Here is a 72089-nt window from a genome sequence, read left to right as displayed (position 1 = left end):
ATATATGTATCTATATATGCTAATGGACTTTTTTAAAGATGCTGACAGATTGCATCCCAAACATGTGTGTATATATATGTGTGTGTGTGTATATATATATAAGATCAATGCAAGGAAGTATACAATAAATCAATGCTAAATAAGACGTATAAATTAGATATTCTAGGTTTGGAAGTCTCCCTTTCTGGTTAAAAGCTGCAGAAAATCATGGTAGAGATGGCATTCAATATATGCTTCAAATTATACAAGGAACTTTTATGTCCAATCTTAAAAGCAAGGTTATACAGTATAGGGGAACTAAATATATATTTTAAACAGTAATAGTCTAGAGGGGTTGGAGTTTAGGTGTATTTATAAACATGTGAGTACCAACTTCATGTGATAGTTGAGTACCAACCAATATGCCTAGAGTAAATGTTTGGACCATATTTTGATTTCATTAAATACCACAATAAACCATTTCACTTATGTCAATTCATTGAATTAGTCTGTTGGTCAGAAGAACCACTAGAAAACTCCAGGAAACTGGCCTTTAAGGTTCAAGTTATGAACTTTACTTCATCATCTGTGAATTGAGCAAGTGACTTTACCTTTCTAGGCCTGAAATTTCCCATCTTTAAAATGTGGATGTTGAATAAGATGGTCCTGAGTTTTAGGCTTCTGCAGTTCCTTGACAGACAAGCTTCCATTTTATTTTCAAAGATTTGTGGGAATCATGCTATTTTATGTTTACCTTTTAACTTTCCTGAAATATGGGCTTTTATGAGCAGATTTATTTGGTATAAAGGAGCAGTTATCAAATGGAGTCTCTTATTTGGGTGAAGAATCCATGGCTGGCATGATCTAGCGTGCCAGCTTATGCTTGTGAATTCTGTGCACTACCTCTGCAAGAAGAAGGCACAGCCAATGGGTATTATTTATAATACATAGTCTGTAACTACTCAGATTTTTTTTTTTTTTTTTTTTTGAGACAGAGTTTTTTTCTGTTGCCCAGGCTGGAGTACAGTGGTGTGATCTGGGCTTACTGCAACCTCTGCCTCCTGGGTTCAAGAGATTCTCCTGCCTCAGCCTCCCGAGTAGCTGGGATTACAGGCATGCACCACCATGCCCTGCTAATTTTTGTATTTTAGTAGAGATGTTGCTCAGGCTGGTCTCGAACTCCTGACCTCAGGTGATCCACCCACCTTGGCCTCCCAAAGTGCTGAGATTATAGGCATTAACCATTGTGGCTGGCCCAACCACTCAGAAATTTGATGACTTTTTTCCCCTTGAAATATCACCATGATTCCAACAGTGAACATTCATTACACACAGCCAGGAATATTAATCTTTGTTCTCTTCAAACACCACAAAGAGGCATCTACTTGTATTTCCTTTGTGCTCATGATAGTTCTTAAAAATACACACATCACACACAACTTTGAAAAACATTTTCAAGGTATAGGAATGTAGAAAAGAAGGTATAAAATTTTTAATTATAAAGAACTTTCTGTGTACATATGACTTCTGATATTTAAGGAGCAAGTTACAGGATGTCAAATCTGATTTCTTTTTTTTTTTTTTAGAGTTAATGAGAAAGGACAGGAATATGCCTTTAAATAGAGGAGCAAGATTCTGCAATAAGCTTTTTATAAGACATCAGCAACTTGCTAATAGATTTCTTTTCTCTTTGAAACCGTCAGGTTGAAGGCTGAGCGACCCAGTCTCATTTTCTACTGAAGGGATTGTAACATGTGGTTTCTCCACTTTGGCTTATCAGGTTTATGACCCTGTCATCTCTATTGACAGCTTTCTTTTTAAAAAAAATCATACACTTGAAACAGATATAATGCAGGTATATACATAAACAGTCAATTTCTTTGAGTGGTTCTGAAGTTAGATTTGTCTTTGGGTTGTATAAAACTTATTTTTGCATAATTTAACTTGCCAATAATTATTGAGTGATTCAAGAAACTTTTCTATTCAAAACATTTTCAAAATTACCCTTCAACTGAGGAAGAACTTGTCACAAAATACTAACAAGGCAAACATAAAATTGTACTTATGTGGTAACAAACATTGCTGAAAAGGAAGAAGAGTCTCTGAACTAGAAAGTTAGGATTTTTATTTCTATTGCTATTATTTTCACTGACTTACAACCAATCTCTGTGGCACTGTTATTTATATCTTTTTCTACTTCTCACCTCATATGATAATTTTTGAAGCAGAAACAGTTTCTCAAGTTTGGAATTAAAAAGAATTGCCGTTTGCTGAGTGCACATTGCTACCAATGTTGCTGTAAGAAATAAGTAACTTCTGAATCAAAACATAGGAATCTGTAGCAGTTGCCACAAACCAAAGAATCCTCAAAATTTAATATTTTCTTATTTTTGTTCCAACTTCTCATTCTGGGATAGAGGAATTCTGGGATATCCTATTTTCTGCCTATGATTTCTGTGGTCCTTTTTGTTTTAGTTTTGTGTTTTCTCAATAAGGAAAACGTCTGATTAAGTACTTTGTTGACTCATTCTCATTTAAAGGGTGGTGGCGGCATCTTCCCACTGCGCTCTGTTCACTAGGCAGCAGCCTCCGCCTCAGACCGGGTCAGGTAGTTAGAGCCCTGGCGGGAAAGCTAGAAGAGGGAGGGACATGATACCTGGGATTCTTTGCCCAATTTCAAAAAGAGGGTTTCTTCTCAATTATTTTATACTACAACTTTGTTATTTGCTTTATGCAGGCCAAGTTGAAAGCATCTCATGATTCTATTATTATTTTGATTTGTTTTGGCTTGAGACACATTTTGAAGCCTTTTTTTTTTTTGCTGTTGAATGGCTGAATGTTTGCATTTCAGAATTTTACTGTTAGAATTGTCATGTAGCATGAGCCAAGGTTCTTTGGTTCTACTAGATTTTGATTTCACTCATACCTATTAGAGGGAGTTCCAGCAGTCAATTTCTTGTCTTAAAAAGCAGTAAGCTGTTTGTCATGATTCTGGTCACACCAACAGCAAGGTCTTCTAAGGCAGCTCCAGAAAACTATTATAGGAAAAGGAATTTTGAAACATGATTTCTGCTGCTGGACTCAATCACTGAATATTCTAAATCAAGGTTTCCCCATTTCTGCCTCAATTTCTCCACCTGGAATACAGAAATGGGATCATATAGGGTATAATATAGAAATGATGTTTTATTGGGCCACAAATATAAGTAATTATAAGACCTTGGCAAATTCTTCAAGACCCTTTTTAGAAGATGCACATTTGAAGCTACACTTAATTAAGCAAAAATTATTTAAGAGATTTGCCCCCAAAGCACTGTTTGAATATATAAATCTATAACCATGCTTGAAAACATTATTCTTAAAAAGCCAACAGCAAACTGTGTAGAAAACATATTCAAGCATATTCAAGTATAATGCACATGAAGAATTCTCATCAGACCAGCTGAATTAAATGGCAGGTGGATATGTAACATCTTGGTATGTGGGCAGATTTAAACTCTAAGTGTTCACATTTATTTATTCTAAGAAAAGTATAAATTTCCATTGATTTAAATCAGAGTAAACACATAATATCTACATTATTCTACTTTTCCAATGTTTCTAATAAGGAGATTTTTTTTCTCTGATATGAGCAGAAGTATATCAAGTTTAGGGCCAGAAATTTGGGCCTCTACATAAAAATCTTTTCAGGAGTCATGATACTCTTTTGGCTATTTCTTTTGCATATGCTTTGGTTTCATGAGCCTTCCTGCTTCTTGATCTGACCTTTTCAGTACCACATTAAACTGTCAATTTCTAGTGCTTATTTGGATTATTTTCAGACTGAGCATATGGATTTTATAGTAAGTCGTAACACCATTTTGACTAGTAACTTTTTCTCATCATAATAGTATTCGCATTATATGGAATCATGTGTATTTTGTTGGGCTAGGATAAGATGAGGGTGTAATATAGAGAATGTGTTTTAAAGCCATTTATGTAAAAATGAGAATCTGGATGAACGCCATTGCTGTCCAGCTATTGACCTGCAGGATATATAATGTACACCACTGGCATGGAACACAATCTGAAGTGATTTAGTAGAAAGGATAAAACATCTTTACTAAGGCCCAAGGAGCAAATGAATACTTTTCATAATAGTTTCTAGAACTTAAGCAAAGAATATTAATATTTATGTACATTCTTGTGAAATACATATACCTTTGTTATATCATTTAATACAACCTCTCCAAAAGTAATGTAATAGAATACAGGAAACTGACAATGCAATTAGGATTTATCTCTCAATTTTTATTTTTGAAAACAGCTCTGGAGTACTTATCAACAGAAGAGCTGTCAGGAACAAAGTGAACACAGATTTGACTTGGTTTCAATTCATTCATGCTCCATCTGATGCTGGATTTGGGCAATGGAAGGTCTGCCTGAGTGCTGGATGATGGTCAGGAGAGGACCACACAACTGTTAGTAGAACTTAGGCAAGGGTCATCAAAGGACACCCCACAACAGCGATCCTATTCAGTAACTCTTGCACAGTGCCTTGGATTTGTAAAATGCTTTCATATCTATTTCCCCTTTTGAGCCTCACAAAAACCCTTTTGTCTAAGTAAGGTAGATAAAAATACTCCAGTTTTATAGATGGGTGAGCTCCAGTTTGGAGGGACTAAGAAACTTGCCCAAAGTTACAAAGTAGTAAGTGATAGCTGGGGTTCAATTATCGCTCTTGGGACTAAAGTCCAGTGCTCAGCCTCTACAGGCTGCAAGTAAGATGAGACAGGAAATAAATTTATACATTGTGGAAAGTGCTTCTTTGATAGTCTGTGCTTAATCACAGACTGAAATGCTCTGGGCCATCTTAATTACTGAAATATCCAGATGCCGAAAATTCTCTTTAGCGTTAATTATTGATGTAACTACTTGTGTTTTTGTCTGAGGGTTTGAAAATTCTTTCAATATTCCAGGTCATTAATAACATCAGATGTGCCAGGAAAAGCACATGGTAGCTTTAAGTTATAGAGTGCAATTCCCAGGCAAAAGTAGCCCCTGTTGTATTTACCTTTAATAAGGATTATGGTTTATTGCTTAATCAAGATAACATCTAAGGAAGAGAAAAGCAGTCAGCATAGAAAGATTTCCTTAAACACCTTCCCTCTTCCTGTCCTGACTCACCTGTCACTCCTCTCCAAATATTCTGGCATGAAACGAAACAGGCAAATGCTGTTTGTGGAATGAGAATTGCTTCCCAGATGGTTCCTTAAATCTTGATCAGTTCTGCCTCAGATTTGGAATGATTTAACCTTACGACTATAATCTCGAGTTCTTCCAATGACAGTTCCGACTTAACCACCTTCAAAGGCCATTCCACATAATCTTGGGGAATGTCTCTTGAAGCTCAACTATTCCTCAAAGAACTCTCATTGCCACCCTTCCCGGTAAATTAGCATTTTCCTCCAGTTGTTTGTCTCACAGAAGCCAGGAAATCCACAGCTTTTTGACCCAATCTGAAAGGGAAATTTCCCAGGAAGGCTTAATGAAAGAAAGTAAGCCACAAAGAGGAAGAAATAAAAAATGACTCAAAATGGCTTAGAGCAAAAGTAATCAGTTAATAATTCTGTGGTCACATAGACTTTTTGTCCCAGAAATCTAAAGACAAAGATTGTTCATTTTACATGGCTATATATTTTTATAGTAAAGATCTTTTTGCATATTTGAACTCCTGTTTTAATACTTTGGTCATCAATCAGTTTTCTAGAAGGTGAAAGTAATTGATTATTTTTCTGGAGCATCTAATTCTTATTACCTATTTATTGGTCTTCTACTAAGTGCAACCTATTGTGTATGTTGCTGGGAGGGGTGGCTTAGGTACAGTGAGGAAATGCGCTGATTCTTACCCTCAAGGAGCTACATTAAACTATTAAATAAATTTTCTAATTTTTGTGGGTACATAGTAGGTGAATATATTTATGGGGTATGTGAGACATTTTGATATAGGCAAGCAATGTGAAATAAGCACATCATGGAGAATGGGGTATCCATAACTTCAAGCATTTATCCTTTCAGTTACAAACAGTACAATTATACTTTTTAAGTTATTTTAAAATGTACTATTGAGTGATTATTGACTACAGTCACCGTATCATCCAATCAAATAGTAGGATTTATTTACTCTTTCTATTTTTTTGGTACCCATGAACCTTCCCAACCTTTCCCTGAGCCCCCCACTACCCTTCCTAGACTCTGGTAACCATCCTTCTACTCTTTATTCATGAGTTCAATTGTTTTGATTTTTAGGTCCTGCAAATGAGTGAGAACATGCAATATTTGTCTTTCTGTGCCTGGCTTGTTTCACTTAACCTAATAATCTCCAGTTCCATCCATGTTGTTGCAAATGACTGGATTTCATTCTTTTCTTATGGCTGAATAGTACTCCATTGTGCATATGTGGCACATTTTCTTTATCTGTTAATCTGGTTGATGGACACTTAGGTTGGTTCCAAATCTTAGCTATTGTAAACAGTGCTGCAACAAACATAGGGGGTGCAGATATCTCTTCAATATACTGATTTCCTATCTTTTGGGCATATACCCAACAGCGGAATTGCTGAATCATATGGTAGCTCAGTTTTTAGTTTTTTTAAGGAAACTCCAAACTGTTCTCTGTAGTGGTTGTACTAAGTTACATTCTAACCAACAGCGTACAAGTGTTGCCTTTTCACATTGTTCACTGTTGGCATATAGAAATGCTACTGATTTTTGTATTCTGATTTTGTATCTTGCAATTCTATTGAGAATGTTTATCAGTTCTAAAAGTTTTCTTGTGAAGTCTTTAGGTTTTTCCAAATATAAGATCATATCATTGGCAAACAAGGGTAATTTGACTTTTTCCTTTCCAAATTGGATGCCCTTTATATCTCTCACTTGTCTGATTGCTCTAGCTGGGACTTCCAGTACTATGTTGAATAACAGTGGTGAAAGTGTGCACCCTTGTCAAGTTCCAAATCTTAGAGGAAAGGCTTTCAGTTTTTCCCTACTCAGTATGCTACTAGCTGTGGATCTATCATATATGACATTTATTATGTTGAGATACGTTCCTTCTATCTCCAATTTTCTGAGGGTGTTTATCCTGAAGAGATGTTGAATTTTATAATGTCAAATGCTTTTTCAGCATCAACTGAAACGATCATATGGTTTTTTTATCCTTTATTTTGTCGATGTGATGTATCACAATGATGGATTTGCATATGTTGAGTCATCCTTGCAGTCCAGGGATAAATCCTACTTAGTCATGATAAATGTTCTTTCTAATGAATTGTTGAATGTGGTTTGCTAGTACTTTGTTAAGAATTTTTGCATCAATATCCAAGGAGCTACATTAAAGGAAGATAAGAACAGCACATTTAAAATAAATTTAGTTAATTTTTATACCAAGACAGTGAAAATTTTAAAGTTACAGAGAAGGGACACATGACTCTGTAAAAAGGAGAGACTCTTCTGGAACCCTAATAAAGTTTATATAAAATTGACTAGAAATAGCTATTTCACTCATTTTATTGAGTCTTGGATACCTTCTTATTTTTCTTCTACTTTTTGTTAAGAGTTATTTTCAAATAAGAGCAATTATTTGTGAGTGTCTGAATGTAAGGTAGAGAGGATTCTGCCCCTCAGCTGCTTTAGTGTCCTGAATGATTTCTGGTGGGGATTTCTGCCAGGCAGTTGATGGAGGATGCCGTTAAGTCAAGCTTGGGGAGGAGATGACTTGGAATTGATGTTTTACTGAGTTCTTGTCAGAATACATGCTGGGATTCTCAGAATCAGTGAGATGATATAAGTATAATAACTGAAGACATCTGGCCACAACATTTAGAGACCCTTAGAAAAGCAGAGACTTTCTCCATTAACCTCTTGCTTAAATTGTATGGACTAAGACCAGACATGGTGGCTCATGCCTGTAATCCCAAGACTTTGGGAGGCTGAGATGGGTGGATAACTTGAGCCCAGGAGTCCAGGAGTTTGAGATCTGCCTGTGCAACATGGCAAAATCCTATCTCTAAACAAACAAACAAACAAACAGACAAAAAAACAAAAAAAACCCCAGAAAACAAAAAGCATAGACTGTTTTCAGCAAGCAGGGGCCTCCTGCTAGTTGGGAAAACATCTGAAAGCTTTGGAGGCTCCCTGTTTCCTTCAGGTGATAGTTTGATAAGGTTATTATTATGATTTTTTTCAATAACATACCAACACACCAAAGGTGATAAATCACTTGAATCACTCAGTAAACTAACTTAGCATAACTGGATTTCATGATCTATTTCTATACTTACTATCCTATCTCCTGAGTGATTATTTGCTATACATCCCATGCTTGTTAAAAAAATCATTGTTGTTGTTTTTTTTTAAGGGCTTCATGGCTTAACAAAAGTCCATAACTGCCTTAAGTGAGAAAATGGTAGAAAATTGGAATTGTCTTTCATTTCTTCATTCTTTAACTTGTACAAGATATGTTTCAAACTTGACAACAAAAATAACTAGAATTATTTCTATGTGTCTCTGTCTTTTTATATATTTCACATATACCTCAAAATTTATTATGAAGAAAGAAAATAAAGCTGGTCAAATATCTACATAAGAAAATTTTAGGAGACCCTTCTTTTTGGGAAGTGGAATGGGGTACCATAGTAGTCTATTATATAAATTAAAAGAATGCTTTAGACCAGTGGCTTGGTTGCTAACTTCATCTGCTTCAGAGGAAAGGAAGACTTTCTGAGTGCAAACATATTTTGTGAAAAGGAGGGGGGGGGGTCTCTGTTGGAAAAAAAAAAAAGAAACAGTGGAAAGAATGGGATGCTTGGAAAAACGTATTTTAAACAGTTGGACAAAGACAGCTGGTTCATTTTTTTTTCTTCCTGCCAAGCCATTTCTACTTAGGATTAAAAAAAAAAAAAAACCACACAGTTTGATATTGAATTCAGAACCAAATTTTCAAAGAAATGCATTGCCAGGGAACATACATGGAATTCCCACTGATAATAGCATAAAATGTGAAAGGATACAGTCTGACCTCCCAGTGTGGTCTCTCCTTCTAGAACACCAGGTAACCAGCTAACAGTGTATCTTTGTACATACACAACTTGTTGCTAGATTGTAAGTGACTTGAATTTCAGTTCTTAATTGGTTTCTTTTTTTATAGCAACTTAATAAATAATAGATACTCAGTAATTGTCGATAGTACTACATTTAAGATTACAATTCAGTGAGACTGCTAGGATCTCTGTTAGTGGGGTCTGCCAAGAAGCAGACACAGGCACCAAGACAAAATTAAATTTGCAAGAATATTTTAGGGGAAATTTCTGGGGAAAATGCCTGAGAGCAAAAACAAGGAAGGAACTGGGAGAGACATCAGTTTGTAAACACAGGTCTGACAGCAAATGAAGGAGAGAAGGAAGGAGGAAAATTTAGGTGGAAACTTGTTTGACTGAAGTACAGTTCTAAGAAAAGGTTGACCTCCCCGCCGAAGAGTCCTTGGGCCAAAGTTGCCTATCAAAGGAATCTTGCATTTCCCAGGAAAAGGCCTGATTTAGTTCCCTGTTGCACTTAATCACTGGCCTGGGAGTAGCTGGTGGAAAGTGGGACCTAGGAGCAAAGGCATTGATGAGATTTGAGAATGCCACCTCTCCAGTTGTTGTCAATAACCCGCCCTGTAGAGGGAGATCCAAGAGGCATATTCTCATGGCTAACATGTAGTCTTTGGTCAAATTTTGTGCATTTCTCTAGCAACAAGGGGAGCTTTCTTTTGGAAACATCTACTCGTGGCTGTGAAGATTAACTGAGATAATGTATATAAAGGGCTTAGCACAGCAAATAGCACGCAGTGATAGTAAGAGACAAGTCTTTTCTTATTAATAGTATTACCTGCCTAGCTAGTATTTTCTGAACCTTGTTATGTACTAAGCATGATCATGGGCACTTTGTTTGCAGTGGGGCGTACTAGGAACACACTAGCTTTGATGGTAGACAGAATGGAGTTTTAAACCGGGACATGGCACTTACTAGCCATGTGATGACATTAGGCAAATTATTGGAAGTCTTTGAACCTCAGTTTCCACATCTGTAAGACAGAGAGAAAATATCCACCAGAGAGGGTGGTGGTAGCGATATCAAAGAAATAAAGTGCTAGTGACTAGTACATATGATAAATACTATACATGGTTTTTGTTATTATCGTTTCTAACTATCGTTTCTATTATCGTTGCAAGAACTCACAAAAATTATTGGTTCTGAAAGGCTTTCCTGTGTGGACTACATCAACTGGGCTCTCCATGTCCTGAGGTTTTCTTCAGGATTTGGACAATGGAAAGATCTTGCAGGAGCCTGTGGCAGGGAAAGACAGTGAGGTCAAGGATGTAGTATCCCTTGGTCCCTTCCTTGTGACACTGGCTGTGTCACTTTACCAAATGTCACGATTCTTCTCAAGATAGTGGACTCCAACCAACTCTCACTCATTCTGGATTCTGCTAATTGCTTCCTCCTCTCTCTCTTTCAACTGGTGGTTAAAACAGCTGTCACTCTTTCTAGGTTACTGAACTAGCCTTTGTGGTTCCCCCAAACTCACACATCCCTCAGAAATACACCCTTTCTCTGAATTATTGTACTTTTGGGTATGCCTTCCTTTCCTATTAGGACCTCTTTTCTTCAACTCCACACTTTGTGGCCATGAAATTAATAAGCATTAGATGTTAAAAAATAATGACCTTTTAACTAGGGAACATGAAAGACAAAAAGGGTGATAAAGTATTTGGGATCTAGCACCAAGATAATTGGTTTAATTTAAGAAAAACTCACAAGTTCTTTCAAAGAAAATGGTATTTGAAAACAACCATGCTAAGACCTAGGGAGAGAGTGTGGACAAGAAGCTCCACCTCTGACTGCTGAACCCCTGCATGATTTGGGGTGTGTCCCTTAACCTCTCTGACTCTTGAATCAGACTATTGGTGAATATGGGACTGAGATCTTTTTGACTGTAACAATACTGGCCACCAAAACATTGTTTATGGAGAGATATTTTATTTTTTGGTTCTTGGAGAGGTGCTTTGAAATTCTTGAGTAAAGGACAAATGTAACAGGGCAGATGATTTTCATCTTCTGTTTGTGTTGGATTCTGCTTGGAAGAATCTTCTGAAGTTGAGGACATTGACAGGAAAGACCACAGGGACTCCTGTTAGTGGGGGATGGACAGGCAGGGAAGATGATCCAAGGGACGGTTCTCCTGTTTTTCTGGCCAGTATGAAGTCTAACATTCCTGAAGTAAAATAGTTTGAAATCAATAGTCCCAGGTAGAAACACATTATTAAAGGAAAAAATGGAAAATCAGACACCATCAGTGTGAACATGAAAGCTCTAGCCAGCAGACAATTTCAAACAGATTTGCAAAAGATTTTTTTGAGAGCTACTCAAATGGGATTCTGTGTTTTCTTGGACCTCAGACACCAGACATGGGGCCCAGATGATACCTATAGATTTGAGACAGATGACCTGTTCTCACTCTCTGCTTTTTGGCGTTGAGAACGAGCAAGGAGGGCTTTCTCTTTGGGTGGGAGATGTTTTCTTAATGGCTACAGGAAAAGTTTTGGCTCTTGGTCTGGAAGTGGTCACACACCACCCTAATTAATTATGTTTAAAGGATACGAGCAAAGCTACATTACTGAAGATAAATTGGATTGGCTTTGCTTTCTTTTTGGGAGAGAAATGAAAGTGCTCAGTAGCTGAAACAATAGATGCCAGGAATTAGAGGAAAATAATAATAAAGCCTTTGAGAGCTCTGAATAGGGTAGGGTCTTTCTTATTTCTTCATATACCCCTAGCTGGCTGTCTTTTGCAGGTCTAAGTTAGGCACCCCTTGTGGTCTTACTTCATGCTGCCATTAACCTCTCTTTTGAAATGACTGGCAGTTCACAGAGCACACTTTCTCATCACCACAGTCCAGTCACTCTCCTTCATCTCAGGTGCCAAGAACACCCAGCACAAGGAACACGAGGCCAAGTTGAGGGTGGGGTGCGACTCCCTGGCTAATATTTAGTCGCAGAAAAAATAGAAAATAAGAATCAGATGTTCTTGTTCAATACTTACTACTTTGACTATTTTGAGCAAGTCTCTACCTCACTCAGGCTCATCTGTAAAATGGGGCTATTGTTAAAATCCAACTTGTATTATAGCTGTCTTTATATGCAGACATGCTATGTAAACTGGAATTTACTATGTAAAGGTAGTTGTAATTAACATGAAATATGTAGTAAAAACGCTATTTTTTTCAGTTTGTCTGTTTCCTTGTTGCCTTTTGATAGATAGTAAACACTTTGGGAAATTTACCTCTGTGCAATTGATCCATTTATATTTATTGAGCTTCTGCTTTGTGCAAAGCCTTATGCCATATGCTATGGAATATACAAAGGTGACTAGCATGTGGCCCTGACTCTCAGATTACACAAACTAGTCAGAAATTTGAGACTCTCAAAAATAACTACTAGTGAAGTAGACTATCATGTTTATTTTTTTTCCTGCCTTCCCCAACACAACCTTCTTTTCCACTCCATATGGCCCTAGTGGGGTTGTGACCATGGACCAGAGTTCTCAGTATCAAGAATGAGTTATCATGGTATTGGAATGAATGAGTAACAACCATTTACCCATCACTGGAACACTACTTAAATTCAAAGTCCAGGCAGCGGGGCTCTGATTAGACATCGCAAGAGAAAAGCCTTTTTTCTTTCTTTCTTTCTTTCTTTTTTTTTTTTTTGGTGGGTCACTAATCTGGAAATAAATAAAATTGGAACTAAAGAAAATTAGTCTGCCCTTGGAGAGAATAAGGCCACATAGAGGGGAGCAGAGATGAAAGATTAAAAAGAGAGTCAGAGACTGAGATCTGAAAACGTCTTCAGGCATGACTGTATTCATAGTAAAGGTGCATCACTCCTTTACTTCCCATTTACCTAATACATTCTCTTTTGACTCCCTTTTGGTGTAAACCACTTAGGGCAGTTTCATATCACTTGCAATTAAATGGGCTGTGGTAGGCAGAAATTTGGCTCCCTTGTGTTACTCCTATGAATATGTTATGTTAAATGGCACAAGGAACTTTGCAGGTATAATTGGGGTCACTTATCAACTGACCTTAAAATAGAGAGATCATCCTGGATTATCTGGGCAGGTCTAATCTAATAACATAAGCACTGAAAAGCTGAGGTATTTATTGGGCTAGTAACAGAAGGGGAAGTCAGGGAATTAAGGTACTATTGTTGGCTTGACGAAGGGGTCATGTGTGAAGGAAATGGAGGCCTTAGTTCTATAACCACAGAGAACTGAATATTACTCAGAAGCAGAATCTTCCCCAGAGCATCCAGATAATAGCCCATCGCAGCCAACATCTTGATTAATTCCTTATGATTCCCCAAGTAGAAGACCCAGTTAAGGCAGGCTGTACCTGGACTTTGGACGCACAAAACTGTGAGATAATAAGTGGGAGTTGTTTAAGTCACTAACTTCGTGTTTATTTGTTATGGCAGCAAGAGAAAACTAACGCATAAGTCAAATAAGTGGTATTTTTCCATTTAGTAAAGTTTATGGAGCCCCTGCCTCATGTCCAATGTCTAGAGCCACATGGACACAAACACTAAGTAAATACCAAAAATAATTACACAAAGTTCTCTTCAAAGGCTTTATGGCCTTTTTATAAAGAATGCTTGGAAGAAAAGAGAATGCTGGGTACAGTGGCAAGGACAATGTCTTTTTTATCTCTCTGTCTCCTGACACCTTCCTGGCACATAATAGGAGCTCAACTTCTATTTGTCCCACTAAACTGAATGGTTTTACAATACTGTTGATTCAACAGCACATGGTACTGGGGAGTCAAGAGCCAAAGACTTTGGTGTGGTTTGGAAGTTATGCTTTAGGGAATGTTTTCTGCTCTGGTCTTCAACTTATATGTGAAGAAGGAAAAACTTCTTTAAATGCTTAGGTTTACTTCTTTCTCTTTAAAATACAGATCTGCTTGGTCTTCACAATGATTCATATTTTGATTCATTACTAAGATTAATTGTGATTCTTTATGGCTTATGGTTTAAGTGCCCCAACCATCAGCATATTTAAGTCTTAATGCCTGGAGCAGATTCAGGAATCAGCAAATTCAGCAATTATACTCGCTTCTCAAAAATTTAGTGTGATTAGGCTTAGTTAGCGTTTTCTCCTTGGTGACTACCATCAGTGTCCAATCTAGTTACCAGTATTTGTCCCTTGTCATGGTTCCAGGTTGTGCAAGGTGGGCTGGCCCTCCCTTTGCATGTTGATACTCCAGGGTAAAGTTCCTCTATTCACCAGCCAGATATCTGAATTCTGTCCCTCTCACTCCTTCGATTCCTGCCAGTCCCAGTTATTAGTTCCTCTCCCAGGGCTTGTTTGAGATTTGCAAACAACTTGTCCTCTACACTTTCCACTACCTCCATACTGCCTCCTTACTGGCTTTTTTCCCCCTATTTTACTGCTTATCTCTTACTCAGGAATGGGGATGCATCTTATGTGACCCCACATTTACTTTCCTTATGATTCTGATACCTAACAGGAAATACCCACATACTCTTAAATTGTGATATCCTTCTGTAGGATGGCTAATGAATACTTTGCATTTCTGAGCTGTGAGAATTTAGAGTTCCAGTAACTTTGATCCATAGAAAATATCTGGGCTAACTAAACAAATAAATAAAATATTCTATCATGATTGACTCTGTTCTACAGATGTGCTGTTCTTGAAGTTCTTGCTGCTGTCCTCAGAATCATGTCTTCACATCTGAAAGGAGGCAACAGCATTGAGCAACAATCTGGGACTCTATTTGATATCTTCCCCTGAGAAGTGTTAAATGTTGCCATAATCTTGACAGTTCAAAAGCTAGTTATGTGGTTGATATTTTACCAATGAGATGAATGTGGTGAGTATCACTTTTCCTTTAATTAGTTCTGTGAGTACACACCTGGCAAGAGATAATAGTAAAGAGATATTGGCATTTAGGCGTGTTCATACTCACTTTTATGATTTAGGATTATGATAGCTTTCATGGTCAGTATCCTAACAGCAACCCTGTCTGGTTTATAAACTCTGAAATTACAGTGTTTCACTTCTTTCCTGTTCCTGCAGACAGAAGCAGCAACACTCATTAGACACTGCAGTTTCATCAGATTTGGCCATGTAGCCATGAAAACATTTTATTTTATATTAATCAGCTGATATTTATGATTCATGTGGAAAAATAGGTCTTTCTTTTTCTTTTTTTTCCGACAGTTTGCTGTATAATTTAATGTGTGTGTGAGTGCTTTCTTGTTTTTGTTTTTTTTTTTTTCAACTATTCACTGTGTTTTGCGTGATCAAAGTTATTGTCTTCAAAACTAAAAAAAAGGAGCTGTTTGTCTTTTCCATATTATTATTACAGAGCCTTGGAACACATGTATGACCATGCTTTTTACTTTTCTGGTTTGAATTATTAGAATTCAGAACTTATTCTTGGCATTCTACTAATAGAAAAACAAATGAACAATTATTCCCTTGTTGATTAAAAAACTTACCATTTTTTTCCATGCATGACATTTTCATGAGGGAAAGAAGATAACAGACAGAAGCTGGTTAGGCTAGGAGAATAAACAATAATAATAATAATAGCTACAGTTTATTAAAAGCCTAACCCATGCCTGATAATTTATATAAATAATATCATCTTCTATTTCTGATAATATGGTGGGACAGATACTCAAATAAACTTTCCCAGTGAAAACCATTAAAAAATGCTATCTAATAGTGCTTAAAAGGATTAATGAGCAGGCAATAAGGTAGATAACTATCTGGCTAAAATCTGGGTCGATAAAACAGAAGTCCAGACAGCTAAACTACTGCTAAATTTTACTTTATCCAGAGGACATTTACTGAACATAGTAGCCTTCAGATTCAATTTCCTCACAGAGTTATGAGACAAGAAACAGAGACCATGGGACACTGGGACAAAAACACTCTCCCTTCAACGGTGAGAGTGAACAACAGGGAGGGTGAACTATAAATTCCACATCCTCCACTAAGAGAGATAAATATTTGGAAAATATGAAAGAGCTTAAAAGTCACACAGGAGAGGGTGAGATATCTAATGTAAGTATAATTTGAGTTTCATTAAAAAATAATAAAGAGAATGGGAAAAGGTAATATCCAAAGAGATGATGGCTGAGGATTTCCCCAAATTATTGAAAGACATAAATCCTCAGATACATAAATTCCAATAAATCCAGAGCAGACATTAAAAAAGAAATCCTTACCAAAATACATGAGTAAGCTATGAAATACCAAAGACAAAGAAAATATCTTTAAAGCAATCAGAAGGAATAAACTGATCACCTACAGAGAAATGGTTGACAGCTGGTCTCTTGCAGCAACAATGAAAGCCAGAAGAAGAGAAATAGTATATTCCGTATGGTAAGAGACAATAATTGCTGATTATGAAGTTTTAACCGAGTGAAGCTATCTATAAATCAAAGGCAAAACGACAACATTTTCAGGCAAACATAAACTGAAACTCAACTGACTACCCAAAGATCATCATTAAAGTACTTTCTAAAGGATATCTTTCTTTTTATTTTTTATTTTTAAATTTACATCATGGTATTATATTTTCCCCCTGCTTTCCAACTTTATTTTAGGTTCAGTGGGTACATGTGTAGGTTTGTTACCTGGGTAAACTGCATGTTGCTGAGATTTGGTGTACAGATTATTTTGTCCCTCAGGTAATAAGCATATTACTAGGATAGTTACTTTTCCATCCTCACTCTCCATTCTCAAGTAGGCCCCAGTGTCCAACATTCCCTTCTTTGTGTCCATGTGTTCTCAGTGTTTAGCTCCCATTTATAATGATAAGATGTGGTGTTTGGTTTTCTGTTCCTGTATTAATTCACTTAGGAAAATGGCCCCCAGCTTCATCCATGCTGCTGTGAAGGACATGATCTTTTGCTTTTTTTATGGCTGCATAGTATTTCATGCTGTATATGTACCACATTTTCTTTATCAGTCAACCATTGATGAGCATCTAGGTTGATTCTATGCCTTTCCTAATTATGAATAGTGCTTCTATGAACATATGTATGCATGTGTTTTTATGGTAGAATAATTTATTTTCCTTTGGTATGTACCCAGTAATGAGGGTTGCTGAGTCAATGGTAGTTTTGTTTTATTAATAAGTTATTTGAAAAATCTCCAAACTGCTTTCCACAGAGGCTGAACGAATTTACATTTCCACAAAAAATGTATAAGCATTCCCTTTTCTCCACAACCTCACCAACATCTGTTATTTTTAGTCCTTTTAGTAATAGCTATTCAGACTGGTGTGAGATGATAGCTCATTGTGGTTTTGATTTGCATTTCTTTAATCATTAGTGATGCTGAGCATTTTTTCATATACTGGTTGACCACAGGTATGCCTTTTTTTTAAGAAGTGTCTGTTCATGTCCTTTGTCCATTTTTAGTGCAGTTGTTAATTTTTTGCTTGTTAATTTAAGTTTCTTGTATTAATAGATTCTGGATATGAGACCTATGTTGGATGCATAGTTTGCAAATATTTTCTCCCATTCTGTAGGTTGTCTGTATACTCCGTCAATAGTTTCTTTTGCTGTGCAGAAGCTCTTTAGTTTAATTAGGTCTCATTTGTCAATTTTTTTTGTTGCAATTGATTTTGGAGCTTTGTTGTAAAATCTTTGCCAAGGCTGACATCCAGAATGGCATTTCCTAGGTTTGTCTTATAGTTTTTTGTAGTTCGAGGTTTTATATTTAAGTCTTTAATGCATTTTGAGTTTGTTTTTGTATATGCTGAAAGGAAGGGGTCCAGTTTCAATCTTTTGCATCTGGCTAACCTAACCAGTTATCCCAGCACCATTTATTGAATAAGGGGTTCTTTTCCCCATTGCTTGTTTTGTTGATTTTGTCAAAGATTAGATTATTGTAGGTGGGTGCCTTTATATATGATGTATCTAACTTGTTTCATTGGTCTACATGTCTGTTTTTGTACCTTAACCATGTTGTTTTGGTTATTGTAGCCTTGTAGTATAGTTTGAAGTTGAGTAGTGTGATGCCTCCAGCTTTGTTCTTTTTGTTTAGGATGACTTTGGATATTCTGGCACTTTTTAAGTTCCATATGAATTTTACAATAGTGTTTTCTTTTTTCTACTTGTGTAAAAAATGTCATTGGTAGTTTGATAGAACAGCATTGAAATGGTCAATTGCTTTGAGCAGTAAGGCCATTTTAATGACTTTGAATTTTCCTGTCCATGAGCATGGAATGTTTTTCCATTTGTTTGTATTATCTTTGATTTCTTTCAGCAGTGTTTTGTACTTCTCATTGTAGAGATCTTTCACCTCCCTCGTTAGCTGTATTCCAAAGTATTTTGTTTTATTTTTCTGTGTGGCTATTGTGAATGGGATTGCATTCTTGATATGGCTCTCAGCTTGGATGTTGTTGTTATATAGAAATGCTATTGATTTTTGTACATTGATTTTATATCAAAGGATATATTTCTAAAGAATATATTTCAAGAAGGATTAAAATGATCCTAGATGGGAAATCTGAGATGTATTAAGAAATGCTGAGCAAAGATAATGGTAAATTTAAATAAAGATGGCACTTTGGGAGGCCAAGGCAGGTGAATCACCTGAGATCAGGAGTTCAAGACCAGCCTGGGCAACATGATGAAACCCTGTATCTACGAAAAATACAAGAATTAGCTGGGCATGGTGGTGTGCATCTGTAATCCCAGCTACTCAGGAGGCTGAGGTATGAGAATTGCTTGAACCCTGGAGGCAGAGGTTGCAGTGAGCCGAGATGACATCGTTGCACTTCAGCCTGGACAATAGAGAGAGACTCTGTCTCAAAAAAATGAAGAAAGAAAGAAAGAAAGAAGAAAGAAAGAAAGAAAGAAAGAGAGAAAGAGAGAGAAAGAAAGAAAGAAAGAAAGAGAAAGAAAGAAAGAAAGAAAAGAAAGAAAGAGAGAAAGGCAGGCACGAGGAATAGGTCAAAACTAAAATACTGAAATAAAAGGCAGAACTAAAATACTGGAAAATAACAGCACTTAAATTGGGAAGGGAATGAATAAAGTTAAAATTGTGTTGTTCAATAAAGAAATGAGATATTTTTATGGTATGCATGTTATAATTTCTAGGAAGACCATTAAATAATAAAATGGTACATGTCTTTGAACCTAGTAGAGGAAAAAAGATGATAAAAAATAACCAAGTTTATTTAAAAAGGCAAGAAATGAGAAAAAAGAAATCAGGAAAAGGCAAGATAAATAGAACCTAATACCATATCTCAAAATTAATGAAACAAAAATTGACAGAAATTAAAGATAAATAAATTCTCAATTATAAAGAAGGTCTTAAGATATCTATCAGAAGACAAGTGATGGAGCAGATAAGGAATCAGTAAGAAAAATAAAGATTTAAACAATACAATTTACCAACTATATCCTATTACACATGTTTAACATTGTACTCACACAATGCAGAATACAAATTCTGTACAAGAACACAAGGGACATTTGCAAAAACTGACCATATAGTGAGTCTCAATAATTTCCAAAGTTACCTGTCATTCTTTGAACACAATCCAGTTAAGCTAGAAATCAATAGCCAACAGATAACCAATAAAACTTCATGTATTGGGAAATTAAGAAATACATTTCTACATAAACCACAAGTCAAAGAAAATAATCATAGTAAAACCGGAAAATATTTAGAATGGAATGATGGTGAAAATACTACCATTAAAACTTATAAGATGCAGATAAAGCAGCAATTAGAATTCTAGCTTCTAATTATTATATTAAAACAGAAACAAAGATGAAAATTAATGACTGATATAGCCATCTTAAGAGGATAGGAAAAGAAAACTGAGGTAAACACAAAGAATCTGGGAGAAAGGAAATAATGAAGATATGGGCAGAAATTAATGTAATGGAAAATAAGCATAGAGTAGAAAGGATGAACAAAAACAAAAGTTGGTTGTTTGGAATGACTAATAAATTTGACAAATCTTTGATCACGAAAAAAAGAGCTATCCCAAGTAAATAATATGAGGAATATAAAAGAGAATATAACTGCCACTATTAATTAAGGAGACAATAAAATGATAGTATGAATAATTTCATGCCAGTTACTTTGAAAATTTATATGAAATGGACAAATTCCTAGTAAAATGTTACAAAAATTGATTTTAAAAAATAGGACACATGAAAGGTCATAATCATTAAAGAAATTGAACAGGTAGTTAAATATCTTCCCACAGAGGGAAACTCCAGGCCTAGATAATTTACCATGCTGTCCAATCAAACATTCAAAGAACAAATAGTTTCAACGTCATAGAAACAATTTCAAAATAGAGTAAAAGAGGGAACATTTTAGAGTGAAAGAGAACTCATTTTATTTTATTTATTTATTTTTTGTGACAGAGTCTTATTCTGTTGTCCAGGCTGGTGTGCAGTGTCACGATCACTGCTCCCTGCAGCCTCAACCTCCCGGGATCAATTGATGATCCTGCCTCTGCCTCCAGAGTAGCTGGGAATACAGGTGCATGCCACTGTGCCTGGCTAATTTTTGTATTTTTTGTAGAGATGAGTTTTTGCCATGTTGAGGCAGGTCTTGAACTCCTGGGTTCAACTGAACGTCCCACTTCAGCCTCTCAAAGTGCTGGGATTAAAGCGTCAGCCACTGTGCCTGGCCATTCATTTTATGAGGCGATTGTAACCTTGATACAAAAAACCAAATGTGGACAGTACAAGAAAGGAAAATTCCAGGCAAATCTTATTTAGGAGCATAGATAAAAGTAATCTTCAGCAAAGTATTCTCAAAGCCAACCTAGCAATATATGAAAAGAATAATGCATTATACTGAAGTTGTGTTTATTGCAGGAATGCAAAGTTTTTAAGAAACATTAGGAAAGTCAATATTATTCTCCATGTTGACAGATCAAAGCAAAAAGCAATATGTCAATAGATGCTGAAAATCATTTCATAAAACTCAAAATACATTCATGAAACAAATTCAGAACACTAGAAATAGAGGACTTGTTAACTTGAAAAAAAGCAACTAACAAAACCTTATTACAGAAATAAAACTTAATGGTGAAACTGAAAATTTCTCTTTCGATACCAGAAATAAAAGTTTGCCTATTTAATTGCATTAATTAACAAAAGAAAGGAAAAAATAATGCTAGCATAAAAAATATAAGCTATAATAAACTGGAAATAAATCTAGGAAGGGAAAAGCCTTTCTGGAGGAAATCATGTTACCTCTATCTAGCTTTTTTTTTTTTTTTTTTGAGATGGAGTGTCGTTCTGTCACCCAGGCTGGAGTGCAGTCGCACCATCTCGACTCACTGCAAGCTCCGCCTCCCGGGTTCATGTCATTCTCCTGCCTCAGTCTCTGAAGTAGCTGGAACTACAGGCGCCCGCCACCACGCCCGGCTAATTTTTTGTAGTTTTAGTGGAGACGGGGTTTGACCTTGTTAGCTAGGATGGTCTCGATCTCCTGACCTCGTGATCTGCCTGCCTCTGCCTCCCAAAGTGCTGGGATTACAGGCGTGAGCCACCACGCCCGGCATATCTCTAGCTTTTATAGCAGCTCTGAAGGGGTATTAGTATCATCCATCAAAGCAGTAAAGCAGCTTACACAGATATCACATACCTGGGAAGTACAGACGTGAGGATTTGAATGTAGGAGTGTTCATCTCCAAGATCTGTGCTTTTTCCCAAATAGTGGCCCTAATTTTGGGCCTCCCCAAATGTGCTCAGCCCTACATGACTCCTGTGACTTAGATGCTTGTCCCTTTTCCTAGCTAGAGAACAGTGACAGGTTGCATCATTTCTAAGGTATTAAGCACTAGCTATATGACTAATACCTAATCTTAGGTTGTCTCAGCCTCCCTTGAGGGCAAAATCTGGCCATTGACATTGTTTCCAAGGGCAGGTGTTTCCAAGGTGAGCCTTGGCACAAGTCTCACCTTATTGGAGGAGACTCTGCCCAGAGGTACTAGTGGTGCAATCTAGAAATAGCCGGGAGAGGAGTTGATCTGGGATGAAGTTTAACCAATGAGAGACTGCAGATGAGATGGAGCTAGTAGTCAATAGCTTGCCCTTCGTCATCCACCCTCTACAAAGGACTCTTCTAGGATGTAATGGTTCCATGTGGCCACACTGGAGATGTCCCTCCCTTGTGACTGAGCAATCAGCTGTTTATTCTTATAAAGCTGTGGCCAGCTGAATAATGCACCATCTTATATGTGATCTTCCTTTTCCCCTGACTCACTCTTCCTTTCACACTTGCTTTCCTGAGATAAAGCCCCCCAAACACTAAAACCTTACCATGGGGCCTGATTTCCAGGAAATCTGAACTTGGACATCTGTTAAGTTTCAACTTCTCCAAGGTTTAAACATTATGTCACAGTCTGTTAGTAGTTTATGCAATCATTTTCAGTGCATCACCATCAGCATTTGAAAACATAATGAAATAGAACAGAAGCAAAATATCAGGGTATATCTTATATACTGAAGATAAGCACCATTTCCTAAAACTGTTGTTTCATGTATGTGTCTATGTTTGAGGGTGTGAGTATGGGCATACTGAGTTGTGATGTTAAATGTGTATTTTGCTGTGTGCCACGGTCAGAAATGTTTGAAAGTCACTTGTCTAGGCAGCAGCTACATGAGGTGATGAGTTCATGTTATAACTATGACATCTAGTTGTGCATTCACAATGTCCTATCAGTGGAAACTTTTGGTGCCCTAATTTCTTACTTTGAAAAGTATTAAAATGTTTTTAAAGCCCTCATATGATTTTCCTAAATGGAAACAGCTTACATTTGCTTAGCCATCATCTTAAAGGAAGAATCTTTTGAAGTATTATTTCTTTCCTTGGAAGCTAGATGGCATGCCTTATTTAGAAAAAAAAAGGGGGATTATCTAGTGAATGGGATTTTATTTAATCATGTCTAAATGTGTTTATTTATTTATATGCCTTTGTGAGACTATGGTTGAATAAGCAGATACATTTTCTAGTAGCAGTCATTGATAATCCAGGCAACCAAAGTAATATGCATCTTACTTTTCCTTAATGGTGTTTACATTTTGAAAAATATGTTCACTTTTTCAAGTATGATGGCTTATTGATACTCCTTGAAACATCCTGATTTGGAGAATGCTAGGGGTTGGGAGAGGGAATACAAGTCTCAAAGCTGTGAATGCACTTGCTAACTTTAAAAACAAACATGCGGGGCAAGTTTTAGTTTATAGTGTGTGTACTGATTTAACCTGAAGATAATAACTAAGAACAGCTGCTGAGTTGCATGTGGTTAAATTTTCTGAGATAAAATACTCTGGCAAGACACTTGAACAACAAACAAGAAAGTTTGTGAAGACAGATGACAATCTTGAAAGTATGATCCAAAAATTAAATAAATGGCAAATGTTGTGTTAATCTCTCTGATTCTAAAAAATATTTTCACTATCACCAGGGAGGGTAATTTGAATGGATTAACACCGTGTTCAAAATGCAAGGACACAGTTAAGTTGCCAAAGCCTTATCGAATTCCTTTTAATGTTATAGTAATTCCTAAGTGGCAGACGGATGGACCTAGCTTTCTCACTTGATAGTCATAACACAATCCACAATTACTGCCAAGCCCACTGAGAATTTAATGCATTTGAAAATCTCTGAAGAGAAATTTTGAAGTTCATGCTATCTACACCCAGATGGTCAAATCATTAAAGCTTGGTAAAGACTATGAGAGGTTATCTCTTCACCATTAGTTATTATACAATAACTAGTGAGCACCACTCAGTGTCCAAATAATAAGGGATTTATAAATTCTTTTGAATATGCTTACTTATTCATAAGTATTAGTGATATGCTAAGTAAATTTAAAGAATAATACTTAAGGGGAAGAATGATCATTCATTTCACTTTTGTAGAGCTATTTCAGAAGGTATGTATTGACCAGAGGAGATTTGATTCAATATCCATTATTCTTATTGTGGATTCAGTAATAACAAAGGCCACATAAAGGGAGCACACTTTGCAGAAGTAGCCTTGGCCTAAGACGACAGGTCTGCTGGTCATCTTCGTATCTGTACAGAAGTCCCATTATGGTCTGCTTGTTATTTGGTCTGCTTGTTGACCGCCTCTGTGGCAGATCATAATTCCATTCTCTCCCCTGTATTCATCTTCTTTGTCATGTGACTGTTCAGTTTCCCTCATTAAAAGGCTACAGTTTATTTCCTCACCCTTGACTTTGGGGATTGGTCACAAGGCTTGTTTTGGCCAATAGGATTAGATGCAAGTCTAGGGTGCCAGTTCTGAACCTAGGCCCTAGAGACTTTGTGTGTATCGACTTGCTGTCTTGTGCTTCTGCAATCCATGAGAATAACATTCCCAGGCTAGTCTGCTAGTCTTAAGAGAAAGCTGAGAGACATATGGGGACAGGGGTAACTATTCAGCCAAGTCCAGCCTGGATTAGCTACCTCTAGTAGACCTGCACTGCATGAGCCAAATAAGTGCTTGTTGTTGTTTGCCAATAATGTTTAGTAGATTTTGTTATGCAACATTATTGTAGCGATAATTGATTGACAAGTCCTCCAAATCCACATGTGATTTTCAGGAAATTTCTTGGCCCTATCAGATTTTAGAAGTTGATCTTTGTCTTGTGGATTAAATGAGGAATTAATTCGAGCTCTCCAGAAACAGAAAATTAAAAACTGCATGTTTTCACTTATAAGTGGGAGCTAAACAATGGGTATATATGGATAAGTGGAGTGGAATAATAAACATTGGAAACACCAAATGTTGGGAGATTGGAAGAGGGGTGAGAGATAAAATGTTGCCTGTGGGGTACAATGTACACTATCAGGATGATGGGTATACTAAAAGCCAGATTTTACAACTATGTAAGATATGCATATAACACAACTGCATTTGTACTCATAAGTCCAGAAAAATAAAAAATAAATAAAATGTGGCTTTTCAGAAATATACACATTTGAGTTAAGAGATTAAAGCAATTTGCAGAACCAAAAAAAAAAGAAAAAATGGATCCCTGGCTTTATTCTTGAGCTCTAGATCCATGTACTTACTCTTTCTGGGCTCACAAAAACATCAAACAGTGGTTAAGTTTGTCAGGATATCACTTGACCTCTACACACCACGTACTAAAATCTACATATGTTCAGCTGCTCTGGCCAAGACCATCTCTGTAGTTAGTCAGGTTCAAAAATTACATCTCCACTGATTCTTTTCCTTTCTCTTCATGTGCAAGGTTATAGGAGGCTTCGTGTTGGAACCCGACTGAGTTATGAAAGCATTCAAAGACACCATTACCTCAAGTAATTTTGATATAATGAGGAGTTATAACTGGGCACACTGAAAATGTTAAAATTATTAGTATGATCCTGCAGACTAAACTTCTTTCCCTAGGTATTATTTCTGGAATCACCTAGGAGTTTATTGAGTAAAAAGTCCAGGATTACAATCACCATGCTGTACAGTTCCTACCTTATGATAAGTTAATGGCTTCTTACAGAAAGAACTCATATGTGACTATGCCATATCTTGTCCAGCTGCAGATGTAATGCTTCAGTAAATATTTCTAAAGGAGGTCCTAGCCACAGCAATTAAGCAAGAGAAGGAAATAAAAGGCATTCAAATAGGAAAAAAAAGAAGTTAAATAATCTCTCTTTACTGATGTTATAATTCTATACCTAGAAAATCCTAAAGACTCCACCAAAAGTTTCCTGGAACTAATACATGACTCAGTAAAGTCTCAGGATAGAAAAAAAAAAAAAAAAAAAAAAAATCAGTACCATTTCTACACACAAATAACATTCAATTTGAGAGCCAAATCAGGAAGGCAATTCTATTTACAATAGTCACACACGCAAAATACTTGGAATATGTCAAACCAGGGAAGTGAAAGACTTCTACAAGGAGGACTATAAAACACTGCTGAAAGAAATCATAGATGATAAAAACCAATGGAAAAGCATCTCATGCTCATGGATTGGAAGAATCAATATCATTAAAATAACCATACTGCCCAAAGCAATTTACAAACTAATAATGTCATTTTTCATATAATTAGAAATATCTAATTTAAAATTTATATAAAACCCAAACAGAGCCTAATTAGGCAAAGCAATCCTAGGCATCGCACTACCCGATTTTAAACCATACTGCAAGGCTACAGTGACCAAAACAGTATGGTACTGATATAAAAACACAAAGCAGTGTAAGAGGATAGACAAACCAGGAATAAAACCACACACCTACAGGTCTGATCTCAACAATATTGATAATAACAAGCAAAGAGGAAAGGATTTTCCTTTTAATATGTGGTACTGGGATGACTGGCTAACCATATGCAGAAGAATGAAACTGGACCACTACCTCTTATCATATACAAAAATTAACTCAAGATTCAGATATAAGACTTAAAACTATAAAAATCCTAGAAGAAAACCTAGGAAATACTCTTGTAGACATCTACCTTGGCAAAAAATTTGTGATTAAGTCTCCAAAAGCAACTGCAACAAAAACAAAAATAGACAAGTGGGACATAATTGAACTAAAGAACTTCTACACAGCAAAAGAAGCTAACAGAATAAACAGACAACCTACAGAATGGAGGAAAATATTTACAAGCTGTGCATCTAACAAAAGTCCAATGTTCATAATCAATAAGGAACTTAATTCAACAAGTAAAAAACAAAAAATTCAATTAAAAATGGGCAAAGGACTAAACAGACACTTCTCAAAATAAGACATATGTGCGGCCGACAAATACACGAAAAACTGCTTAACATCACTAATCATCAGAGAAATGAAAATCAAAACCACAATGAGATGCCATCTCACATCCGTCAGAATGGTTGTTAATAAAAAGGCAAAAAAAGAAAAAAAACAAGAAAAAAAAACCCAGATGTTGGTGAGTTTGGAGAAAAGAGAACACTTATACACTGTTGGTAGGAATGCAAGCTTGTTTTAAGTTTTTTGAGAAATCTCCAAACTGTTTTCCTCAGGGGCTGAGCAGTTTGGAGATTTCTCAAAAACTTAAAACAGAACTACATTTAGACCCAGTGATTCCGTTACTGGCTATATACCAAAAGGAAAATAAATTGTTCTACCAAAAGACACATGCACTTGTATGTTCACTGGAGCACTCTTCACAATAACAAAGACATTGAATCAACTGAGATGCCCATCGATGGTTGACTAGATAAAGAAAATATCACACGTATGTATCATGGACTACTGTATAGCCATAAAAAGAATGAAATCATGTCCTTTGCTGCAACATGGATGAAGCTGGAAGTCATTATCCTAAGTGAATTAGCACAGGATTAGCACAGGAACAGAAGCCCAAATACCACAGGTTCTCACTTATAACTGGGGGCTAAACATCGAGTACGCATGGGCATAATATGGGAACAACAGACACTGAAGACCACCTGGGGTATGGGTAGGAGGGGAGTAAGGGTTGAAAACTACTTTTCAGGTACTATGCTCACTACCTGGGTGACAGGATCATTTATTTGTACACCAAACTCAGTGACACGCAATTTACCCATATAGCAAATGTACCCCAGGAACCTAAAATAAAAGTTGAAAAAAAAATCAGGAAATTCAATTTCCATAGGAAAAAAAGTGCTTGAAAAGAGAGGTCCTTCTCGTCTACTGGGATCTCTGTAGATAAATTTCTTAGACATGTTTTGCCTCTGCTCTCGCATCAAGCAGAAGTGAGTGAGTTCAGCACTAGGGTAATGTGTGTCTTCTGGCATACACAGTCACAATGGCACCTCTTGAATACTTGTGAAACATCTATTACATTTCAGCTATTTTTGTTTGATATAATGAAGCCCAGACCAAGCTCTTATCACCAAGAGAATGTGTACATATGAAACTAGCATAATATTATTATTATGAATGCCTAGAAATTCTAGATAAATTTTCCTGTGAGATTCAGGATGGTATAAGACACTATCACTTCCACCATCAAAATGACTGCCTTAAAGATGAAATGTTTATAAAAACTCACATTTTCTACCTTTATTTGAAGCACTCCCTTCAACATAGATTCTCTAAGTATTTGATTGAGTTTGGATTCGGGCTTCTGGGTGTTCCCAGGGAACAAGGCTATTCTAGAGATGGCCCAAAGATAGCTAGCCAGTGCTCTGTATTTATTTCCTATGAAGACCAATGCAATTAGGCTCGTAGTTCCAGGACTAGGGACCAGCTCAGTCACATTTTTGGAGAGATTAGTTTAGTAGCTCTCAAACTACAACCCACTTTAAATTCACTTCATTGGAGGCTTGCTAAAAAGAAGTTCTAAAGCCCTACTCTAGGAGATCTATTGAATCAGAATCTTTGGGCAGAGGCCTGAGAATATTCAGTTTAACAAGCTCCCTGAATGATCTTAATACTCAGAAAGTATCCTCAGAAACAGGCCATACCTCGCTCTCATGAAACCTTAAGCCTACTTTGGCCATATGTGTCAAGCTTATTGGGCATTTTAATTGTGTTCTGGATTGCCTCACCAATCAGTCAACAAATATTCTTGAGCATTTTTTAGATGCCAGGTATGTTACAGGATCTAGTGATTCAATAGTAAACAACTGAGACAAAGGCCTCCCCTCAAGTAGTTGACATAGTTTCCTGCAAAATGCCTTGATCCGCTAGAAGCGTTAACTCTTTCTAAAATCACATTTATGTAGGTCAGGATAATACAGTGGCTCCTTAGAGTTCAAGAGTTTGATAAATGCATCTCCTACCTCAACTTAAAGATAGCCCACTCTTATAGCTACACTCACACCACTAGCAGCCCAGTGTCTTTGAACCTATAACTACAAACTCATTTAGCTCTCTTGAGCTGAGGGACCCAGCTTTTCATTTTCTGAATTCCTTGAAACACGCTCACTGAACTTAAGAGCAAGTGTCAAGCTGCCTACTTAGAACTTTCTGGCATAGTCACAGCTGAACATATTGAGTCTCAGAAAGCTATTTGTCATAGAAAGTTTTTTTTCTTCAACTTAGAAAGCCCACACCAACTGTTCTTGCTTATTTCTTCCTAGAAATATATACAGAGGTGCTAGACCCCCACATGAGAAATAAGAAAAGAATTCTCAAATGTTTTATTGTTCTGATAACACATGGGAAAAATATGTGCTTAGAATTCCGTTAAGATAGGTCATAAATTTCTCTGTGAGTTAGATCAGGTAGGTTGGAGAATACAGTGGCTACTCTGTGTAAATCAGTACTCTGTATTAGATCTGGAGGAACCTGCTTTCCCAAACAAGAGTACATTTTATGGCTTCCCTGAAGATACTTAACTGGCTCTATAAGCTTCTTCCAGGGCACACTGACTCCCCAAAATGTAACAGTCCTTGTCTCTGAACCACATTCCAACTCAATCTCTGTGGATGTCTATAGAGAACATATGAACCTGAGTTGGGACTCCAAGGGATTGTCTAAAATATCCCAGAGCACATGGGCTATGTCATGAAATGTGCTAAAATTACACAAGAATTGCCATTTAAAGCTTGTTAGGTCTGTCTGAACAGTGCTGACACTTGTGAGAGCTTGTGGAGGCATCAACAGAACTTGCTGAGGCCCTAGAAGCAAAGAGGTGTTTCAGAAGCCCAGCCTAGCAAGTTCAACTCAGGCCAGGAGGGACCCTGAAATACTGATGCAGAGGTTATTATTCCTCACCCACCCCCTCCATGATTCCAAATGTACCCAAGCATCCATCTGAGACGTGGCCGTTTACAAATGCCAGTAGAGTCTGATTTGTGAATGCTGACTTGACTGGACTATGATCAAATATGTTTGCTGTGAGTCTTTGCTGTCTCCATGTATCTACCACTAGACCTTGAGAGCTACGAAAATATTGCAGCAGCTACACTTAATGCTTCAGCCAGACTCTGGGATTAAAAGCTACAATGAGGGTGGGAGATTGAAGAACCTCCTAGCTACAAATGTCAGTCTTGCAATAAAAACCACAGTTGGGAACCTGACGGCGAGGCCCTAGGGAAAGGAGCTGTCCCTGGTGTTGGTGCTGATTGCTCACAGCTTGTTGGCCCTATCAGGAACAAGAAAAAGTGTGTGGGAATAGGCTGAAGGTCTTAGTGTGTCCCCTCTGGAGAGGTGTGAGGAAGGGAGAGAAGAAAACAGGAGGAGAACAGGAAAGAAGAGAGGAAAGGAGAGGAAAGGAAAACAGCATTGATATAAATACAAACTAGATAAAGATGTTCAGTTTGAAGGGCTGCTGTTTCTCTAGGCCCTTTGCAGGTAATGATGGAAGAATCTCAATACCTACTTTATGATATGAGGGAAACCAGACACAACCTAATCATAGGATTGTTTTGTCATATCTCCAGTAGTCCATTGTTGGAAATAAACTTTTGAGGGGTCAGAATTATAGTATAAGCAAGTTTAATTACAAATTTACAATATCAAGCTACTGCTCAGTTTAAGGAGAGGGCAGTTTAAGCAGAGGTTATGCAAAAGGGTGACAACCCTTAGAGTTCTAAAAAAGAAGCCCTTGACCAGCATAATCTTTTCTGTTTAATCTGGTACCGTGAGTCATGATTCTGTTAAGCAAAATCAGCAAAGTGCATCCAGACTGACCTCCTAAGTCTATAACCATCATCAAGTGTCCATCAATAGGAAAAAATGTATAAAATACCCTGCTGATTATGAGAAAGGTCTCAACAAATCCATCCTACTTTATGGGTGGTGCCCTGGAAATAGATGGCGCTTGTTCTTGCTTTGATTTTTCTTTCTTTATGGTCCGTGGTTGTCTTTCGTGCACCGTGTTATTTACCTCACCAATTAAACTTAGAGTTTAGGGCAATAAAGGGGAGACCTGACACTCTATAGCCTGTAGTTGAAGCATTAGCTGCATCTCTATACTCTGCTTTGAAGCTTCACTCTATGAACACTAGACACCAGACAGAAGCTGGTCCCCTCCTACATTCTTCAGCTTTGCTGGTTCTTGGCCTACTGTCTGATATCTATCTTTCAATGGGCATATCAGACATAAGAGCAAGTTCTGCCTGTTTGGATCCTAATGCTAGATTTTGTCTGGCATCATTGTTGCTATGTCTTCCACTTTTCCATCTAGTGACTAATTTCAATCACTGTCTTAACTCTTATTTCAACAGACCTTTCAGAGCAAAGAACTGTGAAAGGCAGTGTTGTGTAGCAAACTAACCCAAGAACAGAAAAAACTGGATATTTTGTTTATCCATTCTATCTTTCCTGGTTAGGATGACAGATTCCAAAGCCAGATTGCCCGGCTTTAGATTTCATCTCTGGCCCTGACTGACTATATCCTCGAGCAAGTTACTCAAAGTCTCTGTGTTTTGGTTTCTTTATCTATAAAACAGAGATGGTTACAATGGAGCCTACCTCATGGGACTTTTTTGAGCATTCACTGAGATCCATTTCCTCTTCTATAAACTGAACCAATGAAAGCATAACTCATGCTTAATATGCTAGTTACCTTAGGTCTTATCAGCTTTGTGCTGCTCTAACAAAATATCACAGACTGGGTAATTTATAATGAACAAAATAAATTTTCTCATAGTTCTGGAGGCTGAGAAGTCCAAGACTGAGGGATTGGCATTAGACAAGGGCCTTCTTGCTTTGTCACCCCATAGTGGAAGGTAGAAGAGCAAGAGAGGCCAAGAGGCACCAACCCCACCCATGAGAGTGAAACCCTCATGGCCTTATCACCTCTTAAAAGTCCCACCTCTTAATACTGTTACAGTGGCAATTAAATTGAAACATGAGTTTTGAAGGGGACAAACATTGAAACTGTATAGCACCTTACATCATCATATCTTTTAATCCTCACAAGTCTTTGAGGTAGGGCCGTTATTATCCCCATTGTATAGCTCAGGTCAGAGAAACTAAGTACCTTTTTGGAGACTAAACACGCACTGAATTGTGTGGCTAGACCTTAAATGTAGGTCTAACTTCAAAGACTGAGCTTTTGACATTACATGACCTTAGACTGGTTAATTGTTCCAATCCAGGCCCTTTTCTGTAACTCCTAGGCTCCCAAGCCTTTATCTTACTTAGCCCTCGTGCTCAGCCCTCAGATTATGCAGTTACTTGGGCATAGAAACATAGATAGAAGGGACTGATTGTAGCAGGAATGAATACTGTAGAGCAAGGACCCTTTTGTCTTTCCTGTCTTCTGAGTTCAGCTCATTCAAAAAAGTAGCCATCTAGCTGTGGTCTTGACTGATGGGGCCAGAGGGCTTCGGCTTCACACGAAGAAATCCAAATGGGCATATGCAGGTGCCTCTTGTGTTCACAGTGACATTCTTCCAGAAACTCAATGTGAATGTAGCTAAGCAAAATATGTAAGAGGAGTTTATGAAAAAAATAAAGAAGAATGTTTTTGAAAGTCAGAAGGGTTTTAACTTAGAAGAATATGTTGAATGAATCACTTTGAAAATATTCTGTTCAACACCCAAATTAGCAAAATGAAAGATATTTCAAAAAGCAAGTTCATTTTAAATTCAAATAAAAACAAAAAAAATTAATTATGAGAACATTTCCTTGCAATGAAATCTAAACGCCATGCAAAGACTTTCCCTAAATCTGAGTTTGAAATAAAGCTGTGTGTGTGTGTGTGTGTGTGTGTGTGTGTGTGTGTATTTGTGTTATGTGCATGTTTTGTACATACTCTTTCCCAACAAAGTGACGCAAGAACCCAGTTTGAAAATCACAGTGTTATGATTCCTTTAACCCAAAGAAATTCCAAGCTTGCTAAGCTGTTTTTTTTATATTGCTTTTTTTGGATCTTTCATGTTGGAATTTACGTGCTTTAGAAGTGTTAAAGGAAAAAGGAAACCCTCAAACTACTCAAAGATTTGAATCTCACTGTTATCTAAAACCGTAATTAAGAGAAAGATTAATAAAATAGTAAAATGAATTAATTAACACCTTCCATAAAAAGGAAGCAAGGATCTAAAAATAAAAACCACCATAGAGAATAAATAATAGAACTATTCAGATTAAATGAGTAAGTCTTTCCAATTATTACACTCTCAAGCACACTGAAGGAAAACATAATTCTGTAATTATCACTATTATTGTTCTTAGGTAATTAACTTACATTATTAATCTTTCCTGTACAGAATGCCTTACTGTGTAATTAAATGTCATAGTATTCATGGATCCTACTTTATGGATCCTTACAGAGTCAGTGTGATTGCTGACTCAGAGTGTGACTATATTTTTTCATTATGAGCTATTCAAATGAAAGAACTAATACTTTCAGGTGACAAATGTTTTCCTCCTTTATTCAGAAAAAAATATTTTATTACTTTTTAATATTTTCATATCCATAAAGAACAAGATTTATCTATTCCATCTTGAAGTTCTCTTTCTTTTTTTATAATTTCAATTTTTATTTATAGATTAAAGGATACATATACAGGTTTGTTACATAGTAAATTAAGTGATGTTGAGGTGTGGAGTCCCATTGATCCCCTCACCCAGGCAGTAAGCATAGTACCCAACAGGTGGTTCTTCAGTTTATACCTTCCTCCCTCCCTCCCCCATCTGGTGTCCCAGTATCTGTTGTTCCCCTCTTTACATTCATGTGTATTCAGAGTTTAGCTCCCATTTTTAAGTGACAATATGTGGTATTTGGTTTTCTGCTCCTGGGTTAGCTTGCTTAGGATAATGGCCTCCAATTCCATCCATATTGTTGCAAAGAACATGATTTCATTCTTTTTTTATGGCTGCATAGTATTCCATGGTATATATGTACCATATTTTGTTTATCCAATCGATTGTTAATGGGCACTTAGGTTGATTCTGTGTCTTTGCTAGTGAACAGTGCTGCAATTAACATACACATATATGTGTCTTTTTGACAGGATGAATTATTTTCCTTTGGATATATACTCAGTAGTGGGATTGCTTGGCTGAATGCTAGTTCTGTTTTAAGTTCTTTGAGAAATCTCCAAATTGCTTTCCACAGGGACTGAACTAGTTTACATTTCCACTAACAATTTGTAATCATGTCCTTTTCTCCACAGCCTCACCAGCATTCGTTGTTTAATAATCACCACTCCTGACTGGTGTGAGATGGCATCTCATTGTGGTTTTGATTGGCATTTCTCTGATGATTAGTGATGTTGAGTAATTTTTCATGTTTACTGACCACATATATGTCTTCTTTTGAGAAGTGTCTGTTCATGTCCTTTACCCATTTATTATTGGATTTTTTTGGTTTTGTCTGTGGATTTGTTTAAATGCCACATAGATTCTGGATATAAGAACTTTGTCAGATGCATAGTTTGTGAATATTTTCTCCCACTGTGTAGGCTGTCTGTTTACTCTGTTGGTAATATCTTTTGCTGTGCCAAAGCTGTTTAGTTTAATTAGGTCCCATTTGTCAATTTTTGTTTTTGTTGCAATTGTTTTTGGAGACAGTCATAAATTATTTGCCAAAACCTACGTCAAAAAGGATATTTCCTGGGCTTTCTTCTAGGATTTTTATAGTTTTAGGTTTTACATTTAAATCTTTAATACATCTTGAGTAATTTTTGTATATGGGGAGAGGTAGCAGTCCAGTTTCATTCTTCTGCATATGGGTAGCCTGTTATTCCAACACCATTTATTGAACGGGGGTCCTTTCCTCATTGGTTGCTTTTGTTGATTTTGTCAAAGATCAGATGGTTGTAGGTGTGCAGGTTTATTTCTGAGTTATCTAGTCTGTTCCACTGGTCTATATGTCTTTTTTTTCTTAGTACCATAGTGTCTTGATTACTGTAGCCTTGTAATATAGTTTGAAGTCAGGCAATGTGATGCCTCAGACTTTGTTCTTTTTGCTTAGAATTGCTTTGGCTGTTTTCATTCCCAATTAATTTTAGAATATGTTTTTATTATTTTGTGAAAAATGACATTGGTATTTTTATAGGGATAGTGTTGAATCTGCAAATTGCATTGGGCAATATGGCCATTTTAGTGGTATTAATTCTTCCAATCCACGAGCATGGAATATTTTTCCATTTTATTTGTGTCACCTCTGATTTCTTTCAGTAGTGTTTTGTAGTTCTCATTGTAGAGACCTTTCACCCCCTTTGTTAGATACATTCTTAGGTATTTAATTTTCTTTTTTTCTTCTTCACTTGTTGCTTAGGTTGGAGTGCAATGGCACGATCTTGGCTCACTGCAACCTCACTGGCTATAGACAGAGGCCAGGCAAAACTCAATAGTTTTGTTGACTATAGTAACAGTAATGATCTAAATTTTTACCCTAGATGCAATGAAAAGCTACTAAAAGGGTGTAAGGTAGGATATAGCAAAATAAAATAACGGTTACACTTTTTTTTTTTTTTTCTTGAGATGAAGTCTCGCTCTGTCACCCAGGCTGGAGTGCAGTGGTGCAATCTCAGCTCATTGCAACCTCCACCTCCCGAGTTCAAGCGATTCTCCTCCCTCAGCTCCCTGAGTAGCTGGGATTACAGGCACCCACCACCACGCCTGGCTAATTTTTGCATTTTTAGTAGAGACAGGGTTTCACCGTATTGGTCAGGCTGGTCTCGAACTCCTGACCTCAGGTGATCCACCCGCCTCAGCCTCCCAAAGTGCTAGGATAACAGGTGTAAGCCACTGCACCCGGCTGGTATTTAATTTTTTTTGTGGCTGTTGAAAATGGGATTGTGTTCTTGGTTTGGTTCTCAGCTAGAACACTATTGACGTATAAAAATGTTACTGATTTTTGTACATTGATTTTGTATCCTGAAACTTTGTGTCATTTATCAGTTCCAGGAGCCTTTTGTTTGTGTCTTTAAGATTTTCTATGTATTGAATCATAAGATTGGCAAAAAGAGACAATTTGACTTCTTTTCCCTGATACCTGATTGCTCTGGCTAGGACTTCCTTCCTTCCTTCCTTCCTTCCTTCCTTCCTTCCTTCCTTCCTTCCTTCCTATTTTTTTAGATGGAGTGTTACTCTGTCACCTAGGTTGGAGTGCAGTGGTGCAATCTTGGCTTATTGCAACCTCCACCTCCTGGGTTCAAGCAATTCTCCTGCTTCAGCCTCCCGAGTAGCTGGGATTATGAGCACAAGCCACCATGCCCAGCTAATTTTTGTATTTTTAGTAGAGACGGGGTTTTGTCATGTTGGCCAGGCTGGACTCCTGACTTCAGGTGATCTGCCTACCTCTGCCTCCCAAAGTGCTGGGATTACAGGCATAAGCCACTGTACCCGGCCATGGCTAGGACTTCTATTACTATGTTGAATAGAAGTGGTGAGAGTGGACATTCTTGTCTTGTTCCAGTTCTCAAGGGGAAGATTCCAGCTTTTGCTCATTCAGCATGATGTTGGCTGTGGCTTTTTCATAGATGGCTCTTAATATTTTGAGGTATGTTCCTTTGATGCCCAGTCTGTTGAGGGTTTTTATCATGAGGGATATTGGATTTTATTGAAGGCTTTTTCTGCACCTACTCTAATGATCGTATGGTTTTTGGTTTCAATTTGTTGATGTGGTGAATCACATTTATTGATTTGCATATGTTGAACTGACCTTGCATCCCAGAAATAAAGCCTTCTTTATTAAGATGAATTCACTTTTTGATGTGCTGCTGAATTTTGTTTGCTAGTATTTTGTTAAGAATGTTTATGTCCATGTTCATCAAGGATATTGGCCTGAAGTTTTCTTGGTTCATTGCGTCTCTTCCAGATTTTGATATCAGGCTGATGGTGGCTTCATAGAATGAGTTAGGGACAAGCCCCTCCTCGATTTTTCAGTAGGATTGGTATCACTTGCTATTTCTATGTCTGGTAGAATTTGGCTGTGAATCCATCTGATTCAGGGCTCTTTTTGGTTGATAGATTTCTTATTACTGATTCCATTTTTAAACTTATGATTGGTCTCTCTCCACTTTCCTCCTGATTCAATCTTGGGAGTTTGTGTATTTCCAGAAATTTATCAATTCCTCTAGGTTTTCTAATGTGTGTGCATAGAGATGTTTCTAATAGTCTCTGAGGATCTTTTATATTTCTGTGGGATCAGTTGTAATAGCATCTTTTTTATTTCTGGTTGTGCTTATTTGGATCATGTCTGTTAATCCAGCTAGTGCTCTATCAATTTTGCTTATTCTTTCAAAGAACCAACTCTTGATTTTATTGATCTTTTTAACAGACTTTTGGGTCTCAATTTCATTTAGTTCTTTTCTGATTTTAGTTATTTCCTTTCTTCTACAAGCTTTGCAGCTGGATTTGAAGTAGATAGAAATTGTCTAAAACAACTCCTGCCTCTTTTTTCTTTCTTTTTTTTTTTTTCTTATTTGGAGCCAACTCTCCCCCTTATATGTGCACACCTGGCTCCACAGAATGGTTGGTCACTTAATGACTGTGTGAAGTTCTTTGAAGAATTGTTAACAGGAGGTTGAAAATGGCTTCACTAATATGATCCTGAATACAAAGTACAATCAAAGCAATGGCTACTAAGCAGTGGAATTGGTTCCATCAAAGCAAAAATGGACCAGTCAAGAACCAAGGTCATGAAAACAGTTTTTTTTTTTTTTTGGGATGCTTAAGATGTTTTGCTTGTTGACTTTCTGGAATGCCAAAGAATGATAACATTATTAGGGTGTTTTGAGAATATTAGTCAAAGCTTTGCAGAAAAATGCCTGGGAAAGCTTCACCAGAGAGTCCTTCTCCTCCATAGAGTGCTCCTGCTCATTCCTCTCATCAAACAATAACAGTTTCGGAATTTAAATGGGACATCATTACCATCCTAATTTGGCTCCTTCTAACTTCTTTTTGTTTCTCAGTCTTAAAAAATCTGTAGGGCCGGGCGCGGTGGCTCACGCCTGTAATCCCAGCACTTTGGGAGGCCAAGGCGGGGGGGATGACGAGGTTAGGAGATGGAGACCATCCTGGCTAACACGGTGAAACCCCGTCTCCACTAAAAATACACACACACACACACACACACACACACACACACACACACAAGTAGCAGGCGCCTGTAGTCCCAGCAACTTGGGAGGCTGAGGCAGGAGAATGGCCTGAACCCGGGAGACAGAGCTTGCAGTGAGCCGAGATGGTACCACTGCGCTCCAGCCTGGGCGACAGAGCGAGACCCCGGACTCAAAACAAACAAACAAAACAAAAAACAAACAAACAAAAATCTGTAAAAGGCGCCCAGTTTTTTTTTTTTTTTTTTCCAGTGAATAGTGTAAAAAAGTCTCCAGTGACAAGGTTAAATTCCCAAGACCTTCAGTTCTTTAGTGATAGACCGATGGCTGATTTGATTGCTTACAAAAGTGTCTTGAACTTGATGGGGCTTATGGTAAGAAATACTTCATATTTTTTATCTTTCAATTCCATGTCCATGGGCTTTTTGAAGTTCCCTATCACTGGAGAAAAAGAAGCAAGTAGAAAAGGACTTTCTTTTCTACCACCAAATAATATCTGTACCAGTATATTGTACCTTTAGTCCCTTTTAGATGTACTGTGTATACTCTTTTCTACTGTTAAGTCCTCCACTTGTGCGCTGGGTCTTGTTTTCTGTTGTTTAACCTAGATTTTTCTCTTGCCTGTTTCTTTCCAACATGAATTCCTTCAGTTCTACTGGATCTTCCTATCAGCATATAAACATGCTGTAATGTCTTGCACTTAAAAAAAAAAAAAGCCCATGAAACCCTCCTTTGATCTCCTTGTTATTTTCCAGCTGTTTCTCCATTTCTTTACTCCCTTTATATGAGGCAAAATTTCTGAAAAGTTTGCCTGCTATTGTTGTTTCCCCCTTTTTTTCCCTTTCATTTCCTCTTGAACTCGCTTAGTGAGGTTTGTCCTCATCATGCCATGAAAACTGAATATCGGTGCTCTAGGTGTTCCCAAATTCTGTGGTCTATTCTCAGTCTTCATCTTGACCTTTTGGGAGCAACTAAAAGTGTTTATCACTCCTTTTTAAAATGCACTTTCATCACTTGGCTTCTAGCACACCACAATTTTTGGTGTTTCTTTTTTTCAGGCTTCTTTATCTGTATCATTTTGTGTTAATCAAAAATCCTTTGTTGGTCCTTTCATTACTGACCTGTAAGTGTTGGAATGACAAGAGTTTCTTGGACTTTATGAATTTCCCATCACACTTATTCTTTGGGTTATCTTATTATGTTCAATGATTTTAAATACTATCCACTTATGTCTCCAATCTTAATCTCTCCTCTGAGCTCCAGACATTTTAATTCAATTTCTTACTCAATATTTTCATTTTAAAGACCAGTATATAGCTCAAATGTAACATGATCAAGACAGAATTCTTAATTTCTCCCACTGACCTGAGAAGTCCATGCTATTCACCTGTTGGGCTTAGACCATAAATCTAGGAGTCAATCTTAAGTTCCTTCTTACAAAATATTCACATTTAATCTTGAAACTGTTCTTGTCACTTCTACTTTCAAAACATACTTCCATCCAAAAATATCTTATTGTTTTTTTCTGCTATTATCCTCGTCCAAGCCACTATCAACTTTCTCCTTAGCTCCACCTCTCAGGTTTCCATTTATTCAGCAAAGACTTAGAAGGTGCCAATAGTGTATCAGGCACTATTCTTGGTGCTAATTTTGCAACAATGAGTCAGTCAAATAAAAACCCCTTCTCTCAAATAACTTAAGTTCTGCTTTAAGGAGACGTTTCCTCATTGGCCTCTTGGATCTCCTCTTATTCTTTCCCCCATTCTCCGCATAACAGCCAGAATAATCTTATAAAAAGCTGAATAAGGTCATTGTTTCCCTGCTGAAAGCCCTCTAGTGGCCTCTCTGCCCTCCTCTTCACTCCTCCCTACCTTCATTTATTCCATGACAGCCATACAAAAACACTAAGCTCATTCCAGCTTCCTGGACTTTGCACATATTGTTCTCTCAGTGAGAAAGTTCTTCCCACATTGTTTGTGTGGCTTGCACCCTTACTTCATTCAGACTCTGCTTAAATATCACTTGGAGACAGTTCCTTTGATTAACCCCCACCTCTCTCTCTTTTTTTTAGACACAGAATCTTGTTCTGTCACCCAGGCTGGAGTACAGTGGAGTTATCATAGCTCATTGCAGCCTCAATTTCCCAGTTTTGAGTGATTCTCCCAGTTCAGCTTCCTGAGTAGCTGGCCCTACAGATGCCTGCCACTCCATCTGCCTAATTTTTTATTTATAGAGATGGAGTCTTACTATGTTGGTCAGGCAGGTCTCAAACTTCTGGCCACAAGCAATTCTCCCACTTCAGTCTCCCAAAGTGTTGAGATTACAGACATGAGCCACCATGCCCAGGGTGATTAATCTCTTTTGTATAGCATCCCCTCATCATTCTCTATCTGTTGACCTTTATTTATTCTCCTTGTAGCATTTACTCACCTGACATGATATTATCTATTTGTTGATCTAAAATTTGTTCATCTCTTCTACAAGAATGTAAACTAATTGAAGCAGAACTTTTGTCTGTCTTGTTCCTTGTTCTTTGTCCAGAACTCAGAATACAGCTTGCCATATGGTGGACAATGAATTGATGAATGAAAAAAACATCAATGTCATAATGGGGAAAAAGCTTACTAAACTTGGAATCAAGAGGAATCAAGACAACTGGGTTCTAATCCTGGTTCCATCATTGACTAATTATGAATCATTTGACTTTCTTGGATCTCAGTTTCTGTACAATGAGAAGTTTGAACTGTGAACTTATTTTATTTTATTTTATTTTTGAGACGGAGTCTTGCTCTGTGGCCCAGGCTAGAGTGCAGTGGCGTGATCTCGGCTCACTGCAAGCTCCACCTCCTGGGTTCATGCCGTTCTCCTGCCTCAGCCTCCCAAGTAGCTGGGACTACAGGCGCCCGCCACCACGCCCAGCTAATTTTTTGTATTTTTAGTAGAGATGGGGTTTCACCGAGTTAGCCAGGATGGTCTCAATCTCCTGACCTTGTAATCTGCCTGCCTCAGCCTCCCAAAGTGCTGGGACTGTGAACTTTTAAGATCCCAATTCTACCATTCTCAAATTCTGTTCGTGTGGTGTTTTCACATTACAGACCATCTCTATGTCTCAACCCTAGGCCCAAACAGGACTTATGGCATTTTTTTTTTTTCTAGAGCCCCTGGGAAATAAGCACAGGACTTTTCTTTCCTCTATATCCTGTCAAGGTTGAAATCCCCTACAGGAGGGAAGTCACAATATTTGCACCTGCACAAACATTTCGTTGGAGAATCTCCCCAAGTTGCCTACTGAAAGGAAGAAGCTAGAGTTGTGAATTCCACATGGAAAGAGATTCAATTGTGCTTTGAACAGAAAGTCTATTACATTTGCTTCAGATTGCAATGCATATTCACTCAGGCCTGCAATCACTTACTCTGTGTTAGGCAGAAATCTTAGTGGGAAAAAATAGCATGTGTGTACAACTCCATCTGTGTGAGTGTCTGCCAGAAACATTTATGAATCACTTGTCTCCTGATAGACAACTTGCCTTCTTAGTTTGCAACCATATTTCCCACAGATGTTGCCTTTGAATTAGCCATTGTCTCATTTAGTTTTGAATGTTTTCTCTGATTTGAGACAGTAATATGGGCAAATCCTACCTACCATAAAAACTGGCGATACTTGCCTAATACTGAAGGAAGGAGACATTTAGAGCAAGCCAGGGAGCTGGAACACCGGGTCAGGAATAGACACTTCTCCACAAGTTTAGAGTTTGGTATTTCTCAAGTCCTGGCCTGAGGGATGTTTACTCTCAGGTTATACGGAGTCCCAGCTTGGGTTCTGGAAAAACTGAATTGACAACTTTGCCTGAAAGGAGTTTCTCACTAATTCCTAGGTACATCTTGATTTTATTAGACCGTGGCTATTGTTATGAGGTTTATTCAGAGCAATGAAGGTATCACTCACTGTGTCAAAGTCATACGTATGGTGGCCTTTGTTGTCTGGCAACATGCATTCTGTTATACATCAAATCCATGTATATTCATATTATCTGAATCTCAGATGTTACTGAGAAATGTTGTAAGGTAAATAGATTGTTTTGGCAATATTTGGGACTTAGCACACTGTACTTAATAGAAATATATTTATTGTCTTCACTTTTAAGTTATTTTGCCACTTTGCCACTCAACCTCCATTGATTCTTTATTAATATCAATTAGATTTTTCCTTCTCTTCCTTTAGAGATAAAATTAAATGAAAACTTCTAAAGCAAACTCTGTTCCTTTATAAATACTGTCTAAATGTGCCAGTGGTGTGTCCAATTTTAGATACAAGAGCTTAAAGTTAAATGCAAATTTTAATTTTCTTTATAAAGGAGATGATGAAAATCTATTGTGAAAAGGTTATGAGAAAAAAGCTTATCTTGTAATTGCAGCCAAGATTCAAGCCATTATTTAAGACATGAAGCATTTGGCAACAAAAAGATTGTTGTCATTAAAAAGGAAGCCCAACGCATTATTCTTGGGCTGAGAAGAAATAATTTAGCTGTCATTGTTATTTAAGGAGTAACACAGGAAGATGGGAGACATTAAAATAAGCAGCTTTACCCCAAGAAGTATAACATCTTTTTTTCCCCTCTAAGATGCAGAGGTAGTTAATAAACATTTGATGATTAATTTAAACATATTAGAGAGAGATTCACTTGTTAGTATTTATCATCCAGCTAAATTGAATTTTTAAAATGTATGCAACTGAGACGAAGCCAATAGAACTTAACCACAGTGGTTGTAAAGAGATAAGAAGTTATTCTTTCCTCATTATACCATCAGCAGACTGAGGTCTGTAACTTGACACTTACTTATGCAAAAGGTTACTAAATTGGTAGCTATTCTTATAAAATATACACTTTTGGAAAGAAGGTCAGAATGAGGCCACTGGAGTCATCTTGGCTTGGTTTCCTTAAGCCTGGGCAAAGAGGGAAAACGGCACTGGAGATTTGCATAGGTAAGTATTTAGAAGGCACTATTGTTTTTAAAGGCTACAGAAATGTTCAATGTGCTTATCTTCAACTCCTCCCAAATAGTTCCTCCAAATGCCCTATCCCTCAGGGGTTATTGTGAATCACTGTCCAAAATAGTTTGGCTGTCTCCTTTTTCACTTGCTTCTAATGTGGTGTTCTCTCTCTTCTTGGTATGAGAGGAAAACAATGGACATATCTCAAAGATGTTTTCAAATGGGTTTCTTAATCTAACATACTATCTCATAAATATACCTTTTCTTTGTCTATCATCGTTGCCTTAACCTTGCATTGCACTTCTTTTTCCATTTTTTGGGGTGAGGAAAAAGATGGCACATTAAACCTAGGCCATTAAGGAGACATTAATGAAGGGCTGTTTTCAAGGGTGTGAGCAGCCTTAGTGGAAACCACCCAGGGATGGTGGAGTACATTAATCTCTTAAGTCTCTCATTTTCTTATCTCCTACTGGTGTTTCCCATTGACCACACTCAATTGAAAGCTCAGGGAGCTCCTTCATGCAGGTCAACCTTTGGAGCACAGAGCAGGGTGGAAAAGATTGATGTGTGTATACAGGTGGACAACTAGAGGTTATTCAGTGCATGGATTACTTCTGGGAAGCTATCAGTTTCTTCCTTTCCTAGCACTCAATGGGCTGCTTTCTTATTCTGTCAGTTGGTGTCCTTAGCAATCCAAAACAAATGCATAATTTTTAAAGTGAATTGGGAACTCACATTCAAAGGGAAGGGAAAATAATCAAGGATTCTACTGTATTTTTGCTTCCCATCCATAGTCTTAACCAACTGAAGCAGAACATAGGAAAGTGAATCTGCTCAAATATATAATCTTCCCTTGTAGTCCCAAGTTCAGTATAAATGAATATGGAATGATATGTTGTGAATTATTCCAGCCACATGCAGGTAATTGAGAACTCATCATAGTAAAAATTTTATTTTTTCTTACTATAATTCTATTTAACTTAGAGTATTCCTCCCTTTTCTCTATTTTTATTCCTTCTCCAATCAGTTTTTTCAATCTGTACTTTCTTGTCTTATGCGCTTTTAAATGCATACCCTACTTTTTTTCCCGGATGCCGATGAAACAATTATTCTAATTAGCTAAGACACCATCAGTAGTGTGTTGCTTTCACCCTCCTTCCAGAATAGGTAGTTATAAACTAGCTTCTTCACAGTGAGAATTCTTGACCAAGAAAGGAAAACATTTTAAAGGTTGACTTGTTATATATTAACCTCTTCTCTTCCAAAACCTCTACCCTGTAGCAGGTTATGGAAACCTCCTTCATCTCATGGGGGATGCAAATTTTGCTTAAGTTTGTGAATGTCTCCTAGTCCTCATGCCATTTCTCCATTAGACAGACTAATGGCATTCCTTCAGGTTCCATCTGAATGCCATTTTTTTTTTCAGGGAAGCCTCCTGTAAGTCCCAAGACAAGGATGAATCTTCTGTTGTAAAACTACACTATAATTAATCTCGTATATGTGTCTTGGTCTCATTATAAGCTTCAAAAGAGCAGAAACAACAAGTATTCTGTTTACTTCCACATCTCCTGACACCAGGCATATAGTAGACACTCATTAAAGACTTGCTGAGTGGAAATTGAATCTGACCTAGTTAAAGACAACCAAGCTGCAACTAGGCTGGTTTGGAAGCTCAAGAGCTTTATCAGTCATGGTAGGCTACACCACACTGTCAGTCTTTTTAACAAAGACTTAAAAAAAAAAAAAAAAGACATTGTTTGGTCAGTAGCAGGATTAAAAGTAGAATTTTGCATTTAGCTGCAAATATAGTGGAATTGCAAGTTTATTGCAATTTACAAAATTCCAAAAGATATGGCAAATATTTTTGTCTATTGCATTTTTGTAAGTATTTATTTTGGGAAGAGGCTGAAAATTTAACCTTCTTTTCATGGTCTCTTTCTTGTCTTATTTATGTCTAAAAGAAACTGATACGAAATGAACTGGAAACTTTAGGATTCTCTTTGTTCTTTTTAAACTCTGTTATTAAAACAATATGGAGAGAACACTGAAATTGGTCTCATAAGCTCCAGATTCCAGCTCCCAATCAACCATGTTTTCTCATCTATAAAACACAGACAATAATAATGCCAGTTGCATAGAATTGTTGTGAAGATTAAATGAGATGATTCACATAAGACATTTATTTAGTGCAGGGCCCAGCAAATAGTAAGTGCTCATTAAATGATGATGATGATGATAATGGTGATGGATGCTGAATTACTTAATATATCTGAATACTTCCTGTTTAATCTACATCACAGGATTGGCAAGTCATGTAAAAATGAGAAAAAATATATGAAAGCACTTTGGAAACTACTTAATTCTAACGTACAACATTAATAATAGTAATGATGGGAGTGGTAAGTAATGGTAAGCATAAATGTTTCATGTGGATTTAACTCCTAAGTTATGCAAGGAGCACTCAGTTCTGTTCGGAACACACTGTGTTCTCTTTCTCTTTCTGTTTCCTTGCTTGGAAAATCAAGAGTTATGATTGGGAATGTAGTTTAAATGAGCCAGCAAAACACTCATGAAATGGTTTATTTTCCTAACCTTGGTGTATCAATTTCAAAACCTGAAAAGTTCATTTCATATTTCACAGGTTCTTTTATATATAGTGTCATAAATGCCAAGAAAGTTGTTGACTTAACTTTACATTTGTGAAAAGTAACCCTTAGTTGGCAAACAAATACTCCTGAACTGAAGGAGATAAGCTTCCTGTATACTTGCAAGTCACTGCTTTTTGTTTTGTTTCACTTTCAAAAAACAAAAGACTTTTGGTTACTTAAATTCTTATCACAAATAGCACAAATTTCCAGATTCTCAGCTGTATTGAAGTCTCTAGCGGAAGTTCATTGTATTTTCTGCCAGCATTCTCCTTTAGAGGTGCTTTTACAATCAATCTTTAAGCTTGCTAAGGTTCAAATCACAGCTAACTCTTCCTGTTCAATGCCACCGAAGAAAGACATATTTCAGAGAATTTAAACATGTGGGAGAATTCTGTGCATAATCTCAGAACTTCAACTTTCTATCTCATCCAATTTGACGTAATAAAACTTCTTTTTGTCTCCTCTTTGATTAGCAATTTTAGTGAAAAATGAATACGTGGTAAGAAACAGAAGGAAAAGAGGTAAAAATAGAGTATGGAGTACTTAAAATGGATAACTAGCCTTTGAAACATTTTTATCTCATGTTATTCAGCAGATGCCTTCTGAAAAGTTTTCTGTTCATCAGAGTCATAAAATGTTAGCCCTAGATGGTGCCTTGAAGACCACAATGAGGAAACTTTCTTCCTTTGCCAAGGAAGAAGCAATTACTTCAGCAGCTGGTGGGAATCCCTTATATACAAGTGTTATGCTCACTGTGTTTTTCTGCATCTCTCATGTTAGGTCTTGGTTATCACATAAACACTTGCCAGCAATCAGTATAATCAGTGTTGGCAAAACACAAATGTTAATGCCTTTTAATCAGCTGGGCTTTTAGAAAACTTGGGCTGAAAGCCCGGAATAATCCTACTTAGTGCTACAGATGAATGGTGCAGCAAGTTTTAAGAATTTTCATTCTAATTAATGATGGTGACAGAAATGGCAGTTGTGTTCACAGTGATAGAAGAAACCACATAGTCATGTGTTGTGTGGGCATGTGGGTGTGTGTGTCCTGACCTCACCACATGTTTCACATTCCCAACTTCCTTGTTACATTTCCTTCTAGCTTCTGTATTATTTAGCAATAAGCCTGGGGCAAGACACTGCCTCTGCTACCAAATGTTAGTGGAGCAAATACACCACCATTAATATTTATTTGGCGCGTGGAGAAGTGGGACATCTGTGCAGTTTGTCCTTCCCAGATATCCTCGTGTAGACCAAGTTGACCAATTTCTTTTCATAACTCAGGCCCTTTTGGCCATGGTCCTATCTCTGTTCCTTCCATTTCCTTTCACTGTTTCCTGATAAGAAGTGTAAGATTTGATGCCCTGAGTCAGAGGGCGAGGATATTTCTACGGCTAGCACATGCAGGTCAAAATCCACTAGCACATCTGCGGGTTCCACATCCCTGGATTCAACCAAATGCAGATTGAAAATATTCGGAAAAATATTTGCATCTGTACTGAATATGTACAGACTTTTTTTCTTGTCATTATCCCCTAAGTAGTACAGTATAATAGCTACTTACCTAACATTTATGTTGTATTAATATTATAACTAATCTAGAGATGATTTAAAGATTATGAGAGAATGTACATAGGTTGTATGCAAATACTATCTCATTTTATATCAGGGACTTGAGCATCCTCGAATTTTGGTATCTGTGGGGAGTACTGAAACCAATCCCCCACTGATACCAAGAGAGGACTGAAACCTTGGAACCTAGTAGTTGACACCTTAGAACCTAGGCATTTAATAAAAACAAAAAAAGTCACTTAGTCACTTAAGCTTGTGATTTTGGAACACATTTTTGACGAGTAATCAAGGTGAGTAATAAAGTTTACTTGATTAACGATAAGAAAAGAGCTGCATTTCAAGAACTATGTTCACCTAAAAAAATTCTCCATAATTAGAACCCTTTGGATTTAAAATCTTACGCTGAAGTACCAGTGATTGCCCTAAAATCCTTTCTATGGATAGTTACATGTCCTTGATGAAATGAGCACTATAGGGACACCACTGTCTATTTTCACCCTAATACTTCTGCTGAGGCTTTTCCTCCACACCTCCACAGCCTCTCTGCATGTCAAAAACTCTACTCTTTGGGAGGGGCTTAAAGTACCCTAAGCTATAGAACACAATGCGGGGTCTATGTAGTGTCTCTGGATAGAGGGCAGCATACTCCAGACATGAGTGAGCTTCGTTTTGCTGGCATTTCCACTGTGGCTTGCCAGCAGCTGTTGATGCACGGTGTTTTCTGAGAGAGATGAGCAGGTAATGTGATCCTTTAGCATAAGCAGATGAGGAACTCAAACAAGGGACCTTGAGATGGGAGAGGAGGTGGGGATGGGCTGCAAAAAGTGGTTTTGCTTTGACTTCCAAGAGGATCCCTGTGCTGGACAGGCAGACTGTTTTCTAATACATCAGCTTCTCTAGTCATCAGTCCCTCCCCCACATCAGGGTTCCCCTCCACCCAAAGTTGTTTGATTGGTATTCTTTGAGAAACACTTTTATTATCTGAGATTATGACCTTTCCTCATTTTTAAACTTAAAATGCCTTTTGTTCACAAAATGAGGGTGATGATAGATGGTATTTCTTGTTTTTGATGGGCCAACTTGGCAACATTGACACTTGGCAGTTTTCTGACAATTCTGTACATTTTATAAAAAATTTACTGGTTGTTGAATTCCCAAAGTTGGGAAACTAGGGTGTTCAGGTCTTCAGGAACAGGGGTGGCCAGGAAAGCTTGGAGGGGAAAAGGAAGATCTTGCAGACACTATAAATAAGGCAGACAAGGACACTGAGTGCCAGAGGAAGGGAGGAGCAGACAGGTACTAGACAGGAAATGGGTTAAGTCAGAGGAAGTGAGATTAAGCAGCAAGGAATGGGCCTTGCAAAATCGATAGAAAGGAATGTGAAAAAGAAGTGACCTCAGAGGCAGGGTTGCAGCACAGGTGCCTGCTGAGAGGACAGCAGAGCTCTTCCCTGGTGCATGTGGTAGTCTTGGAACTGGAATAAATGCCAGGTAAGTCAGACCTTGAAACCCCACTACTACTTTGTCACAATGAAGGAGTAGAGGTTGCTAGAGGTTCTAATTCAGTAGAAAGGGAACTCAGACGTAATATCTTCCTTCAACTTAGAACACACATAGAGGGGCTAGCCATGGGATTTTCTGTGTTACAGAGTGAGGGAAATGTGATAACAGTGTCCCAGGCTGCCAGGACAAGGGGAGACAGACACCTCTCCAAAATCTCCTGAAAATAACAGGAAATAGGAAGATCAGCATCTTCACCCAAAACAGATATTGTTAATGTTTTTAACACTTACATCCAAATATAATGGATGATAAAACAGATAATAAATTGCTGTTTCAATTTGTGTTTTCCTGATTAATAGAGATTCAACAGCTTCTCTGACATTCAGAGTCATTTGTACTTCTTTTGAAATTGTCTGTTTGAAATTGACCATTTAGTTTTCGGGTTATTAGAATGTATTAAGGGATAGAATATGGTGTGGTTTTGTTTTTGATTTTTTTAGAGACATGGTTTCACTCTGTTGCCTAGGCTGGAGTGTAGTGGCAAGATCATAACACATTGCAGCCTTGAACTCCTGAGTTTTAAATTTTTTACCTACCTATTTACATATGAGATTAAGATCTTGGCCTTGGACTCAGAGAGCTTGGGTTCAACTCTTGGCTTTGCTTCTTATGTGTGATCTACTTCTTAGAGCTTCAAGTACATAATCAGTAATGAGGAAATTCTATGTAAAGGGCTTAGCACAAGATTTGGCACCTTACATGAATGGTTGTGATTGTATTTAATAAAAAAAAATTCAGATCACTAATAATAAAGATCAACTCCACTCATCCACTCCAGTCAGTTATTCTACTTCTACCTCAGACTTAGGTTGGGGTTCACACTGGGGCTTCTATTCTGAGTTGTGCTGTTAACTGCTATTCCTGAGATACAGGATATATCCTATAGATATAGATATGGATGAGATATGGTTACATCTCATCTACTCGCTTTGTTATGTATTAGTTACCTCTTATAAATAGTTTAGAAATTTGAAAATATGCTCCCACGTCAAAAGGTTTGGAAATTTTTGCTATGTGGGATCTTGACTGAGGCAAAGTACAGAATTAAGCAGACACAATCGTTATTGAGTTGTAAGTTATGATAGCAACAACTGAAGTGAATGATGCTTTGAGTATATGAAAAAGGAAATAAAGTTCCAGTTTTCTGCTAGAATATTTTGGAGAACTATCTGTCATTATTATCAACAATTATAATATGCAACTGATAATATAATTTAAAATATCCTTATGCAATGGGTATAACTAAGGTCATTTCATAAAAATGGATAATGTATCTTAAAAATTCTCTTAAGAGTATATGTGACTAAATAATTTTGAGAGAAAATATGGAATGTTTCTTCTTTTTCCTCTTATTACTGAATTATAATGTGTAAAGCTATAAAATGTTACATAAAGGACTTATAAATGTCACCCCAGTCTCTCTTACCAATAATTTTTATTTTATGAAACTGGAATTTCTATTAAAATGAAATAGGTAGAATTAGGAATTTACAGTAATAATCTTGATAGCTCTGTGCTTCAGAGACTTTTTCCCGTTGATCTCTACAAATTACATGGAACTTTTGAGAGGAAGCAGATGTTATGTCCTCTTGGTGGATATCAAATGCATGTGGTCATGAAGGGGCTTGTTGAGTGAAAGCATGCAAGAAACCAGGCTGGCATCACAATCTAAGTCTGTCAGTTCCCAAAAGTGGAGCCCTGGGACTCAAAGAAAGCCAAGGGTTGAGGCAATTAGGTTGACAATCACTTCAACTGCCCTGCTTCTTGCTTCTCTAAATGGTGCATCTATCAATTCTAGGAAATTGAACAATTATGAAACAGTGTTTGGATTTACTTCTAACTCAGGTGCCTTTCCTCATTATAATCATATAGGCTGTTGTGATTGTCTTAATGTCTATTCATCTCCAGGTTTTGCAGAATGAGAGAGATAAAGTAAATGGGACATAATTCTTTATTTTAGAAGGAATTTGTTTTCTAAATGAGAATGTAAATGGGATGATATGTGTGAACATGGACATGACAGTATCAGGCCGTCACTGAGAACAACCAAGCATCTGCTGGTAGCCTGTGTGATAAAACTTCAGCTGAATGGACAGAACTATCATCAGAAACCAAGTTTTTGTTGGTGGACTAACACCATCAGGATTGACTTTTCTGGCTTGGTGACTGATGGTTTAGTTGGGATTACAGGATTGGGTGCACCAAAGAAATCATCTCAAGTCTTTACAGGTTACTTGTCACACCCACACCAGAGTTTTGTCTTTCTGACTCTCATATGTGCTGCTCTATCATGGAATTTTCATGCTCCTTGAAAAATTAGATGTGATTTTTTTTGAAAGAGGATGAAGACAAGGGATTGAGAGAGATATTTCTTTTCAGACAATGGCAAATATAGTGAATTTTACTACTCAGAAAAAAAAAACCTCTTAGATACATTTCTTAGAGATTTCTATTACATAAAGCACAAAATATATGTGGCCATGATGTGTTTGATTCAGGCTGTCATGAGTGAATGACACTATTGAAAAGAAACTAAACTCCTGTACAACCAACAAAGTTCAGGCAATGGTGCTGATAACCACCATACACAGACTCAAGGGCATTAGGTGCCAGGTTCCAAGGGAGATGCATTGTATCTTCAAGTTAAAGCCAGTCACAGAACTATCACCAGAGGCTGAGTATGCCTTGCTACTGAGCAACATCTCCTGAGAGTGGCACAAGGTAGCATTGCAGCTGGACTGCATGGGACAATGAAACACAGCTGGACTACAAATGGAACACCTGGGTCTTAGTCTCAGCTTTGTCCTTCAGTAACTGTGAGTTCATGGATAAATCATTGTACTTTTTACTATTCCCATTTATTTGTTCGTGAAACCAGAAGATAGGAATAGATTATTGTATTGGTCAGGGTTCTCTAGAAGGACAGAACTAATAGGAGATATATATATATATGAGATATATATATAAAAATCATATATATGAGATATATGATATATATAATGATTCATATATATTGTATATATGACTCATATATGACTCATATATACGATATATATGTCATATATATGAATCATATATATGATATATATGATATATATGACATATATATGAATCATATATATATTTCATATATATATATATGGGAGTTATATTAAGTCACACGAACACAAGATCTCACAATAGGCTGACTGCAAGCTGAGGAGCAAGGAGAGCCAGTCTGAGTACCAAAACCAAAGAACTTGGAATCCAATGTTCAAGGGCAGGAAGCATCCAGCATGGGAGAAAGATGTAGGCTGGGAGTCTAGGCCAGTCTAGTCTTTTAATGTTTTTCCTACGTGCTTTATATTCTGGCCATGCTGGTGGCTGATTAGATGGTACCCGCCTAGATAGAGGGCCGGTCTAACTTTCCCAGTCCGCTGACTCAAATGCTAATCTCCTTTGGCAGCACCCTCACAGATACACTCAGAATCAATACTTGGCATCCTTCAATCCAATCAAGTTGACATTCAGTATTAACCATCACAATTATTTTCAAGGTTCCTTTTTAGCTCTAAAATGTTAATGATTTGCCACTATAACTGCCAATCAATTGTCACCCTCTTTCTTTCCTTTGTTTTTCATTTTTAAAGTGAAGGGTTTAAACGTATACTGTTTTCTCTTGGTTTACGCATATGTACTTTCATTTCAGTGCATGGAGAAACACAATTGACATTGAAATTAAGGACTATTGCAAATATGGTATCCATCTTTCTTGAGGCTGTAGTTCTGTAGGAATAAAGAATATTCTTTGATAGCTGGGATGTCACCAAAATTCCACAGAAATAGGACAAAACAATGCTTACCCTAGTTGCCAGAAAGTTGGCTTTCATCAAATGCATAATTTTCTGGTGTTTTTGATCTCAAACTCCACCCTACTGCAAAACTGCAATTTGGGCCAAATACCATATCCAGGGATGAGGTAAATTTAATCTCCTTTTGTTCTGGATGAAATGCAACTGATATTTTTTTTGTTTTTTTACTATTTTGGTACAGTCTTCAATAGCAATCATTATCCTATTTAATAGACTATACTTTTCAAAACTATGTTGGCAATAAAAATAGTATCATAAAAATTATATCCACCAAAGTCAATCTTTCTAATAAATAGTTGGCAGCTCTAAATTATAGTGAGAACCTCTAATTTATTTTGAGCCCCCAATTTATTAAAAATGCTTTAAAGAGATATCATCTATATTTTATTCAACCATTTTCCATCAAATGTGCAATTTTTCTCAGATTAATTTTAGTTAGATTTAGCAGATATTCCTTCTTCCTTTAAAAATGTAATGTTTACAGTCTAGTCTGCACTCATTTAGGTATTTCGTCAAGTATGATGTTTGTTTTCTGTCAACTCACAATTATGGAAAACCCTCTCCATAATAAAATAAAATAAAGCGTAAATATATGGCATGCATGTGACACACACATGGCAGAATTAACTCTTTTACTAAGCAGCAACTGAATGTCTGCTGTAGTCAGATACTGTATTATACACTGGAGGTACAGCAATAAGCCCAAGAGACACAATTGCTAACTCACATAGCTTATTATCAACAGGGGAATGATTGCTGCAATGGCACATTGACTTCTTTCTCACACAAGTGTAGGAAGTGCAGCAAGCACTGTTGCTGCCTGATGTGGCACTGCGATGCTGAGTCTACAAACCAGAAGGAACTCAAAGATGCCTTTTATGCCTTTGTGGAGTCCTGTGCACCCACCATGGACACCAGAAAGAGATACTAGGTATTTCTAGATTCCTGTGGGAGCAATTACCAGTACTTGAAGAGAACTTTCTGCCTCCAAACTGGATTTTCATTTTTCTGTTTGACTTTTTATGTTTTAGTAAGCATGAGAGGCAATATGACCTGATAGCTAAGAATCTGAGTTCTGGAACCAGGCTACATGGGTTCAAGTCCCAGCTCTGCTATTTTCTAGTTCTGGGACCTTAGACATGTGACATACCACATTTCCCTCACCTGTGAGAAAAAGATAATACTACCCAGCTGATTTATTGTGGCTTATTGTGAGTACTACATGAATTAATAAATGTAAAATGCTTAGAGTAGTGCTTGGCATGTAGGAGGCACCCAGAAGATACTATTATACATAATACAAATCTCACCTAAAATATATATATTTGGGAATTATTTTCTGTATATTTTTGTTATAATACACTATTTTGGAGGTCATTTTTTTCCTTTTCGTTTTGAGAGAAACCTTTGTTAATGCCAAAAAAAAGAGCACATTTTGGTAAATATGAAGTTGCAGGCTACGTTTTAGGGGCTTCTCTCCCTGAAGCCTCTCCATGACTTGGTTCTGGTCCCCTCACTTTCATCCTGTGGGCTTCAGGTTCCCTATACAACAAAAACACAGACCAGATGTTATGAGGCTGAGCTAATGGCTGCCCATGGCACCAAGCTCTTCGACTGATGGGTTCAAAAGCTTTTCCTCAGCAATTCAAGAGTGCCAAGAATGAGTGGGCCAAGAAGGAGAGTTATGGCTCTTTGCAAACCCAGAAGGAGCAGTTCTCAGTCTGCATTTGACATGTCTGAGGCTTTAGAAGACCGTTTTGTGGTACAGTTGAATCCCCAGTGTGCTATGTTCCCAGGGAAGAAAACCAATAACAACAGATCCCACAACTCATACCATTTACTAAATGGGCTTCCTCGCAAGTGGGGCTCTGGGAGGAATCTCACAATTTCCTGCTGCTTTGTCTCTGAAGGGTAAGCAAGGAGAGTTGTTCCCATTTCAGTTGCTTTTGTTTCTTGAGACTGTGTGGAGAGCGTGGCTATGTATTTGATTTTCATTTTTGATTCCATTTTGATGCTTGCCTTTTTATCAGCTTTGCCTTTTATGCTGCTTGATAATTCTCAAATTTGAGATAAAATTTAAGTCAAACTTCTAATTTTACCTGTTTGGGGTTTTGGATTAGAAGAATTATCATATCTATGTTTCAGTCTCATAGAAGACAGAAAGTGGAGGGAGCATGATGACAATACGAGGCAGGACATCTCAGACAGCTGAAGTGTTACAGAAACACCGCAGACTCACATGAGAGTCACACTAGAGTCTCCAAAGAGCCATTTGTTATCTGATTTAACTAACATTAACTCTTTTCACTTACATGTGCTTTCATGTAACTAAAATAAACAGAACTTAATAATTCCCTAGGGATCAGATTCCTGTTTCTGGCAGGATTTTGTAATCAAGTCCTTGAAACACATTCTGTCTGACAAACACTGACGTTCTAAATACCTAATTCACCACATTTTTGAAGTGCAAAATGATGCGGTTTCGTCCTTCAAAATGCAGAAATTCATATTGAATAGTCCTTGACCTTAATCAGTTGATCTTTGATGTTAGTTTTAATATTTTTGTGTCCCACTCACCATTTGAATGAATCCTTGTGGCTTGCTGGCTTACCCAGAAGGGAGCAGCGTGGAGACTGACAGACTTGAACTAATAAGTCTTAGTCATGAGAGTGCAATATCATGATTTGGGTGTCTTCATCTCTTGGGTACCTTATATTCTTTCCCTGAAGAGAAATGATTTGGCTGAAGTAAGATATGATTGAGTTGTCACTTCTAAGAAATCAGGACTATAATACAATAACTAAATTAGGGAAATTCTTAATATTTACTACCAAATACCTGGAAAGAATTAGAGAAATGATCTTGAAAATTTCCCCTTTTGATAGGTGAGAAAACTGATTCAGAAGGGCTTTTATGATAGTCGCAATGATGTTTTTAAAATTTTTTAATATGAAATATATTTTTAGGGTTTTGAAATGACCTTTTAGTTTTAGTGAAGGATAAGAAGTGTTTGAAGAAAAGGTTGTTATAAAGAAAATAAGAAAACACAAGGATTTTAATAAATCCAGTGAAAGAGTAGTAGAATGGATAAAGGCAGGAAGGGGCCAGGGTTGCATGAGACTGTAATCAGTGGAGAGAAAAGTGGCAGGCATTTGGGTCTAGACTCTAAGGCACTGAAAGGTCTTGACACATGACGACATCAAATTAATCATTTAAAACTGAACCCAAGCTGAATAAGTTCTAGGTGTTTAACATATGTTTGCTTTATTCCTTTTGTTTCACTACCACCATATGCCAAAAACATATTTCTTGCTTCCTATATGTGCTCAGTAATGCTCAAACTGGAAGGAAAAGGAATGGGTAGAATTTGAATGGGCAGATTTGATTAAGAGGGTGTTGAGAATGGCATGAACACTGAATGTGGCAGAAACCAAGATATGCATGTGCAAGAGTAAATATGCCAGCAGGGTGGGAAAAATAGGAGATACAACTGGGAAAATCAGAGTTACTTTCTACATAAGTTCTAAAAAAAATCAGAGTTACTTTCTACATAAGTTCTAAAAAAAATCACAGTTACTTTCTACATAAGTTCTAAAAAAGTCAAATCTGCTTTTTGGTGTCAGAAGCTGAGAAACGCTGGAATCTGGAGAGCTCTGTGGTTCTCTGACACTATGTTTTTTACTTATTTCCTGGGTGTATTTCCATTAACCATAATAAAGACATATAACACTCCCAGAAGTGAATTTAACTCCACCACTTTTATTTAGTTAGTTTTCATCCAAGATTTAGTGTTTTTTAAAATGCTGGATTGCTGGACTTCTGCTTATTTTAATATGATGTAAAGAAAGTATACTCTCGAGTGTCATCTTGCATGCTGGTGCTTTGAAGACTGAAATAGGAGAATGTTTGAGTCATTGCCATAGCCAGCGGTTATTTTCCAGTTCCCTCTCTGTTAACATGTGGTCATTAATATGTTGTGATAAAACATATGGTTCCATAGTTTAGCATAGTTTCTTGTTGTTAAAGAGGCCAGGGTGTCTGAGCATACCTCAAACTCCACGGCACATTCCAGCCCCACCCTACATTCCTGCCTGATCTCCTCCCATTGTGCGTACACAATTCTGTTCCAGAAATCATACTAAACTTTTCTCTTTTCTTTCCAAACATGCCTCAGTGCCTTTGTACTTGCTATTTTCTCTTCCTGGAATACATTTTCCCTCTTCTAAGACTGGTAATCTACATCTCATCCTTCAAAATTGATTTAAAATTTGGCTTCTTATGTAGAATATTTCCTGACTCTCCTGGGCTGACTTAATGAATCACTTTTTTGGGGATTGCCAATTCTATGTCCTCACAGTACTCTTTAACCTCTCTAGTTCAGTAATATGCTACTGAAACAGCTCAGCTAATTTTTATAATTCCTCAATGCAGCTATTCATTTAATGTCAACTTTCCAAAGCATTGTATTTAATGTATAAATAATTTCTAAAGGAAGAGTAGCTTATTGTTAAAAGCAAATCGATTTACCACTTTTTTCAACATCCCAAAGTTGAGTCTGTACATTTTTAATATTGCTCGTCTGAAGACTTTTCAGGACCTTTGTCCTTTGGCAGTGGTGTTTGAAGACATGAGAACTCTTTGTTTTTCATAATCCATGCTGGAGATTTAGGCAGTTTCACTTTTAGAACTGATAAAATAATTCTAAGATGTGTTCAAGAACATCAGAGTTTTAAGTTCATTTCCTATTTGATGAAACTTTTGATTTTTTTTCCCTTAACTGAATTACATGTTACTGAAAATTAAACAACTTCCTTACAAATTTTCTGAAAACTTTAAGTGGCCATGTATTTAGAATTTGCCTGGTAGTAGTCTGTCAGGACCTGTGTATTCCCACTAAACTCTTTTAACTTTAAAAATTCTATGATCTTTCCCCAAATTTGGAAACTTTTATTGCCTTAATTTCATGACTTGTCATGTTACAGTGGTTGACTGAGTATAGAACTTTCATTTTAAGGTTGCATCATAATTTATTCTCTTTGAAGACAGTAAAAGCAATAGTAGTCTGAATTTATGGGAATGTTCAACAGTTTCATTCTCTTACTCTCTCCAATATTTTATTCTTCTAATTTTCTTCCTTGGAGGAAACTTGTGGAAGCTCCAGAGCTTTAAAAGAATCAAGGGGAGAGTACAGGGATTACAGAGAAAGATCAATGTGAATTTTTTTTTTTTTTTTTTTTTTTTTTTGAGACAAAGTCTCTCTCTTGTTGCCCAGGCTGGATTGCAGTGGTGCGATCTCTGCTCACTGCAACCTCCACCTCCCAGGTTCAAGCAATTCTTCTTCCTCAGCCTCCTGAGTAGCTGGGATTACAGGCGCCTGCCACTACGCCCAGCTAATTTTTGTACTTTTAGTAGAGACGTGGTTTCACCATGTTGGCCAGGCTGGTCTTGAACTTCTGACCTCAGATGATCTGCCCACCTTAGCCTCCCAAAGTGCTGGGATTACAGGCATGAGCCACCACACCCGGCCCCAATGTGAAAATTTTAAATTATTGGAGAATGGGCTCCAAGCTGTCCTCTCTTTAAAGGAAGGAGATTTTGTCCACTCTTTTTTTTTTTTTTTTTGGACAGAGTATGGCTCTGTCTCACAGGTTGGAATGCAGTGGCGCTATCTTGGCTCACTGCAACTTCCACCTCCTGGGCTCAAGCTATCCTTCTATCTCAGCCTTCAAGTAACTGGGACTACAGGTGCATGCCACCATACTCGACTATTTTGTTTGTTTGTATTTTTTGTAGACACAGGGTTTCAACATGTTACCCAGGCTGGTCTTGAACTCCTGAGCTAAAGCTATTTGTCCGCCTCAGCCTCCTAAAGTGCTAGGATTATAAGCCTGAGCCACCATGCCCAGCCTGCTCTTTCTTTTCTCCTGAAAATGTGATAGTCAGAGCTAGGACAAGTAGAATTGTTGAATTTGTAAGAGCAGGATAGATTACGATGACACTTTCATTTTAATGAGGAAACTGAAGGCCACAGAGATTACGGCCTTGTCCAAGGTTACACAATTAAGCAATCTTAAAAACCCGAAAAATTTCAGAGGCAAGTGAATAGGCCTGGCTAAAACAGAGGGGATCAGGTTTTATTTAGTTTTGGGAGAATAAAAACATTGGTATGTGCAATTGCCTTGGGGGTAAAAATGCACATATTGGTTACATCTGCATGTCCTTCCAAACATTCACAAACATATGGGAATGAATTATAAGTAACAATGAATATGACATAGCTCCATGCTTTAGTGACTTACTTTTAAATCCCATAGCCCACTTATGTTCTACTTTTAGCTGTATCGCCCCTGGCCCAACACATGCTAACCGGATTGTTTCAAATACCTGACATGTAAAGACACTAGCCAAATAATTTTAGCACTACTCCCTTACTTTTGTAATATCTTCTCTAGAATAAAAAAACCCTTGAAATGGCCTATTTATGCATCAAATGGAGACTTTTAAAAATAAATTATGACAAGGTTTCCAACATATATACCTAAGTGGAAAACAACAGAGATAGAATAATATGTGTTTGATGCTTGTGGACATTTAAAAATATTCATGTGTGTATATGGGAAATTTCAAGAAGCATACACAAAATAAGTAACAGTGGCTATGCTGTGTAGAGGGACTGGGGGTATGAAGGGAGAGATAAACTTGTTTTTTATTGTATATAATTTGTATACAATATATGTGGGTTTTCCCCTTCATATTTTAAAATAATTAAATAAACACATGCATTGCCCATAACACATTTCCTATCAAGGACCTTTAGGTGAAGTATGGGACACAGAGCTAATTTTCTCTCTCTTTTCTTCTTTTTGTTTTGCTTGCTGTGCCAATGGTCTTTTTTCTGTTTGCTTTCAATTCCGTCTCCCTCCCTTTCCCTGTAGGTTACAAGATAGACCACCACTTGAACTGCATTCCCAGGCTCCCTTGCCTGGTGACTTTCATCTAAAGTTAGCCAGTAGGGGGCACTGGGAAGATACTGGAGGGAAGGAGCTGGGAAGAAGGGAGGCTAGTTCTCCTGACTCCTCTGCTTCTGGTGGCAGCTCCGGTCCAGTCTCCTCTGTGCTTTAACTCCCTCTTTAGTCACAGCTTTCAAGAGGCAGTCCTGTCAGAGTTCCAGCATTTTTGGTGTGCCCAGTGCCTAGACCCTAGGAATATCGTCCTCTCCTTTTGTCCTTGCGGCTTAGGGATATTAGCAGCTTTCCACTGTGAATAATTTTTTGATGGCACCTTCTTTCATTTACTCTTTCAGCTATTCTAATACCTTTATAATTAGTTCCCACATTAAATTATCTTATTTAATTATTATATGTCAGAACTCTGTATTGCTAGCTAGGCCCTGACTGAGAGTCACTATTGAAAGTGAAATGTTTCTAGCTCCTGTATTTTAAAAGTTCTTACTTGTGTATAGGAGAGAAATTACTTTTATGTATGATTTTTATTATTTATAATCTTATGTATTCCCTTATTTTCTTTTTGAAGTTATTTTGAAAGGTTTAACCTGATGGCCTTGGCTGGAAATTAAAACCAAGGACCCTCAAGTCTTCAGCCTCCTAATATGGCTATTTCAGTTTGATTTCCTGTTTGACTTGAATTGTTTGAGAATGTTTCAGTTCTTGGTTTGTTGGCCTTAATTGTTATTGCAAATTTCTTATGTCTGGCATTATAATTAAAAACTATTATCTATGTATAGCTCTTAAGGAAAACCTTAATACATTTGCTAGTGCAAAATAGTATAGATGACAGACATTATTTAATTATAATACAAAATTTATGGAAATTTTCTTTATGGACTATTACCTGCCAGCTTTAACACATTTTCCATTTGTCTTTAAAAGTTGCTTCATTTGATTTTATATGTGTGTGTATGTATATGACATCCATATTATTATATTACTTAGTTTTTTTCTGTATTGGTACTTACTTTAAATCTATATCATTTGTCAAAGGCTGTGTGTTTGTTTTGTATTACTATCCATTTATGTCTACTTCTTCCAGTTTTTTGCATTATACGTTTTGAGGATATATTATTTGGTGCATAGATATTAAGGATAGCTAGGTCTTCGTTATGGAGTATGTACTTCATCATTATCAAGTCCCATTCTTTGACTAATTTAATAATTTTTGCCTTGAAATTGTAACTTGTTTTTTTAATTTAAATGTGCTAGAATGTTTTTTTCTAATACATCTTTGAATTTGTTTCTAATTCATTTACTTCTCTTCATGGATGTGCGTATTGGATCTTATTTAATTGTCTTCCATATTAATTTTTATTTATCTTTAATTCTTCTTTCCAATGATTTCAAATTATTTTTCTCCTGTTCATTTTACTCAGTGTTCTCAAGTCTAAATTCCATAATCAATTCTATATTTTTGGTGATATCCATTAAAAGATGTCTGCTTCTAAAGTGGATTTTATTTCTGAATGAGTCATATTTATTTCTTTTATTTCCTTGCTAAATTCTGCTAGCTTACTTTTATTATCCTTCTACTGGCTTCTCTTTTCTTCTTTGAGCCATTCTGTCTTGTTCCAAATACTTCTTCAAAAAGGCTTTATTTAAATTTTTTTCAATATCATTGAAAATTATTTGAGGAAATAATATATTTTTTCTATAATTGTTACATTTAATTTGTGTGCCTCTTTTGTATAATTTTTTCATTTTTTTCTTGTAGTATCTCTATATGTTGGTTTTATTCCAGCTTCTTTCTGATATTTTTCTCATCTTTAAATGGGGCCACTGTTTCTAGGGTAGCTAGCTATTTGCTAAACAATAGTCTGAAAAAGGGCTGGGGAAGTAAGTTGGGGCAAAATATAGCTTTATTATGGTTATGCTGTTTCAATTCTTTTTCCAAAGTTTCTGCCAGGGGACAGATTTTTGCTCACTTCTTTCACAGATGTGCCCTTTCTGTTTGCTTATCTTGCAATGGAGCAATGTGTTGGAATTCATATTTATTAATTTTACTTTAGCAATTTTGAACAGCAACTGTAAAACAGCAAGGGTTACCCACCATCTCTCCTTGCCATATTGCCAGCCTAGTAGTTTGAAAGACGGGATGTCTGCCTCCTTCGTCATTTGGTCCCACATTGCCTGTCACTCTACAATTTGCTGTTTCAAATAAAAAATCCCTAGTCAGGCGCCTCAGGGCTGTGTCTCTTGCCTTTGTAGAATTCCATGCTCTGCCTGAGGTCTGTTAAGGTATGCATCTATTATGCTCAATTGAATCCAAATCTCACTGTATTCCTCGTAGTTTTTGGTTTGGTATTGTAGTAGCTAATATCATTTAAAATGGAATTTCCTTTTTTTTTTTTTTTTTCTTGTTGTTATTTTCAGCTGATTTCAGAGAAGAGAATAGAGGTAGAAGCATCTTTACTTTGCAATCTGTAACTGTAAGTCTGTAGGCCAGTTGCTGTCAGAATGGTAACAAACATTGCTGGGTTCACTCCCAACAGTTTCTGATAAAGCAGGTCTCCAGAAGCGTCCTAGAATTTGCATTTCTACAAGTTCCCAGGTAATGCTGATGTTGATTGACTATGGGTCACACTTTGAGAACCCCAGCTTTAGGTTATTTGTATAATAGCAGCACCATCTCTAGGCTTACTTAGTAAGAGATAGATTTGAATCACAAGTCATAAATGTGCTAAAATTTGCATTTCTACAAGTTCCCAGATAATACTGATGCTGTTTGACTATGGATCATACTTTGAGAACCTCAGCTTTAGGTTATTTATATAATACAAGGACGATCTCTGGGCTTACCTAGTAGGAGATAGATTTGAATCACAAGTCATAAATGTCAGACGGAATTTTGCTGAATTCTTCATGTAAAATGGGAAATCACTATGTGTTTTATAAGACTGCTGTGTACAGACTTTCTTAAAGGTCAGTGAAAATGTCTATGGCTATTGACACGGTGGAAACAATTTTGTTCATTTTTTTCCTCAAATGACCAATTTTACTCAAGATTGAGCTAACTCTTTCTCCAGCTGTTCTCAAGTTTTCTAAATGTAATTAATGCTCAGGCTTATGTGTTTAAAGTATATTTAAACAGGCACTTCTTTTCTCTGAACTTCTATCCATAGTTTTTAGCTTTGAACTACTCAGTAGATATCTGACATATTGAACAGAGCTCTACGCATGTATTCCACCTGAATGCTTTTCACTCTGGCCAATGTAGTTTCAGGTTTGACAATTTGATGACTTGCTCATCTCTATCTCAATTTTCCTATCTTTCCCAACATAGGACAGAGATTAGGCCAGTAAATGCCACATTTCAAGCAGCAGAAAGCCCGAACACACTTAAAACTCAATGATTCAGGTTAATCTAGAGAAAACTAGAGATTCGATAGAGGTAATGAATTTTCTGGCTATGTATTAATAATGAAACCTCTGTAGTTATAATAAGCTTTAATTGGGTGAAAGATTTACTTAAAACTTAAAAATTCAGAAGCTGCATCTGGGAAAACAATTTAATCTTTTGTTTGTGGTTCATGCTAACTTTTCTCAATGATGTCATTTCTGCTGCCCATAAATTGTAAGCTGCTCTACATACAGAGTTCAAACCTGAATCTATGCTGTGAGTTGAAGGATAATTCTGGCATTTGTTAATCTATACCAGAAATGCCGATCTGTAACAATGGGAAGCTTTGATGACTGGAAAGTACTATAATCTCCTTTTAAAAAAGTAATGCTGTCAATTAGAGGAAGGCAGAATGGGTCCTTCATTTTAGCAGGGGTTCCAGAAACTTTTATTGAGTTTAAACCAAGTTCAGAGCCATGTGCCTGGGAAAACTATTTGAAGATATGCTCAGTTGTTAAAAGAGCCAAAAGAGCAGGGGCATCATAGCATTTTCAAGTCTTTTACACTGTTTTTTTTTCTCTTTACAATCGCTGTCTAATAAACCCAGCCCACAACTATATAGATAGCTATAAATAACTTACCCATTAAGATCAAGAAGAAAAATAATTAAGGATCAAGTAAGAGGGTTGCTTTAAAAATCAACCAGGATAAATTTAAAAAAGAAAAAGTTGGCTAAATAACAAAATGACAACTGTCAGGTCTCCCAAAATACTGTTGTTCTTTAGGGCCTGACCCCATGGTTTTGGATGTAGCCTGGAGTATAAGTGCTGCTGAGTGTTTCCTACTACAGACTTACTCCATACCCTGGCTAGCCACCACAGCCTCTGTCACTCACACGGGAAAGACCCTTTTTTATTTAGTGAAAGGCTGCTGTGGCAGTCACTTGGTGAAACTGTATTAAAGCTGACAGTTATGTGATAGTTACCTTCTCTAACTTCCTGGCATGTCATTTCAACAGTGTGCCTCCCTTCAGGAAGGGCTATAGGCTTCTCAACACATGGCCGTAGAATTTCTGCTTGTGCCCGAGTGAAGTCCCCGGGCAGTGATATTTGTCCATTTTATATTCCCATGTGCATATTTTCTTTTCTCAGTTGTGCCATTATCTAATAGAAGTCTGTTTGTGTTTCTCACTGAAAACACACTATTAATATTAATAACAGCAGCAACTGCTTTACATACTGTTTGTCATCTCTAATTTCCATAACAATTTCAGTAGCACAGTTCTTACTATCTCCACTTCACAGAAAAGAAACTAAGGCTTTGAGATAAGATATTATAGCTAGTATCTGGTGTTACTAGCCTTCAAAAATTGCTTTGTCTTGCTTTATATTATATGGGAAAAGTAGAAACAGAAATTACTTTCCTTTGCATTTCTAATGCGATACTGTGGTCTATGGCCAGGAGGTTAGTGTAACAGAATGACTTGTTAATTTCCAGAAATCAAAGTGAAGAATGAGCTAACTTAGAGATTCAAAGTAGCCTTGGGATGATTTTTCAAACTCCCCAGTCCAAGAAGGATGACAGAGACTGGGCCCACATAAACCTGGCTGACAGAAAGCTGCCCATAGTGTAGGCGGTTCATTTTGTACAACTGAACTTAGAGCTTAGGATGGGAACATCTGACTCCAAAAAGGGGCTGACCAGTTGAAAAAGTCCACAGTCCTTACAAATCTCAGAGATTTGACCAGGAAAGTAGAAAGCGGATTTAGCTTGGCATGTGAAGCTGCCGATTGAAAACATTTCAAGTATGCAACCTAGACTTGTTTTTTCCCCCCTGAAAAGGACTAATATGGAAATCTCGGCTCATAGAGACCCCTCCGGAAGTTCTTCACATTACTGTGAGTGTCGTTCGTTCTCATAAGCTAAATGTACATGCAGCTAAGGAATAAAGCATTCTAGCTATGTATTTGTTAAAGATTAGGCCTGCACTGGAATTTTATAGCATCAATGAGAGAGAGAGAACAAGAAAAACCCAAAATGTTAACAATGAACTAAAGTGCAAGGTACTAGTCTGTGAGTACTAAGTCTCAAGATTAACTGACCAGTCAAAAACGAAGATCAACTTGCTTTACAAGGCCTGGATGTCTAGGCTACTCTATCTAATCAACACAGCCCATGGTTATTTATAAATATTGATGCCTTTATTTAAAAAGTAGAGGAAAAAACTCGCCAGGAAAAAAAGAAATCAGAGTATTTCATAAAAGCTTTGCAAAATACAATATAAGAATAATTATTAGGCCCATGAACTCAGAATTAACTTCTCTTTCCCAGCTCCTTCTTCTACTTTGTAGTACTTCTCATGGCAAGAAATTTTGGCAACAAGAGCATTTATTTACAGCAAGCAGAATTTTTTCACAGAACTCGGATTTTTATGAAAAACAAACAGAAGCAACAGCAGCAGTAAAAGCCCAAAGGGGGAAATGAGAAAAATAAAAGAGTGATTGAATTCCTTTAATCCCTATAATCTCTGTCCTCCCTGAATTCATATGTTGAAATTCTAACCTCCAATCTGAGGGTATTTGGAGTAGGAGGTGGGGACTTTGGAAGATGATTAGGTCACGAGGGTGGAGCCCTCATGAATGAAATTAGTGCCTTTATAAAAGGGACTTCAGAGAGCTTTCTAGTCCTCTCTCTGCCATGTGAGGACACAAGGAGAAGCTGGCGGTGTGCAGTCAAGAAAGGGTTCTTACTGGCAATGACCATGCTGGCAACTTGATCTCATACTTCTAGTCTCCAAAACTGTGAGAAATAAAATTTTCTTACTTATAAGCCACCCAGTGTATGATACTGTGTAATGGCAACCTCAACTGACTAAGGTACTATCGCCAAAGTGAATGTGATTTTTGACCCCTGTGTTCTTGATCTGTTGGCTGCAGCAGGAGTGTGAACAGAGGTCTGTCTTTAATGCCTCCAAAGCAGGCTTGGCTTCTCTCTTCCATGTTGTCCCATGGCACTTTGTACACAGAGCGATATCACTCATATGTACGGACTCATTTTTCTCAGAATGCAGAAATATATGGAGGTCTGAGGTTGAATCTTATATAACTTCCTAAAGAAGGTCTGTCCTTCTTTATAGTTGCTTTATTCATTACTGCTAAGGAACTTTTTACATTTCTTGATATCCCCCGTCATATTTGTTTTGTTTTGGTGTTGGGGGAAAGCAGATGTAGGATTGAACAAAGGAAGGGGGAAGCAAGAAGATGAGGATGGCCACTCTCATTTGCTTAAGTGGACTGTTTTCAATTCCTATTGTTAGAGAAGTGAGTGTCAAAGAACTGGCTATTCAAGAGAGTATTGGAGATTCTGGCCGGCAGAGATTCTTTGGAGACCAGGTGGAAAGTGAAGTGCTGAGTCAGGGAGAAATGCTCATGCCTTCTGCAGACCGTAAGTTTTGGGAGCTTCTGGAGGCAACTACCTTGGCAGGCATGTTGGAGTTCTCAGGGCCAGCAGTGCCAGAAGTGAGGCTTCTCAGGCCCGAGTCTGTGTGTCATAGGATATCATGCTGCTGCTTTAAGCAACTGAACTTCTTGAATTTTTTGAGGAGTCCTTAGCAACTCCAGGCTCTTGCTTCTCCATGAAAAGGGTGGAGAGCAGAGGTATCTTCTGACTTAGGACCTCAGATGGATCAGTCAGCCATGGACTGTTCCCATCTTTGCTGTGAGAAGTGGATTCTGGTGGGGATTGTGTTGAGTGTTGGATTGTTCTGATTACAAGAAGAGCAAAGAGACTCTGCAGAGGGGTGGAGAATGTTATAGCCAATATTTTTCAAATCTATTCCATTTCTAGGTAAATGGGGAAGAAACAAAAAGACTCAGGTAGTAATCTCCACAGAGAACCACACTGAACCTTTGTAGGCACGTGGGAAGAGAGTTCTCTCCCCTTCCCTTTCCTCCTCCCCTCTTCTCCCCCCCCCCTTCCTTTTTCTCTTCCATTCTCTCCTCTCTTCTTCACCTCTTCTCGCCTTTCTTTTCCTACTTTCTCTCACAGTTTATGTTTCTAAGAAGCAAATGTTAAGAGTAACAGAAAACAGTGAGTTATAATCCTTGTCAGCTTTGATTGAAACTGTATTAGTCAGTTTCCAAGGAGGAACACAGGAAATACCCTAAGTATGTAAAATAATGGAAGCTTAATAGAAGGACTTGATTATATGCATGATGAGAGATCTGAGAAATGGAACAGAAGATAGAGAGGCAACCCAGAGATTAGCAACAAAGAAAACCATGCCAAGAGAGACTAAGGGAGGGGCATTTTTATGGGATCCTAGGGATTGAGGGTCATGTAGTGGAATCTGAAACTATGGCTGGCCTTTCCTGCCATGAAACCATGCTGGAGACACAGCCTGAGGAAAACAGAGAGGTAGAAATATCGAGTATTTCCTTTTTTCCTGCTTTCCAATTTTCCCACAAGTTGCCTCTCCTTAGCAAATGCCACAGGCCCACTGGGAACTTGGGGAATGCAGCCTGCAGGAGTCAGCACATCCTCGTTACAGAGCAAAATATGGTGCCAGGGAAGAAAAGATTTGAGAACAAACACACAAAGGAGCAGCCTGCTCTACTTTATAGGAGGAGGCTTCTAGGTAATGTGATGGAAGGTGTGTTTGTGTGTGTGTGTGTGTGTGTGTGTGCACGCGCATGTGTTATGAGTGGTGGTGGTGGTGGGGTGGGAGTTTCTCAAATTGAGATAAATTTATAACTTTACTGTTAGAAGAGTTTATGCTGGCTTGATACTCAACTTTCAGACCAAGAGATCATATTCAAAGTGAATTCATTTCACAGACTTCAATAAACATTAGACTCTGCCACCAGTTCAAATGAGCTTATCTCAGATTGTATTCAAAATGAGTGATAGAAGATAGAATTTTTTTTTTCTATAATGCAGAAACAGCCAAACAGTTGAATCAAATGATGCTTGGTCTTTACACTGAAATGGTAATGCTCATTTCTCTTTATAGTAATCGTGGAAGAATTAAACTTAGAGGAAGCAGATGTGTTTAATGTATTCATGATGTTGTCACCAAGGATAGCAAATTCGTTTGGATAAAATACAAATTTGCTTAAAGGTTAACATAAAAATCAACTATTTAAGAGCTGAAAATGTTTAATTAACTTTTTTTTTCTTTTTCATTTTGATGTGTCTCTTGCTTTTTCTGTTTTCAGCCAAGAGAGACAGTACTGAAATGTCATTTTAAAAACGTTGATTTTGCAGTATTTCTCTGCCCTTGGGAACAGGAAATACCTAGAATTCTGCTAGTAAGATGGTTCTTATGAAATTTCTAGTGTAATTTTTATAATGAGGGGGATTAAATATGTTTGGATGAGTATCCAACTTTGAGAACTTTGTCACCCTGATGCTTCAGACCCATTGACGTTTTCCCAAAGTGTTCCCTCTTCCATATGTTAGGGAATTACATTTAAGATCAAGTAATAAGGATAATTGAGTCTATGCTGGTTTTGGATTTTATACTCTTTATGAATGTGAAATAGATTAAATAAAGGACACTTGAGAAGTAATGAATTCCAAAAATAATATCAATTGTTGTAACAAAAAGCTGAGCAAGTGACTTTTCTACAACATTAACGTGGTGTTGACCTTTTCTCTTCAGAAAAAAGAAGTTGGGGCTGGGTAGGAAGGAACAGTCAGCTGTCTAAAGGCCTCTCAGGCTACTTAGGCAGCATTTTGGCTTGCGTAGTGATCCGGTCATCTGAGCCATCAAACTGATTTAGCAATAAATTCATAAAACAATGTTACATAAAGGCCAAAATTGAAAAAAATTACGCTGGTCTCCTGTCTTTCTTGTATCATGGAAAAGAATTTTCTATCTTTTTTGTATTTAGTTACTTGAGATCCATTCCTTATGCTTATACTTACTCTTCCTATAGATGATTTGATTGGCTTAGTCAACATTTGAGAGGGGAAAAAAGCAAACTAATGGTCATTGTGCCCACAATGTTCTAGTCACTATGTGAGGTGCTTGGTAATGCTTAAGATACAGAAAAGGCATTATGATATTGGCAAATGGATAGCTTGTTTTTGTCATAGCTACAGGTTACACTCAGTTAACACTATTGGATGTAAATGATGGAGTGTAGGCGACATAGCTTAATGAGGTTAACGTGAGCTTTGGAGTCCAGTGAGCCTTTGCCTGTTTATTCTCAAGTTCCTTCGCTTGTATCCCTCTCTGTATTGGAGAGAAGCTATTCTTGTGAATTAGTTCCAAGACTTCCTTGCTAATTAACTTCTCCCTAGAAGTCGCGTTGGAGGTCACTGGTAGGAGATAGGAGGAGTGGAGGAAGCAATAACCTAGGGTACTTGCCTCCATGTCTCTCTGCTTTTCCTAGTGACTGTGTGTCTTGTGAAGCTTCAGCTCCTGCCAGGCAGCTTGTTCTTCCATGGCCCCAACTCCCACTGTCTGAGCCTGTTTCGTTTCAGCTTCTACTGCATCTACCTCTTGAGCTTTAGTAACGTTGTCGCTTCCTTTGTTCATCCGAGTCTGGGGATGATAGGAGCCTCCAGTTGAAAATTCTTGGTTGCTTCCCCTTCCAATGTTTGCTCTTTGGGATCTTCTAACACCTTTGTGAATAATACCCCATGGTAAACTCTCTCTTGAATTTCTGAGTTAAAAAACACAGGCATTATGTTCTTGGCTTCACTATGAATGATGCAGTCTGATAGATTCAAGTTAAAATCGGTGTTTGACCTGTCATGAGCAACGCATTTGGACAAGTTATTTAAACTGTCCAAGGCTGTCTTCTCATCTGTAGAGTGGGGTTAATACTGACCACCAAAAATTGTAATGGAGCTTAAATGAGATTTTTATCATGGTACCTGGCACATTGCAGCATCCAATAAATCTTAGTTCTTAATCCTATAATTAAAAAACTGGGGCACTGTTCTCTAAACTATCTAATACAGAGAATCATAGGGAAACAAGAAAAGCATCATGATTGTATGAGTAAAACATCCATTTAAGAGGGTGTGTGGGTTGTTGGAAAGGTCATGGAATACAAATTGGAGTTGTTTGGACATACTGTCTATGGAGAAGAGCAGATTGTCTGGGAGAAAAAGATGAGACAAGGGTGTATTCCAGGGAAAGGGTCAACTGGGAGGCAAAAGTAAATGTTGGCTAAAAGACCTTAAGGCGTGCCTGTGGAATAAGAAGAGTGGGTAGCAAGTAGTTACAAAAACTGAGGGCACATAAGGATAGCTTCTCGCTGTGGGAACCATGAGAAGATTAATGTAAATCCAAAGTATCAGGGGAGAGTATTCCCTTATGTAAAAGAAAGTAATGCTGTTTATACAGTTTTGATAATGTATTTGCAACATGACATCAGAACTCTCCTATGGCATATTTAGTAATTGGAAATGGGAAGCTATTTAAGCAGAAAAAGCTTATAAGTTTACCCCAAAACTATAGAACCATATTCAAGGAAAACCTTTGATAGTTGTCCAAATCTTAATTGTATTAGATATGTTCTTAACCTCCTTTCTTCTACTAGAATCATCATGTAGAGTAGTATAGTTTATTCATGTGACAGACATGGGGTTTACGATATGTTCCATTTGTCTGAGGCTGCAATGGAAGAACATGTGTAAATATGTTTACAGGGTGACATGAGCTTGAGAGGTAGTAGGTGCTTAATTAATGATGGTTTAATTTAATTAGATGTGTATTAAATAAAATCATTGGCAACATGAGATGACACATTTTTCAAAATTTAACAAGAGAATTACACAGAAACTGCACCTGCATTATGAAATAATGAACTTGAGACTACAAAATTTGATACAAACGTTAAGATATTGTTGTTATTTGAAAAATAGCTTGAGTAACATGATAAGAGTTCTTGGCATTAAATAATAATCATAATTTTGATCTTGTAGACAAGGGAGTGTAAGGTGTTTGTATCTTTGACTCATATTTCAGTAAACCGTGGTACAAGTGTAGTGGGCCTGGAAAATACAAATCGAAAGCAGACTTGAGTCTGCTTTTGATGATCCAACATTTGGGTGGAATGCAAACATTTCAGTTCAAGTTATGTAATAGACTGTAATAGCAACACAATAAAATATACACATTAGGTCTTTCTCTCTACAGGGCTTGTCGTTTTCCTGGCTGCAGGGAACAAGAGGATTATCCTGGCCCTCCCCTAAACTGGCTCACATTATCTTCATCCTCAGGCTAAATCTGATACCAAGGAGACTGCATATATAGTTGCTTTGGGTCCACTGCTTGACAAAGGAAGCCCCATTCTTTGTGTGTAGAGACATGTAGTACTTACTTCTGTTAGCTACCATGAGGGACGCCTGTTGTCTTTGCTATTTGGGAAAACTAGAAATAACTTCTCACTCATAAGGTTGTACTCTTCAAGAGTATTGGGAATACTTAGGAATATATATTTGGGGACAAAGACATGGAAACTTAAAGCCAGAAGAAAAATTCTGGTGACTCAGCCTTATTTACACAGGGATGGAAGTTAATATGTTTAGTTAACCTATAATAAACTGTATAACTTATATAATCTTCATGAAATTTTCCTTTTTATGAACTTAAACTTTTTCATAGGATTCTTTTGCTGATGCTCCTCCCTTATCTTTTTCAATATTTCAAATCAACTCTCCCTGATAATTTTGTATGTTGCCTAGACACAGCTGTTGTTTTATTCTGGAGAAAACAACGCAGAAAGTCCTAAATGAAAACAGAATGCAGCTTCTTTCAAATGTAGCAATATGCTGAGATTTTTATCTTTATTTCAGCAATATACTGAAAAATAAATAAAGTTTCAAATAGCCACTCTGAGAATCCTAAACTGCACAAAGACATTTTAGTACCATCAATAGAAAATTAATCTGTGGTTTATTCAAATTATGCTACATGAGTTGAAAATAGCTCAGTAAACGAGTGGAAACCCATTTCTTAATGTTTCTCATTTGCCCAATTGTTTTCCAAAGAAATAAATAAAAATGCTCAAATAGAAAGTCCATAAAAGTATACAAAACATGCTTATGGCCACAGACTTCC

This window comes from Theropithecus gelada, chromosome 2 (assembly GCF_003255815.1).
Source record: "Theropithecus gelada isolate Dixy chromosome 2, Tgel_1.0, whole genome shotgun sequence".
Lineage (NCBI taxonomy): Eukaryota > Metazoa > Chordata > Mammalia > Primates > Cercopithecidae > Theropithecus > Theropithecus gelada.
This window is presented reverse-complemented; position numbering follows the sequence as displayed.